This window comes from Strigops habroptila, chromosome 3, assembly GCF_004027225.2.
Source record: "Strigops habroptila isolate Jane chromosome 3, bStrHab1.2.pri, whole genome shotgun sequence".
In the NCBI taxonomy this organism is placed as follows: Eukaryota; Metazoa; Chordata; class Aves; order Psittaciformes; family Psittacidae; genus Strigops; species Strigops habroptila.
The window spans coordinates 64,299,196-64,369,059 of NC_044279.2; the positions used below are offsets into that span (position 1 = coordinate 64,299,196).

The 69,864-nt window shown below is 44.5% G+C and overlaps 4 protein-coding genes across 21 annotated transcripts in view; 1 reads left to right on the forward strand and 3 right to left on the reverse strand.

The window, feature by feature from the left end:
* BPGM (bisphosphoglycerate mutase) overlaps positions 1–4,643 on the reverse strand; it is a 14,985-nt gene extending 10,342 nt beyond the window's left edge. Inside the window, exons 1-4 of one of the 10 annotated variants that reach the window (XM_030480669.1) lie at positions 3,981–4,046; positions 3,456–3,528; positions 3,026–3,119; positions 1–455 (exon numbers count right to left, since the gene is read on the reverse strand). The exon at positions 1–455 is cut by the window's left edge and continues 201 nt beyond it. In XM_030480669.1, the coding sequence (XP_030336529.1) occupies positions 1–400 (400 nt within the window). In that variant the 5' untranslated portion in view covers positions 401–455; positions 3,026–3,119; positions 3,456–3,528; positions 3,981–4,046. Of the gene's footprint in view, positions 456–3,025; positions 3,120–3,455 lie in introns of all 10 variants that reach the window. The other 9 variants (XM_030480668.1, XM_030480666.1, XM_030480671.1 and 6 more) reach the window with 9 other exon arrangements.
* Positions 4,644–19,923: 15,280 nt separating this feature from the next.
* Positions 19,924–47,142, forward strand: LOC115605755 (aldo-keto reductase family 1 member B1-like). 4 transcript variants are annotated; one of them, XM_030480661.1, is made up of 10 exons: positions 19,924–20,114; positions 20,713–20,880; positions 22,152–22,268; positions 23,532–23,609; positions 24,246–24,368; positions 24,871–24,971; positions 25,123–25,204; positions 25,686–25,769; positions 26,497–26,579; positions 27,333–27,991. In XM_030480661.1, the coding sequence occupies exons 1-10, from the start codon at positions 20,049–20,051 to the stop codon at positions 27,373–27,375; spliced, it is 945 nt and encodes a 314-aa protein (XP_030336521.1). In that variant the 5' UTR covers positions 19,924–20,048; the 3' UTR covers positions 27,376–27,991. The 4 variants fall into 4 exon arrangements, with proteins under 4 accessions (XP_030336521.1, XP_030336519.1, XP_030336520.1 ...); XM_030480659.1 differs by lacking the exons at positions 20,713–20,880; positions 22,152–22,268; positions 23,532–23,609; ... (4 more) ...; positions 26,497–26,579; positions 27,333–27,991 and adding exons at positions 37,886–38,053; positions 38,593–38,709; positions 40,034–40,111; ... (4 more) ...; positions 45,599–45,681; positions 46,497–47,142 and having other exon boundaries at positions 19,955–20,114; XM_030480660.1 differs by lacking the exons at positions 22,152–22,268; positions 23,532–23,609; positions 24,246–24,368; ... (3 more) ...; positions 26,497–26,579; positions 27,333–27,991 and adding exons at positions 38,593–38,709; positions 40,034–40,111; positions 40,514–40,636; ... (3 more) ...; positions 45,599–45,681; positions 46,497–47,142 and having other exon boundaries at positions 19,959–20,114.
* A 6,680-nt stretch (positions 47,143–53,822) lies between these two features.
* Positions 53,823–58,434, reverse strand: LOC115605759 (aldo-keto reductase family 1 member B1-like). The gene is made up of 6 exons (XM_030480676.1): positions 58,292–58,434; positions 57,353–57,459; positions 56,484–56,565; positions 55,939–56,022; positions 55,425–55,501; positions 53,823–54,627 (listed from the first exon to the last, which is right to left on the reverse strand). The coding sequence occupies exons 1-6, from the start codon at positions 58,409–58,411 to the stop codon at positions 54,588–54,590; spliced, it is 510 nt and encodes a 169-aa protein (XP_030336536.1). The 5' UTR covers positions 58,412–58,434; the 3' UTR covers positions 53,823–54,587.
* Positions 58,435–65,641: 7,207 nt separating this feature from the next.
* The window catches only part of USP18 (ubiquitin specific peptidase 18), a 13,166-nt gene continuing 8,943 nt past the window's right edge, over positions 65,642–69,864 (reverse strand). For 4 of the 6 annotated variants that reach the window (XM_030480651.1, XM_030480652.1, XM_030480650.1 and 1 more), the window contains exons 8-11: positions 69,154–69,324; positions 68,086–68,217; positions 67,580–67,629; positions 65,642–67,273 (exon numbers count right to left, since the gene is read on the reverse strand). In XM_030480651.1, coding sequence (XP_030336511.1) covers positions 67,207–67,273; positions 67,580–67,629; positions 68,086–68,217; positions 69,154–69,324 — 420 coding nt within the window. In that variant the 3' untranslated portion in view covers positions 65,642–67,206. The remainder of the gene's footprint in view (positions 67,274–67,579; positions 67,630–68,085; positions 68,218–69,153; positions 69,325–69,864) is intronic. The other 2 variants (XR_003990708.1, XM_030480653.1) reach the window with 2 other exon arrangements.

The window sequence follows — 69,864 nt, forward strand, 5'->3', positions numbered from 1 at the left end:
CATAGAAAGGATGAGATTCGGTTATGGGAGGTGGGGTAACATCATAGCTTCTCCTCCATATTTTCACTTGCTCCTCCCCATGATTCAGAGCCATTTCCGCTCTGTTCAGACCGATCAGTGCACCATAGTGACGTTCATTCAGGCGCCAGGAACTCTGCATGGGGACCCACTCTTGGCCCATCTCTTCCAGGACAAGCCATGCAGTCTGGATGGAGCGGCTGAGTACAGAGGTGAAGACGAGGTCAAACTCAAAGCCCAGTGCTTTAAGGTGTTTGCCACAGTTCTGAGCTTCCTTTATCCCATCACTGCTCAGCTTCTGGTCCACCCAGCTGCAGAAGCGATTCTCCTTGTTCCAGGCTCCTTCCCCATGTCTTAAGAGAACAAGCCTGTACTTAGCCATTTTGGTTGCAGCTTAGCACAGATGACAACTGGCCTGGCATCTAATAATGACCCATCTGGACAGAAACATATGAGAAAGATTCATCAAACATCCCACAGATCATGCATTACAAGTAGAAACATGGCAGCAAAGAGTAGTCAACTATCAAAATCAAACAATTAAAGAAACAAGTGTCTGTTGAGTATGTTTTTTACCTTTGAGGTCTCCTGACTTTGAATTCCTTCCCAACTTCATGTGGGAGGAAAATCACCACCCTCCACCGAGCTTGTTGCAACTACCCCACTTAACCAATTGATTAGTTGCAGATTTGTACAAGCTGTTCCTGCCTACAGATTTCCTTCCATGCTTAAACAGAGCATCACTGAATACCAAAGGCTCCCTACCAGAGAGGCAGATCTCACTCTCACTGGTGAGCTTAGAGGTGAGACATGGAGTCCAAGCTCCTCAGGACTGCCTAGGCCCACACTGGCTCTGAAGGAATGCATATTTGCTGTCCTTGTTAAGTAACAGCTACATATTCATAAGGTCAAACAGCACCTTTCTCTGCTCCTGTTGACTACGCAACACCATCTGTGGATTGTCTTCAATGGGAGATGCATTTTGATCATTCCCACAAGCTTTCACAACATGGTCAAATGTGTGATGCCTGAAAGGTCCATCTGACACAGCACTGCAACTCTAAAAGCCCCACCTGATCATTCTGATCTGTCACAGACTAGACAGCAATAGATGGGGTGAGAATACAGAAATACAACTCTCTGCACTGGGAAGAGGGCTGTATCCTAAATGTATATGAACATTAAGCACTTCCAAAACCATGGACAGGGGGAGACCAAGGTCTGATTTCTGCACACCCAACTTTGGACTAGATTCCATAACAAACATGCTTACGGGGGCTCCCATGATCTTAAATCAGTCACAGCTGCTTCAATGACACTCCAAGCATCTCAAATTTAGGTCCATTGTGACCATGAATTAGGTGAGTAGGATGGCTTCAGCCGGTGCACACTGGGTTTTGGGAACCCAGCATAATATCAACATTAATTTTTACCAGACTTTCAAAAAGTGTATAGAAAAGTTGAACTCCTGAACAGCTCCAGTAATTTGATATTGACTGTAAAGGCAGCTCGGTTCTCCTTTACTCCCACAGAAGTCAGAGTCTCATCACACAAGGACACAATACAACACCTCCCCAGCTCTAACTTCTGTACTGGTACAGCTCAGGATTAAAAAGCCTTTGATGACTGAGATTTTCAAAGAAATATCAGGAGGTATTGTCTGACACACAATAGACAGTTGGTAAATACAAAAGAAAGTCTTCTGTGATTTCATGCTAAGGCAGCCTGAATTGTGTATGTTACAAGGAGCATCTCAGCCAAAATGCCTTGCATGTTCCACTCACAATAATGAGTTGCACAATAAGCAAAGAAATCTACTATTGTTAGGATTCAGGTGTCATGTCACATCAGATACAATTCTAAACTACAGCCCCGAAGATTCGGGGCTTATAACAAAAATTAGTTTATAACAAAATTAGTATCAGATGGCATTGCCATCTAAAGCCAAAGTGATCTTTCCCCAACATCCCATAGATAGGATTAAAGACTGCAGAGTGTTCACAGCATGAACTACTACACAGAACATAGCCCCAAAAAAAGCTCTATCTCTGCAAACACCTCACTGTTCAGATTGATTGTATCGGCCACAGAACAGTGGATAAAAGTGGATTGCATAACTTACAAATCCAAATTAAGGCTGAATACAAAAAAACAAGACCAAACAATAGAGGAGATGCAGCAGTTCACACAAGTTCTTAGTTGGGTACTTTTGGACAAAAGCAATAAAAAACCCTCACTGAAGGAAAAAAAAAAAAACACCACCAAAAGATACAAAGATCAAAGACCATCTGGAGACCATAAACTCCAGTTTCCAGTTCAGTTATATAAAAGATTAGGCACTACCACTATTCCCCCTGTACTCAGTACTGGTGAGGCTGCACCTCAAACACTGTGTTCAGTTCTGAGCCCCTCACTACAAGAGAGACATTGAGGTGCTGGAGCGGGTCCAGAAAAGGGCAACGGAGCTGGCGAAGGGTCTGGAGCACAAGTGTGATGAGGAGCGGCTGAGGGAACTGGGGGTGTTTAGTCTGGAGAAGAGAAGGCTCGGGGGGACCTTATTGTTCTCACAACTACATGAAAGGAGGTTGTAGTGAGGTGGGGGTCAGTCTCTTCTCCCAAGTAACAAGTAATAGGACAAGAGGTAACGGCCTCAAGCTGCTCTGGGGGAGGTTTAGATTGGATATTAGGGAAAATTTCTTCACAGAGAGGGTGCTCAGGCATTGGCACAGGCTGCCCAGGGCAGTGGTGGAACCACCGTCCCTGGAAGCATTCAAAAACCGTGTAGATGAGGCCCTCAGTGACATGGTTTAGTGGTGGACTTGGCAGTCCTGGGGGTGGCAGTTGGACTTCATGAGCTTAAGGGTCTTTTCCAACCTAGTTGATTCTATGATTCTCAAACAAATTTAGAAGGGACTGGCAGTCACAGGGCTGTTTAAATATCAGTCCACTTATGGAAGCATTTAAGCTAGAAAGCCTTAGCTCAACACATGGAAATAATCCTACTCACCTTTCTTATGGCAAAGGAACAACCTACACAGATCCCAGCACAGACTCAAGAGCTGCTTTATATGGAGGCCAACACACACTCTTGGCTAAGTTACCTGCAGGAAGAGAATAAACACCAAGTGCTCACACAGAAAAAGACCACAAGTGCCAATGGTTATGCTAACCAGCATTTGCTCTCAGAGCCATAAGAAAACAGAGCACACACCCCTTGTATGAGCTGGGAAAGCTACCAACTTCCTTCTCCCAAAAAGATGTGAATGCAGAGCTCCTGCATTTCCAACAAGGGAAAGCTGCTTGTCTCCCAGATGCCCCAGGATATCATTTGCTCCCCAAGATTTGTTTAGACTGCAATTACCATAGCTCTAGCACACAGAAATGTACCAAAGCCTCTGGGACACCATGGAGAATACAGAGAGCAGACCTGGACTCACCATAGAACAGAAGTACACAGTCCTGGCTCAGCACAGAACAAGGTGCTCAGGATAACATCTCACACCTGCAGAGCTTGTAGCAAAGCACAGCTTTCAGGTCTAAGTGCCGAGGCGGTCATTCCCAGGACTCCTCGCTCCAACCAGCACAAGCTCACCTGTCCCCGTGCGGTGCACCTGTGTCCAGCCTTCCCTAGGAAGGGAGAGGCTGACCCAGAAGCAGGGCACCAACTCCCATACACACACACAATGCTGCCCAGGAGCGGGACGGCCGCTCACGCACACAAACACTCAGACACGAGGTGCCTCGCAGCTACTGTCCCCGCATGAAGCGCCACCCGCCCTCCCCGCAAGGGACCCACACGCACACCCGGCCTGCACCCCCCGTCTCAGGCAGTCTCCTCCGGGCCCCTACAACCCCTCTCCGCAGGGACGGCGGGGACAACCCCCCCGGGAGCACCCCGCCGCCCTCCCGCCACGCTGGTCCCTCAGCGCCAGAGCTCACAGGCTAAACCCGCGCTGCCTTACGCGCACCGCCGCAGCCTCCCGCCGGCACACAACAAGCACCGCCGCCGCGCCAGGCGAGGGGCGGACCCCGCGCCTTATGAGACCTCAGCGTCGCCCGGCCCATGAAGCTGAGGGGGTCTGATTGGCTGGTCCAGAAGATGAGCACCGCCCTCAGCCAGTGAGGCCGAGCCTACGGGCGGTGACGCGAAGAGTGGCGTGGTACCTAGAGCACGTGGTGCCTCGTATGGGCGCGCCAGGAGCCGAGGAGCCGAGCCGAGCCGAGCCGAGGAGCCGAGCCGAGCCGAGCCGAGCCGAGCCGAGCCGAGCCGAGCCGAGCCGAGCCGAGCCGAGCCGAGCCGAGCCCAGCCCAGCCCAGCCCAGCCCAGCCCAGCCCAGCCCAGCCCAGCCCAGCCCAGCCCTCCCGCAGCTCCCCGCGGGGCTCGGTGCCCAGCGGAGCCTGCAGGGATGCTGGTGTCGTGTCCCGCCGCGAAAATCCCGTCCCGCAAGAGCAGGTCGTTCTTCTGCGGAGGGGTCGCCGCAGAGATGTTGGTTCCCCCCGTGGTTCTGGACAGGGCAAGGCAGGCGGCGTTGGCGTGGGCCGCCACAGCGGAGAAACGGGGTCACGCCAGCCTGTGCAGAACACGACCAGAGGCAGCGAAGCCTCTGGCTTCTCCTGAAACCACTCCCTGTCCGGCTGCCGCTGCCTCAGCAGCAGATGGGCTCCGCTCCTCAGAGCCGCGGCTGCCTTGGCCTCCGTCCACCCCCGGAGCATCTCCGCTGCCTCATCCACCGCCCAGGCTGGGCATGGCGCCGGCAGTCGGGGGGCAGGACGCGATCCCTGGCGCAGCCGCTGCATCCGTCCTGCTGCTCTGCCCAGAGCCTCCTCCGTAGCAAGGAAGGAGCGTAGCACCAATGCCTTGGGCTGCCCTCATTCCCGGGAGGTGAGGAAACAGGGCCCGGGGGCAGTCAGATGGAGGTTTTCCCTGGCAGGACTCCCTGTTTCTTTCGGCTTCAGGACCTTTTGGTTTGGTGAGCAGCAAATGTCCAAAATCCCATTACTCGTAATGAAATACGCAGAAAAGGAATTAGACAGGAGTCTTCCTAACAACCATGCTTAGCCACCCTCATACCCATACGCTGTAATTCCAATTCAAAGTGATCAAAACCAAATGGACAGAGCAGCTCTGGCTAGAAATGGAGATAAGGGGTGTGAGAAGGTGTTGTTCTTTACTGCTTCTATTGCCATAGGTCTACTTTTATTTTTAAAAAGAAGACGAGCACATCTTTTATACATACTCAGATTCACCTTTTTTTCTCTAAAATCTTACCTTTGAACAGACACAATGTAAAGTTTAAAGCGCCACAACCTGAATGTGTACTGAGTGTGCTCTATTACCCTTTCTACAAGGGAGAGGGAGAGGTGATCTTCCAGTCTTCATAAATTAAAATGATAGTGCAGGAAAATGGAAGATGGAGGATTCAGATTCTGATACGAAAAAGCAACACAAGGAAAATGTAAGAGAATTTCCAGCAGAGGAGTTAAAATAATGTCTCCAGAGTGCTGTGAGGAGAAAGGGTGTTTTGTTTGCACTTAGAGGGATTATATCCTAACCTGCCAGTGGGAAAGAAGGACTAGCCAGATGAAACACTGCTTCACTAGGCTCTCATCACAGCACAGCACCAAGTGTGCTAAGCAGTAAGAGAGGCCAGGCTGTCAGTGTGCAGCTTCGTGTGTCTTATTTATTTGGGAAGCTCTGGAAAGCATTCTGCATCTCAGGGAGAATATTTTCAAGGCTTTTCCAGATAAGAAGAACTATGCCTGGTCTCAATAGAGAAGCACAATAAAATCTGCTGCTTCTACAAAATATTTCCCCTGGATGTGAATTGCACTTGCAGTTACACATAGCATCCTTTCCATCTCACCCACTAACTAAAGGTAACGTTAACAATTACCTTCAACCTCTATCAACCTTGTCTAAACCAGAACCTACAGTATGAAGCCAGTCCAGCCTGCGTAATCAAAGTAGTACTCTTAAGTTTACTGTAGCAGAAGAGTTTGATTTGCTGCACATCAGCTCAAACCGGTCAAAAGAAATGCTCCCACATCCTAGTGCATGATCACACATCTGCATTAACCCTGCCTCCAGTCAGATCAAACCCGTCTCCTCTTGTACAAACGCACTAGTGGTACAGCTCTGAATACGAGTGCATCATAGGTAAACTGGCTGATTGACTTTGCAAGGAAAAGAACCAAAGGTCCTAGAGATAAAAAGAAAAATATCTGTTCTTGAGTATCAATACAATGCATTGGCTGTACTTCAATCATTAAGAATGCAATTAACAGAAGAAAACATTATATGCCAATATACAGTCATAACTACAAGGGAGTAGACTGCAACTTGTGCCACAAGCCAGGACCTCCATGGCCATTAAATAAGATTTCTTATCTCCATTAGTCTTCGAGCAAGACCATTTCATTAGCAGGGCAAAACCAGCCTAATGACCTTGATTCACATTTTAAACTACACAAGGACAGAAGAGCCAAAGCCATGTCCCCGTGCGTGACTTCTTGCAGACAGCTACACTCACTTGGCAGCGATTATCTCCCAGACCAGCTGGGCTGTGTTTTTCAGGGTCTCTGCTCTGAAGCCCTTCCAGGCTGTAGTGTTTAGCTGGAATGTTTATGGCCAAAACATGAGTTCATGAAACTCCTTTCCTCAACACATAAATTTCCGCTGGGGCGCCAGTGTAACTGCACCGCACTGAAGAAAGGCCTGGAGCTAAGCAAGGGAGAAACAAGACAAAACAGAACTGGAAAGAAGAAAGGCCAATTAATGATTGATGAAAACTGTGCCAAACAGGAGCTTTCTTCGCTGATTATGCCCTTGGTACTTTTTGATAGAATAGTTACTTTGTTCAAAGCTAGATCAAGTATTTGCCACAGATCACCGCAGACATACCCACTGTAATTTCCAGAAGACACCGAGCTCTTTGTTTAGATCTATTTGATATAAAATCTGTCTTCATTAATAATTTCATTTTCAAAAGAAACTTCTGCAATCAAATCCTCACACTCTTTAGTAACTCTGAAACTTTCTCTCTATAACTTCTTCCTGGGTGTTTTTGTACCTCACGAATTTATGCCTTCCTTAACTAGACTTTCCTTAGTCCTTTCCACCTTTGCCTGCTGCCAGCAGTATGCCCATTCTCTCTGTCAGCCATATGTGTGCCCAAGGAATCCTCACCTTTTTCTTTTCTGGATGTGGGCCCATTTAGGCCATTTTCAACACCTGACAGTTTTTCCTCTACGAAAGTCCTAGATCCTGTCTTTTCTCTGTCTGCTGTCCATGATACTTCTGTCTCACATTCCTCTACAACTTTCCTGATGGTCCACCTTCATTCAAGGCCAAATTTGTATTGGGAAAGGTCTGGGAGTACAACGGACTATGCAAAGAGATAAACACATCCTTATGCTGTCACACTGGCTACAGCTATCTCCCTGCCCATCACCCCCCAATACATGAGTTATCTCTTCTCTTGTAAACTTAACACAAACTTGATTTCTTGCAAAAAAACCCCCACCAAACCTGCAACATGGACATGGGCCTGGGAAGCCCACAATGTGTGTTAACCTTCCTGCTACCAGGACAGTGCTACCCAGGAGGGATAGCTTCCTTGTAACGCCACAGCCAACTTACTCATCTATGTCTTCAGTCTACTTACGTATTCTTTTTACACCTCTGCTCACTCAGTTTTTCTGGTTTAAAAGGCCATTTTATTCACTGCTTTTTCAATCAATCAGCTTCATTTTTTCCCATCCTAGGCAGACTGCAAGTCCACAAGATATCAGTATCATGTTTTCACCTAAGCCTAGTCTCTAAACCCACTTGTTTAGCTGAATCCTAAGCAAACTTGTGTATATATGGACTTGAAGCAGTTTTCCTTGTTCCTGGCACCACAGCCACAGCTCACGTGAAGTGCTGCATAGTCCTACTGGCCTGAAGTCATTCCTATTTCTCTATACACCAGACCTAGGTCTATAACACAAGGAAAAGAAAGCCTTCTCCATCATAGCCCAGAGAGCACGTAGCAGGCAAGGACTTGTCAGTTCCACTTCTGTTTGTTTGTTAGAGCCAATCACTGCATCTTGCGTTAACCAGACAAGTGGTTCTCAGCATTTCCTTCGCTCAAGCATACCTATGCGTGGGTAATTTTTCATCACACACCTACCCCTATTTGCCAATATATCACACCACCACATCTTAAACCAAGCCTATTATTACCTAAAACTTGGGGGTGCACCTGACAGAGCAGTGTGGCGTACCTTGCACACCAGTTAGTCACTCAATTACAATTTAAGCTCCTCAGCAAGGGGCCTTTTCCACCTTTTGTTTTACTAGTGCCTAATACTAGTGCTTTCATATGTAAATACAGTGGGGCTTTCATGCTGGTTGGGTATGGAGGCAATATGTAACTTCATGAATCTTTGTGAATTCTCTTTATTTCAAAACAAGGAGCATAAGCCCATGTGGAGGGGCAAATAAAGTATTCTACTTTTGTTGTTGTTGTTTCACTCTAACTCCATTGCTTGGGAGGGCAATCTGTTTGAAAAAGAGAAGTGAGTGTGTAAGAACATAAACTAACTCTGCATTTGTCACCAGAATCATAGCTTTCCTCTTCAAGTAAATGCAGAAGTTTTTCTGAATCATTAGAGTACCAAATAAATGACTGAGAAAGAGGAAGAAAATACATAAAAGCCTGCATTACATGCAAAACAGGCAGAGGGAATCTGCTATGTGAGACATTGTATTCCAAACCTGAAGCAGGAACTGAATTTCTTATGTAATCCCTATGGCTAGGAACTGGTAACGTTATTCTGAAGTAAAAGATGTGACTCTTGTCTGTTCATCTGAAGTCTTAATGCAAAATCTTTGTATTTCTGCATGTCCTAAGATGAAAACATACACACAGGAAAAAACCTTACATTCTCTATGCCCTCGAAATCATTACATGGTCTTCAAATAAGCACCTTATCACAACAGGTGCCTAGGTGCTACAGAAAAGAGCATGGAACACAATGTTCTGAAGGAGTGCCCATGGCTACATTTCTGTCCACCTAAAATAGCTCTAAAGCAATCAGTCATACAAGGTGCCAACAGCTGGGAAAACAAAATTACTTCTCACAACCAATTTTTCCCATTTCTAGGGCAAGAAACACAACTTGAAGATCTGCAAAGTTTGCTTTTAAATGTTGTGGGTTTGGAGTGGTTTACAATGCAGGTTTTGGTTTAGGGCGTTCCGCTTTTTCTAGTCACAACTTACTATAGCAGTATCATGAGCAAAGAAAATCCTGTGATTAATCTGCTCCCCCCCCCCCATGATAAACAAAGTGCTGCAGACATCAGACGTCAATAAGAAACTGTCTGGAAAGAGATAATTTAAAAAGGCCTCCAAAAAAAAGAAAGCAGCAGGGTGGTGTCTACTCAAGGCATGATAAGTTAGTTAGAAAACAGACTGGATAGTGCTGATACTAGAGCATGGTAACAGCACGTAAGAATCTGGACAAATATAACCAAAATGGTTATAATGTCATTACAGAGAATCAGGAAAACAATAAACACACACAAGACATACTCAAGTTTGCTTGTACTAATGTCTTTCTATGAAAAATTAATGGTTCACCTCAATTAAGCAACTCTAAAGTTTTTTACTTCCATGTTACAATAAAACCTGGGTTAACTAAGAACTTGTTGATGTGTGTGTGTTCAAAGCTATCTCTATCTTTATTATGTTTGTTTTCTCACAAACAGTCACAAATTGCAAAAATTTGTCTGGTGCTTCTTACATTCTTTCTATGGTATGTGGCTCTCTTGCAGCATACCAGTTTACAAACCAAGCCTGACTGATGTTTAATATGGTTTTGAATGGAGCTCAAAAATGAGTTTCCTATATAAAAAATGTCTTATGTGTCCTGATGAGATAATATAAAGAACTGAGTCACACCGTTGTTCTACTTTACTGTAACTTCTCAGAATTCAGTGGAGTTGCTCCTGACTTTAAAAAGCAACAAAATCAGGCCTCCCTTTTACAGGATTGTTTCCCAGGAAACTTTAGAAGTTAAGTTGCTAAATAAATAGCTGTGTATCACAAGTTAATTCATGCTTCACCCCTCCATTTCTTTAACAAAAAAGGTGCATGAATGGAAAGGCAGACAGAACTAATAAATAATGCATGGGGGAGTCAGGATATCCAACTTCCCAGAATTTTTCAATTCTGATTTTCATCTCACACCTGGTTTACTTACATGGAAATCCATTCATTTAAATAATTTTGTGCCTGACTTCCACTGGGTTCTGGGATTTTTTTTTTATTCAGAACTAGTTTATTCCTCTCTATTTTCGTCAGATCAAGCTGTTCAAGAAAAAGCCTAGACAACAAAAATATTTTGCATGTAAATCAGCATCTCCATTTTATCTTACATGAAAGACACAATGCACTACCCCATCCAATTTAGCATTTTGGATGGGTCACATACTTGTTTAAACATTTGGTACTGCTGTCATTATTCTCCCCTGTCAAAGTCCGCATCTGCAATATACCAAATAAGCAACTGAGCCAAGATCAATTCAATGGATCTGTGAGAAAAAAAAAACAAACTAGGCAGTATGGTCCTACCCTTCTTAAGAAGGCATTTGCAGAAGCAACATTTATCTGATAACAAACTCTACACTTTTTTGAGGGGGGGGGCTATAATACCTCTAGAAAGATGCCATAAAATGAGGCCCATGCTATCTGACCAAGGTCTCCTGCCCTCACAAACTTTAGACATGAAGAAGCCACTTTATCTGATCTTCTGGGTTACATGTAGTCTACAGGGGCAGCTGGGAGCACAAAGAGGCCAAATTCATATTCTTGCCTTCTGCAGCAACCCATACCTAGCCACCACCTTTTCCCAGCGCCTCAGGTAAAGACCTGTTCTGGTTACAGGACAGATGAGAGTCCCCAGACAAGATAACAGCTGGAGGCATCCTGACAGAACAATTTCCAGCTCATGGCATCCTCCCTCTGCATGGCTTGAATTACTTCTGGAAATGGCAGATGCTGAGAGCATGGAAGCACATCTGACCAGCCCCACAGCAAGCCTTGAGCATGCAGTGATACGACTGCAGATCCATTGATTAGTGAAGGACAGCATGCCAAACTTTTGTGGGAATTGCTGGACCTTCTACATGCCCACTAAATGTTTACACAGCCCACAGGTCCTGCCATGTGACAGGAGAAAAGACCACATGAGGTTCTGCTCTCGTATTCACAAAACCTAAGTAACTCAGCTAAAACAATCTGGCTTCCTTGTTGGGTACAAGTTCAGGTTATGAAGCAATTTCTGTTTGGCCCTAATTGCACAGATTCCACAATGGTATTTTTCACGTTGTTCCTAATCAAGATGAACTCATAGGTTTTACTGTGTGCTTCATTTTGTTTTGTTTTTCAAAACATGAGGAAAATATTTTCAACACTTTTCTGTTTCACAAATGGAAAATGTATCCCTTCTTCCACTCTAAAAGCATTTGAGTCACCCCTTTTCTTGTCAACACTAGACATGTTGATTGCTGAAACTTGAAATGGAGCATGAAAATATTTTTCCACAAGGACAAGAGCCTCCACTTGACAACAAAAATAGCAGATTGGTCTCAAAAGTGGTGAGCTTTGGAAAACCTTCAGTCTGCATACACGAAAAAGGAAAATCTCATTCCTGTGATAACCATGCCTACCAACAGAACTGGACAGGAATGTAGGTCTGGGATGGGCAAATTTTCCATTTGTAGATGAGCTGGGTTTGGATGCTGGCCATGGTGTCCTTCCTATTCAACTTCAGTTGCTTACCCTCATTACAAAGCCCCATTGTTCCACAATAACATCTGAGAAGGTATGGTCTTTGTTCATTTTTTGGTACCTGCTCTTTTCACAGGACTTGACCTAGAGAAAATCAAGCAAAGCATTCACCGGTCCCACATTAACCTACCTCTGCAGTCTATGATCAGAAGGTTTCTTTTTACAAGTTCAACAACAGACACAAAAGACACTGACATGCTTCTGCTTCCACAGCAACCAGTCTTGGCTTGTGCAAGGAAGTTGCAGTTTAATTAAACCAGTTCAAAACCTGATGCTGTTAAATTAATGCTAAGTCTGTGGGAGGATGGATGTGATTTTGCTGAAGAGTGCTTCCTACAGTTTTAACTGAAGTGGTAAGGAACGGATTTAAGCTAAATCAATATACAACACACTTCAACTGATATGTGTCCAAAAAGTACATTTGCACCAACATAATGAAACAGCTCAAGATTTTAATGTAGACAAGACTAAGAAGAAAATGTAACCATATTACACTTTAGGAATAATGTGAACATGCCTTGTTTTGCCCTTATCTGCTATCAACACCCTCCTCCTCTGCCTCCAGGGGTCTGCTTCCCAGCACCTGACAGTTTTATTAACTGTCTCTTCCTGTCTTATTTACCCTCAGGTACCCACTTGTTGGCAAGTTACGCTCCTCTTTATCACCAAACCGCCTCATTTGATGTAGCTCTCAAAACTGTAGCTTCCTGCACTTCTGCTAAGTTAAAAGGTTCCTCTTCATCCATCCAAGCTGATGTTCCACAAACTTTCCCCTATTTCCTCTACTTGTAACAGTAATAGGTGCTGAAGCTTCAGGGCCAGACTGGCTGGGTTTTCCTCAGAAACCAAAATATATCACTTCAGGCTCTTTGTGTGTCCAATGCTGTGGAAATGTCAGAATGTGACTACTCCTTCTGGGAGAGTGACACGCAGTGACGGTGCAAAAGTATAAAAAAGGCCATAAGCCATATCTTAGCGTGGCATGATATCCCAGCACATGTTGAATCAGCTTGAGCCCACTGGTTTACACTAGAGCGGGGAAAGTGCTTAGGAAAAGGTCAGTTCTTACTCTTCTTGCTGTTCTTGGTCCCTTCCCCCAGATACCAGCATGCTCAGGCCGAGCCTGAGATGCAGATCCTGAGGAATTTCATCTCCCCCACTGTGCCCGAGCCACCACCATGCATGCATGTAAACTGCGGAGGTCAGAGGGGATCTCTGGTGATGAAGCACTGGAAAACATACACAGTGTTGAAACTGTGATGTCCAGCTGTTCTCAGGACACCAGGGCCAGTATACAAAATTGGTTAGAAAGTTTGGTATTAGACTGGCTGAACAAAGAGACAGCTGACACTGTTGGCTGACATTTTAACAAAAGGCTTGCTCTGATGCTTGATGTTGAATCAATGGCAAATCTCCCAATGGAAGCAGCCTCTGGCCACAAACGAGTATTTAATAACCCAAATCTGTACAGCACATACTGCTTCCTACGAGCTGCGGACAGCACAGTCCCCATTGCTTGCTGCAGTCAAAAACAAGCTGGAAGTGCCAAGCACATTAGAGTGCTACCAGTCATAGTAAATCCAACCATTCTAAATTTCAGACAGTCTTTCTGTTTCCCCTGGGATATAAAACATGTTATAAACAAGTGCCCAGTTAACAGAAGGCATAAAACAGACTTGTCCCCCTCTCCCCCACTTTCCCCCACATAACAATGCCTAAAAATGCAAGTTTTGGAACCTCTTTGAGAGGTGAGTTGAGGTAGGAAAAGCAGTCTCATATATTTCAGTGCAAAAGACAGCAGGGAAAAGGAAAGTGTTTTCTGTGCCTCTCATTTGAGGATCAGGTACTTGGGAAAGTTGGTATGTTAGTGATAATTGCTAATGTCCTCTTCAGAACTCAGATTCTATCTTTTGAGTTCCTACCAGAAAATTTTCATGCCTATTTATTTATTACAAATGTAAGCCACCTTCAATTTTTTCTTGTTATCCCTTTTAGGAAAAGAGACAGAGGAAGAGAGATTTCCACCTTCCCATTATCACAGAATCTAAGGAATGCAGTATGTAGTTCAGGCTGCTGAGAGAAGAGCTGCTGTATCGAAGAAATACAAAGCAGCAGTCACACACAAGTTCAACTCTGCCCTCGTGTGTGCAAACATTAAAATACACTCTCCCACCCATCCTCTAGATCCCATTTTATTTTTGTGTGAAAGGATGTATTGGTTTATGACACCAATTATATACATATAATTATCCATGTAATTATATATTGACGCTGGGTACCACCACTTTGATTGTGACTACGTGTACCAGAATGAGAATGAAGTTGAGGAATGAAGTAGAAAATAAAGGAAGGCGTTGTGAAGCGAGAAGACCTTTTTGCTGTAAGGTAAGGATCTGATGATCTTCCACCCTTGAACAGGGGTGGGGGAACACTTTACCTATAGTACTTTCATAGCAGGATGCTTAAGTACTGGAAACTATGCTGCAGGATAAAACAATTCATAACATCATTCAAGTCACTCCTGATACAAGCTTACTAATTCACTACTAATTCACTGAGTGTTAGGAAGGATATACTATCTCTGCACCCAGCTGTGGTCTGGCACTCTGCTGAGGAGACCCAGATGTAGTAGGGGATGAATGAGGAGAAGCCATCTGCAGACCAGCTGGTGCAGAAGGAGGGAAGCAGGAAAAGGGGCAGTGGGCCAGGTATCACCAAGCAAGGTAGAAACCTATGATGCAGGCATCCAAGATCATTCAATGTCATGGCCTGATACAGAGGAGAACCAGTTTCACAATGGCATCTCCCTGACTGCTAAAGCACAGCAGAAGAGATGAGCCTGGCAGTGCCTGCTGCTTGTTCCAGCAGTTAGGCTTGCACCCTGCCAAGGGGTGTCTGCTGTGTGAGGAAGGTGAGGGTCTGGGTGCCCGGGACAGTGTAATCTGCTCAGCATATGTCCCAAGGAAGGTGTCGTTGGCAGGTTCTCTTTCTCTTGCTTACTAAAGAAAACAGACTATTGAGCTGGATTCTGAAGTTGCTTCTTACCATGGTAAAGGTTGGTGCCAACCACTTCTTTGTGGCTTGTCATATTTTCTTGGCTTTGCTTCCTAAATTTTTCACAGGAAATGTACAAATGGGCAAATCTGATGGAAAGCTTTCCTGAGCTAACCCATCTTCTTCCACTCAAATCTGACCTTGCAATATGAGTTTTCACTACTGACCTGTCTGATCATGTGCCACTGCACATACTGAATTCAGTGCCATGGGCCAGTCCCATCACACAGGAAGAGTGATCTCAAGAGCCCTAGGATGGCCTCAGTCCACATGGCCTTGTAAAGAAGATGGAACATTTCTGTCCTGTGCAGGAGATCATCCGAGAGCTTTAACCCAGGAGGTCACAGTGTGCCTTGTTTTTTGGGTTTTTCTCTAGCTGTGGTGCACATTTCATGACAAGCCTCTGGTGAAGGGAGACTGTCAGAAGACTCTTGCTGACCTGAAACTGGATTACCTGGATCCTGGTAATCCTCATCCACTGGCCTCTTGGTTTGAAGGTACAGTAACAGCCACGCCTTTGGCTTTCCCTCCTGGAAGACTTCCTCAAAACGGCCAATAACACTTGCAGCACTACTGCTGCTCCAGTCCAGAAGGACCATGTGTCTGTTGTGTGCATCAGCACTGCTCCAGTGCTGCTCATCCAGCTTTCCTCTGGCCATGTGAGCCAGGCTCTTGACCCCTGCCCCTGAGACCACTGTTTGCACAGCATCCTCTGCCCTTTTGGTGGTGGGAGAGGCAGATTTAGCCCTAAGATCTACAGCTGCAAGCATAAGCTATGCCACTTTCCCTTTCTTCTACAAATCCAAAGCATGCTCATCTGAAAATTACCCCTTGCAGGAAAGAGGGCTGTGCTTTCCTGCCTGACAGAAATTCTTTCCTCTTCATGTTACGGAATTGCAGAACCAAAGAAAATGCTCTGTTTTCCATTTCTCTTTAATCACGAAGTATTTAATACAGTCCACACTGGGCTGACCTTGCCTGTAGAAGCCTTAGTGTTGTTTCACAGACCTTGGATTTCAAAAAATGAGGCTTTTCAATACCAAACTCTCACCAGACTACATGTACTTCAAAGGATTTATGTCAATTTGTATATATACACATATACCCCTAGCCTTTCCCTTCTACTACATCCAGATCAAAATCTCTATTCCACCTCATGCTTTTGAGCTCAGCTCTATTTCATTCTCTCAATATTGTTTTAGTTAGCTTTATGTGGACAAAGCTGTCAAGTGAAACTGTATAATATTGTGGCACCTAGAAAATTCCAATCATTCTTAACACTTTGGCCACACTGTCTAGTTACAGGTTGTTCTAAATTTCCTAATTACAGGTTCTTCTAACTTTCCTAATAGAGCAACTTCACCAGTGAGCCTCCCCACAGGAAATCTGTCAGCAGTACTTTTTCAGCAGATGTACTCCAGTATAAATGTGTACATTCATGGGACCATGTACTTTTTTAAAAACAACTAAAGAAGCTATTATTCCTAAACGTGCATAATGGAACAATACATGAAGTGAACTCATGTAAGGCTCCAGAATATTGTTCTATCGGAAATCTATTGTAAATCGCTTCCCTGCATGTATTTTGTGGATCATCACTTCAATGGGTTCAGCAGAAATACCTCTTTATTGAGAAGGTAGGTGGCAAAAATGCCATGACCCTGCATGAACTAAGAATGAGAAATGACTGAAGAATTAATTAAGTTATGATGAGAATTACCTGAGGGTTTTTTCATGCACTATTAGCCTTAGCTCCTTACATTCCTGTTCAGTTCTTTTATATAGCTAATGTTCCAGTGGAGATTATTTCAAGCTTTTTCTCTCTCACTGACAGGCAGGAGAGGAGCTGTTTCCCACAGATGACAAAGGCATATCTATACCCAGCAACACAGATATTCTACAGATATGGCAGGTAAATTCAGCCACGGCAGAAGAGACATGTCCTATGTCCTCATCAGTCTCTTCCACATTTTCATTACCTTCAGCAGTCACCAAAGTGTCATCCCATGCATGCAAAATTGGTTGGAAGGAACATAAGGCAGTACAAAGTAACTTTGCATAATGTGCATGCTTAGTCATTACCTAGTTACTCCTATTCCCCGAGCACCTTACTTGACTGTCTGACCCACAGTGAGCTGCACAGTCAGCTTCAGTGCAGTTGCAGACCAGACAGAGGTTAGAAAAAGTTCATTGCTTGATCACAACAAGCGTACAATTGTGTTCACCACAATTCTTGTGCCCTTCTGAATTGCTCAAAAAATTTTTACAGAAATAAAGACATTTTAGGTTGAGATCTCGCTTACAATGTGGAGCACAGCCCTCCCATGCTGTTTTGCCAGCTCATCAAATTAATAGCCAAATACCAGAATTACCAAAAACTAAAGTCTTCAAACAACTCTTAAGAAGACACAGAGGTGGTGGTGGGATCTCAAAGGATGCTCCTGGCTTGATGTGAACTCAATGCAATAAAGACGCCAAGGTCTTAGAATTGTATTAAACTTCTAACCTCTGCCTGCATTCCTGCCTTAACAAGCGTCTGGAAGTTGAATCAATGCACACCATTTAGCAAGATAAACATCCTGTTTCAATATACCTCTTTCCCAAAGGTCTTACCATCATCTGACAACCCAGCCATGCCTTCAGAACAGAGAAACAACTGACACTTCCTGTGTCTTGGGATGATCTGGGAAAAGTGTCATACCAACAGACACAAACAGCAAAGCGAAATGCAAACCTTCTGCCCCAAATCCTCTGTTAAAAAAACAAGAAATATCTCATTCAGTAAACCATTGGGGAAAGCTGAGCACCCACCTTCACTGGAGAACTTGAGTTTGCAGAGGAAGCAACACCAAAATCTCAGAAGAAAACGAGAGGAATGACAAATTGCATTTCTCAGCCAGGCTCTCCAAGTCTCTTTATCTGTTGTCACACACTGTCCCCAGCTCCTTGCTGCAGGAAAACAAGGCTTTGAAACCTCTCCCAAAAAACACAGGCTCAGAAGAATGAGAACAAACCCTGCAGGGTTTTCTGCCCTTTCGTACAGGAGATCCCATCTTACTTGGCTATCACAGGCTCGGAGAGCACGACTCTCTGATGGTGCCAGTTCACCTTGGTGCTGGTCCAGTACAAAATCTGACTGATTCTGGTAGTTCCTACACCAAGACTTGAAACCCACTCACCACTGATTGTTTGCTGAATGTGGCACTGTTAACACTAATAAATCACCAGCATAGCACTGTGAGCTTGAGTGGATTGGAATATGAAGGAGAGCAGGAGCAAACTGGCACTCTAGCTGATCTCTAGTCTCTCTGGAGAAAATACATCGCAGCCAAGGCAAAATCTGTCACTCTGCATTTTTCTCTGACTTCCCTGAACAACAAACCCAGGCCCAAGAAGCTGAGCAAACTCAGAGCAGTTCTATGGAGAAGGAATCCCAGAAAAAGGATGAAAGATAAGCCGTGAGTTGTGTAACTGTTATGTAACTGATGGCACTAACACAAAACAGGAGGAAGATAAAAGAGAAAAACTAATTATCATGTCTGCCTTCAGTTAAATGAAGCAAAAAGAGCCTGGGCATCTGCTGTGGGAGAGGCACCCAAAGAAAAATGCACCATTATACATACTCCGAACTTATGCTTGTACCCGGACCAATTCTCCAAGTAGAAGCAAACAGCAGAGCCTCCAAAGCAGCCCCTAACATACCATTATGGAATACTTACAGGATCCTGTTGATAAATCAAGTGTTTTTCACTGCATTGTGACCACCTTATCAGTACAGCATGTTTTGCACCTACAAAAATTCAAAGGTAGTTTCTAATGTGAAATTAAAGGTCACCTACCATTTATTTCTACACATGTATATTATATTCTGAAATATGGTCTGCGCCTCCCTAAAGATAGAAGGGCAATGTGATCATTGTGTCATTCAAAGAAAACTCACTGCTCTTGTGCAGCTTTGAACACATACTAAGAAACACTTTCTCCCAACTTTGAAAATGCAGTGGTTTATATACTCATGATTTTCTAAATTACTGATAAGCACACTTACCCCAAAGTGAAAGCTGCATTTGTCCCATCGGGAGAGGGGAACGGGGTCCTCCACACTCCCACAAGCCAGCCACACCAAGGCCTCTCTACCCACCTCACTTCACCAGCACGAAGCATCACAAGGGTCCTGAGACCAGCCCCGGCCACCATCACTGTTGTGGGGACACGCTGCTCTAGCCAAAAGGGCTCAGCCCTTTCTCAAGCTCATGGCTCACAGCCCCCAGCCACAGAGCCAGCAGAGAGGGACTTGTGTATCACATCGTGCCCCAGGACTCCTGCTCATTGTCTCATTCTGGCACTTTACCAATGGCTTTACCAGTGTCGAATCGTGGGGCCGCTGAATGAAACAGCTCTCCATCAGGTAACGATGGGGTGAACAGCGTGTCGCAACACCCCGGCACGTACCACGAGCAATACGCGTGAACAACCCGTGGCACAGGGGCAGGGCGCTGCGGCGGTGAACCCTGCGCAAACACCGGCCTGACCGGCGCACAGCCGCCCTCAGCCCTTTAGGTTAGGCAGTTCACCGTGGGGGTTATTGTTAACTGACTTCATCTCAGCCCACAGGAGCCGAGGCCCAGCAGACCGCCCGCCCGAGACGGACCTAGCCTGCCCTCCAGGGGTCGCTGCGACGCCCGCTGTGGACAGGCGGCTCCTCCGCCGCGCACAGCAGCCGCCCGGTGCCAGGCCTCAGCAGGCGGGCCCGCCTGACCGCGCTGCCAGCTCCGCTGGGAAACGCGGGAGACAAACCCAACCGGCCGCAGGCGGGAAGGAGGGGCGCTGGGGCCGGCCCGGCAGCGCCGCAGAGCACCCCCGGGTCCCCCCACACACCCAAGCAGCTCCCCCGCTGCCTGCCCAGAGCACTCGGACGGGATTCCCATTGGTTGTCCCGCTTGCTGCTGATTGGGCTGCGCTACCATCGGGGCAGGTTTCGAGCTGTGATTGGCTGCAAGGGAGGGGAAGGCCGAGCGGTACCAACCGGCTGGGTGGGCGGGGGGCACCACCCTCGGGAAGGGCCGTTCCAGCCGCCCCGGGGCGGGCCTGGCCGGGACGCTGTTAAAGCGCTGGGCGCGGGGTGTGATCTCGAGTGAGGCCATGGCGACTTGTGTGCGGCTGGGCACCGCGGCCAAAATGCCCCTCCTGGGGCTGGGCACATGGAAGGTAACCGCGGCGAGCCTCTGCAGCGGGGCCGGCGCTGCTGTGCTGCGGCTTCGGGCTCTCGGTGCGGCCGCAACGCTGCCCGCGCCACCGACATCGCGGCCGGGCCTCCCTGCTCCGTGCGGCCATGCTGTGGCAGCGTTGGGCGCTGGGGCTTGCTCCGTTCCCGCTGCCCCTTGCAGCAGCCGGAGCTCCTACGCTGCGGTAGGGCTCTGGCCGGGGACGCGGGTCACCGGGGCCTGGGCTGAGGCCCGTCCCACAGGGTTAAGTCCCGGCTGAAGCTGCCTGGGGGGTTTCTCCTTTGAGGGGCGGTGCGCGGAAGTGAGGAGGCCTTGGGCTGGCCATGGAGAACGGCCCTGGTGTTAAGGGCTCAGCTCCCCAAAGGCTCTCCAGAGCCCTGCCGGGAGCAGGGTGCCAGGGGAATGGTGGGAGCCTGGTTTTAGGCTCGGAGGGCTGTGCTTGATATGTGTGCAGACCCGAGAAAGCTTTGTGGAAAAGCTCCTCTTAAAGCTGCCCTGTGTGTTTGTCCACCCTCCAGCTACCTAAGGAGCAGCATATAAGCATCCCAAATCCAGACATATCATACCTTTTCTCTCTTCAGTCCCCGCCAGGAAAGGTGCAAACTGCAGTGATGGCTGCTATTGATACTGGGTACCGCCACTTTGACTGTGCCTACGTGTACCAGAATGAGAAGGAAATTGGGGAGGGGATCCAGCAGAAAATCAAGGAAGGCGTTGTGAAGAGAGATGACCTCTTTATTGTCAGTAAGGTAAAGTCAGATGGTCTTGGACTGTGAATGTTTACAGTAGGAAACTAAAATAACATTGTTATAGCATTGGAGAACCTTGTAATGTAAATGAGATCAATCCTGATACTTTCTTGTTTCCCTCCATCAGCACAGAGGTAGAGTTTGATTATTTTTCATTTGATTATTTCCACTGATGGTAATTTTTATTATTGTAGCTGTTGGATAGGACGAGTGAGTTCCTTGAGGCTTGAGCAGGGAGAAGAATCACCCTCATCTGAACTATCTGGTGGCAGATTCTTCCCCAGTGAGTCCTATAACACTAAAGGAAGTAAAGGCTCTGATTTCCCCCCAACATTTACAGAAAGCTTGAGCACCACAGCCCTGCTGTGGATTGGCACTCTGCTGGGGAGACCTAGAAGTGCTGCGAGATGGATGAGGAGAAGCCATTGCAGGCCAGCTGGTGCAGAAGTAAGGAAGCAGGAAAAGGGACAGTGGGCCAGGTACCACCAAACAAGCTAGAAACCTGTGATACAGGCATCAAGATCATTTGATGTCATGGCCTGATACAGAGGAGAACCAGTTTCACAATGGCATCTCCCTGACTGCTAAAGCACAGCAGAGGAGATGAGCCTGGCAGTGCCTGCTGCTTGTTCCAGCAGACGGGCTCACAGCCCTGCCTAAGGGGTGTCTGCTGTGTGAGGAAGATGAGGTTCTGGGCACCCCGTAATCTACTCGGGGCAGTGTAATCTGCTCAGCCTGTGTCCCAAGGAAGGTGTTATTGTGGTGGCTTCTGTTTCTCTTGCTTACTAAGGAAAACAGACTATTTAACTGAATTCTGAAGTTGCTTCTTAACTTGGTAAAAGTAGGTGCCAGCTACTTCTTTCATAGAATCAAAGAATAGTTTGGGTTGGAAGGGACCTTCAAAGGTCTGTGGCTTTGCCTTCTACATTCAGTGCAGGGGTTTTATGCATGGTCAGGAATGACAGACATGTCTTCATTTAGAAGCCACCTATTGCAAAGGCAGCCCCTGTGTAAAAAGGATAGCACAAATTCTTACCTAATGAGAGCAGAGGATGTTGCCTGCTATGATCCTGCTCGAACATATGTGCTGCCACTGCACATATTGCCTTCAGTGTCGTAGGCCAGGGCCATCAACAAGGAAGCCTGATCTCAAGAGCACTAGGATGGCCTCATTCTACATGGCCTTCCAAAGAAGACAGGTGCAGGAGATCGTCCAAGAGCTTTAACCCAGGAGGTCACAGTGTGCCTTGTTTGTTTGCTTTTTTCTCTAGCTGTGGTGCACATTTCATGACAAGCCTCTGGTGAAGGAAGCCTGCCAAAAGACTCTTGCTGACCTGAAACTGGATTACCTGGATCTCTACCTCATCCACTGGCCTTTTGGATTGAAGGTACAGTAGCAGCAATGCCCTTGGCTTTTTTCTTGTGACTGCAGCTTCGGGGGAGCTATATGGCTTTACAGCCCAACAATTACTGTTGCTGATAGATGATCATGTGTCTGTTGTGTGTACCAGCACTGCTCTGGTGCTCAGCTTTACTCTGGCCATGAAAGCCAGGCTGTTGATCTCTGCCCTGAGACTGTTGCTTGCATATCCCTCTGATCCTAGGAATGATGGTCTGAGGACTAGGGGCAGATCTCCTAGCTGCAAGCATAAGATAAGCTGCTTGCCCTTTCTCTTATGAGCATACATATGAGTGTATGCTCATCTCAAAATTACTTCTTGCAGAAAAGAAGACTGCACTTTGCTGCCTGTCAGAAATTTTTTCTGTTACAGAATCACAGAGCAAGAGAAAATATTTCTGTTTTCCATTTCTCTTTTATCACCAAGTCCTTAACACAGCACAGATTGAGCTGACCTTGCCTGTAGGACCCTTAGCATTGTTTCACAGATACAGGAATTTAAAAGATGAAACTTCTTGGAGGCCTAAATGCTTTCACAGATTAGTGAAGGAGCTAATGTTTCTGTTTGACTGTTTCTGGTCTTAGTCTTTCTGTCCTGCTACAGTCTGATCAGTCTCTCTTGAGATGCTCATCTTTATTTCATACTCTAGTTTAGTATTATGTTAACAAGGAAATGAAACCATCTCATGGTGACAGTAGCAAACTGCTTTTAAATGCAGTTCAAACTTGGTGTCTTTTCAGAACCTGTTCACAAAGGCTCTTCTAATTTTCCTGATATTCATATATTTCCTAGTATTAGCAGATTTACACTGAGCTTTGTTGTGGAAGAACTGTTACTGCACATAATACTTCTTTTCAACAGATTTGGTGGTGTATAGACCAAAGCTACGAGTTCCCAGTACCTGGCTAGGTCCCCTAATGCCCTTCTGGAAAAAAAAAACCAAACAGTTCTTCCTCACATGAAGCAAACATGTATAAGACTGGAGGCTAGAATTCCAAGTGGTTTGTTTCCCTGTAGGTGTTTGGGTGAGCCATCCCTTTGAAGGGCCCTAGCAGGAAAATCTGTCTTTATGGGAATGGTCACTGGCAAAAATACTTTTAACTTCCTCCTTGTCCTCAAGGAATAACTGAAAGTAGACAATAGTTAGGGTTCTTGCCTGCACTAGAAGTTTAAGCTGTTGTGGTTGTGAGCTTTCATGGTATGAAGTGAACCTCTCAACAGATTCTCAAGCGGTTTTTTTGTCACTGGCAGGCAGGAGAGGAGCTGTTTCCCACAGATGACAAAGGCATGTCTATATCCAGCAACACAGATATTCTACAGACATGGGAGGTAAGTTCAGCCATAGTAGAAGAGTCATGTCTTGTGTCCTCAAGCAGTGGTGTTAGCTTCAGCAGTCACAGAATGGCTCATGCATGTGTGCAGAATTAGTTGGGAAGGATTCACAAAAGTATGTGGTAGCTTTTAAAAATGTGCATGCTTAGTCAAGCTGTTGTTTCTGTTCACTGTGGATTCGCATCTCGAGTCACTGAGCTGCACAGTCATTTTCAGTGGAGCCGCAGGCCAGACTGAGCTTAGCAGAAGTTACTTACTTGCCCATAACTGTATGATTCTTCTTCACCACAGTTCTCATGCAGTTCTTGAACTGCTCAAACAGATTTTCTTGGACATAGACACTTAGGTTGTGATCCTGCCATTCTCCTAGGGCTGTGACAGTAGGAGAGTTAGTCATCTTTTCCTTGTGTAACTCAGTGAATTTCAGTCTCATCAATAATTTGAGGCTTTGGTGTGATAGAAGACATAGCACAGATACTACGAGTACCCACTTTTCACTGTGAGAATCAAAAACCTGGTAAGTCTGAACAGTTAGGTTTTACTTCCAGTGAAGAGAAACAAGACCCATCAGGAAGAATGTATTCAGGTCATGTCTTGTACACTGGATGCTGACTTTGTTCCCCTTTCTGTTAGGCCATGGAAGAGCTGGTGGATGCTGGTCTGGTAAAAACCATTGGAATCTCCAACTTTAACCGTGAGCAGATTGAAAGAATCTTGAACAAGCCAGGACTGAAATACAAGCCTGCAAATAACCAGGTAAGCTGCAGAGTGACTGCAGGTGAATAGTTTCCAGGGATTATAAAGATCTGGTTACAGTTGAATGAGGAGATTGAAAAAGGGAGAACAAAGTAGACACAGCATGTTCTCTAAATCCCACTCTATGGATCTTTCTCAATACAAAAAGGACAAGAATATTTCTTTTTTGTCTTGTCTTGTTGAACCATTCTCTTTAGAAATTCTGGAGTATTTTCCCATGAAGCATTCTCTCTGGAGGGATAAAGAATCCAGACACAAGCTAACATTCTGACTGTAATCAATGATTTCTATAAAGCCTCTCAGAACAAAATCAAAAAAGCTCATAAGGACTCAACATAAAAGTTGATGCCCTATAGAATTATAGTCTTGTCACACAGACCACGTGCATGGTAGAATGAAGGCAGCCTGTAATTAGGAAATTAGGATTCAGAAAAAAACCCTCTGGAGCATTGGAACACTACAGTAATTCTACAGCTGTCAGTCTCTGCTCCTGTGTTGACAGATTGAAAGTCATCCATACCTTTCCCAGGAGAAACTTATCAACTATTGCCAATCCAAAGGGATCACTGTGACAGCATACTGTCCCCTTGGACGTCCTGACAGGTAATTTCCAAGTGGATTAGTGTGGTTTAAGTTTGAACATTCAGAGTAATTGAATGAGTAATGGTGCAGGCGTGTATATGTTTTAATGACTTGTGCTAGGTAGAATCTTTCTGCAGTGATTCTTTGTTTCTTCCCTTTCTTCTCTGTGTAGGGATAAGCCAGAGAACACTTCCCTTCTGGATGACCCCAAGATCAAAGAGATTGCAGCCAAACACAACAAAACCCCAGCACAGGTGGGTAGGTGCTGGACAGTAGGTGCTCCTTCCAGTAACATAGCCATTCAGGAAGGTGTCTGAAGAGAGGGTACAGCCTCTATCAGTGTTCCCTGTGAACTGTGGTGCTCTCTTGTGTTAACAAGCAATGCAAGTTGCCTATTCCATGGCCTACAAGATCTCTACTACTGTCTTTGGCCCTCAGCCAGGAAAGACCTCTTGCAGAGAATGAACACCTTGCATACACTGCTAAAAGCCCAGGTGGGAAGAAAAGGAATTGACTCTCCCAAAACTGGATGGCAAAGGCAGCCTTCCATGTCGGCCTCCACCACTTTTGTCTTTACTCTCCAGGAAATGCTACCTAGGCTACAGGGAGAGCAACGATTTGAAATACAGCTATGCAGAAGAGGATATAACTTAGGGAAAATGGCAGTTGGAACAGGATCTGCTTCCTCCAGAGCAGGAACCGTTCTCTCTCTGACTCAGTGGTCTGTTCTTGCAGGTTCTCCTTCGCTTCCAGATCCAGAGAAATGTGATTGTGATTCCCAAGTCTGTCACACCACAGCGCATTGTGGAGAACTTCAAGGTGAGTGATAAGAGACCTGGGTGCTGCCCTTCAGGGATGGCATGGCTTCTTCCTGCAGAGCAAGCAGTGATCCTTTCTCACCCTTCCCAAGGTGGCCTCAGGCAGGAGGACTGGGCTTTTTCTCTGTCTGGAAGCTAGGGCTACAATGAAAACTACAGCTGGAGAAATGATAGAGCACTTGGAAACAGTATGCTGATAACCTTGTCAGTCACCTTACATACTGTCTCCTGTTCTGTAACTTGTGGATGAAATGGCAGGGAGGGCTTGCTTGGAGCCCAAGTGCAGTAATATTTCTCAAAACATAGAGTAAGCAATGTTAAGGGAAGAGTCCTGGTGTCAATAAACCACATTGCCCCTTTGACTGTTAAGTCAGGGTTTTTTTCCTGACTTCAAGATTTCAGAAGTAACATAGCTGGACTTACTGAAATATGGAAGTCTTCCAGCTGTTTCTTTGGAATTGGAGAGAAATGAGTCTTCCACAAATGGAGGCGCTCTGCAACACCAAAGTGCTTACCAAACACCTTGGAACAGCTGGCCCGTGTAACTGCAACTGGAAATCTTTTTCTTCTCTCTGCCAGAGTCTCAAAAATCCAAAGATACTACTTTTTCCTGTCTCATGAAGCCATCATTTCTAAACAGCACCCCTTCTGATGTCAGTTGTTCTTTAATCTTGTGAAGCTTGCCTCGTTTGTTCAAAGAGGTGACTTCCAGGTGTTTCTCTTCTTAGGTGTTTGACTTTGAATTGACTAAAGAGGAGATGACAACCCTTCTCAGCTTAAACAGGAACTGGAGGATCTGTGAAATGAACATGTAAGTGACACTGCTTGTTTCCTTCAGACTCTTACATTTTGAATAATCTTTACTCTGATCTCACAGCTGCTGGTATAGCTGTTTAAATTCGGTATATTTTGAAATCTGAAATCATTTGGGGGATGGAGCATCAGTTATGTAACCCTTAGTGGCTTTATATTTTTCACTTTATGGGCTAAAGGATAAGGCATACTATGTATTCATTGTGAATTCTTTCTCCAGGAAACATTGTGCCTGGAATTCCCAAGGAGGGTTCTAGTTGATAACTTGGGATTTTCCATATTGGGGAAACTAGCTTTAGCCAGTTTTAAACTTACGGTAATTTTTTTCTGTGCATATTATAAACTGATGTCAGCTCTTACATAGGTGGTTGGGGGGAGGTAACGACCATCTATAGTGCAGTATGAAGAGCAACTGCTTGCAGATATGCACCTTGGAAGCCTATAGCAAGACAAGAAGTCTTGGCTGAAAAGCCACAGAAAGGTCTGTTTTCTCTGTAAGCAGTGTGAACTTTTAATTCTTTATCTAGGAAGTAACTTGATCCCAGCACTGTTCAGTGCTTGAGTAATAGGAAAAGACTTGAACTTGTTAGTCATGTATGCCATTTCCATACTAAGTCTCTTAAGTTCCCAAGTTACATAATTCAGTTACATAATTCAGAGCCTTCCTTGAAGGTTCTTTTGTACACCCACTGTAGCTCTATAGCATTTATCTCAGCCTTGAGAGTAATCTTTCCTCTTTGATTTCCTTCAGGTGCAAAAATCACAAGGAGTACCCTTTCAGTGCAGAATACTGAAGACAGTATTATCCTGCCCTCCTGGAGTTCTCTGAGGTCTAATGAGCATCTACTGCTGCCTTGAGTTGTCCACTATGTAGCTTACACACTGTATCTCTCCTGCCAGCAAAGGCATAGTGTATGTATTCAGTGACTTGAGGTTTTTCTTCTTTGGTGGAAGGAAATGGTAAAATTGTTCTCAAGAACAAAATATGGGCTATAATAATTCCCTAATCAATAGATGAGTGTCTCTGCATGGCTGAAATAGCAAAGCAGAAAATGTGAAGAATGAACTAGCAACTGAATTATTTTTCTTGTCTTGGGTCACCACCACTTAAGGCTGCAGGGTAAGGATATGTGAGCACAGAAGAAAGATTCATCCAGAAAGAATTAACTACATAATCACTGCCTGAAGATAAAAGACAACAACTAACTTTACTTCTAGAGCACAGCCCAAAGCTTTCTGGGAAAGAATAGTAATTGGGAGAGATTTCCATACCTACAGATGCATAACAACTCATACTGGGCCTTGTTTCTGTCACATTCTTTTACAGACTGAATGTGAACAGAGATTAGTGTTCAACTTTATTCTTATATATTCTTTATTTCAAAATAAAAAATGGTTAGATTACTGCTGGTTTGGATGTTCTGTTCTAATGTGAAAAAATGAGAAAGCCATTTGGATCAACAATGTCATTGGAAAAAATCATCCATATTCAATTTTAAATGAGGTCTCAGGAGCATCAAGATCTTGTCTTGATCAGAAGTTGAATAACTTGGTATAATAAACTCTGGTTGATAGAGCAATGCTGCCAAGAACAGTTGAGTATGACAAGCCTTAGTCTGGACAGTGGATCAACAAGCACCAGGAGACCTACACCTGGAACTGCTGGAAAGCTGAGCAGTGGTATCCCTTGCAGACTGATTTGGTTGGTGGCCTGTGCTGACATCCAGCTATTAAAAACCCAGAGTAACAGAGACTTCAGGGAGAGAGGAGATGGTGTTAAGCAGGTGTCTGATACTGCATAGAAGCAGAGGGTGTAAGGTGGAACTGTTAAGTGTAAATACTGGGCTGCTGTGCAGAGCCTGACACTGAAGCAAGTGTTTTGTTCCCTCTGGCTATGCTGTGCTGACTGACTAGCCTGGTAGCTGCAACAGGTCTCCTGTTAACTCTATGTACCAGTAAAGCTTTTCCCTGACATAAGCCTATCCCTTGTGGTGGAGGATGCAGGTGAGCAGTGCTAGAAGGTGTTTCAACAGCATGGCACTTCAGGGGTCCATAAGTGCAGTCAGCGTGCCTTGGGCTGGTGGACACAGGCTATCTGCAGTACAGCTATTGCATTCTGAGCCATAACATCAACACCAGATCAAGCTGTAGGATCTGACAAAAGCATATGAAGTCTGAGATGTATCTTGAGCAACTGGGTGGCCTGGAAACTTCCTTGAGAACAAGATTATTAACACAAACCTGCTTTTGTAAAGGTTAATAGTATTAGGACCTGGTGCTGACTTACTCCTTTCCCCATACTAACTTACAGCGTAATTCAGTGTGCAACATCTGTTATGCTTACACAAGCTTGAGCTACTTGTATTATACATGCATCTGTATTACAAACTAATGATGTACAAAATATGTTTGACAGATGACAGGCTCAAACATCAGATGTCATAGAAGCATCAAGATCTTGCCTTGATCAGGAGTAGACTAACTAGATATAATGAACCACAGCTGACCAGAAAGCGCAAACAGGACGTGTTTGAGGAGTCTTGGCACATGTGAGCTATGGATGTGAAAGTGACAGGAGAACAATACCTGGAAGTGCTGGCAAGTGCCAAATGAGGAAATTTGGACTGATTTGGCTGCCAGCCTACGCTGACATCTAGCTTTATGAGCCTCAATAAAACAGACTATGGGGAAACATTACTATGCAGATACCCAAAATACACTGGACATGAGGTGTAACAGTATGTGTTAGTGCTGAGTAACTGCCCAGAGCCTGACACTAAGACAGGTCAGCACTGAGTGTTGCATTTCCACCACGTGAGACCACACTGACTCACTGTAGTAGTAGATGAGGGACACATAATATTACACCTTGTGAATGCTTCCAGATATTGTTCTCGTGACAGGAGAACAATCCATCTTTCACATCCATAGCTCATATGTACCAAGACTCTTTCTGTGTATATACATACTCTCCCCGACAGGCTACTCCAACATTGGTCCACTTGGTTAATTCAGTTTAGCAGTGCCACGTTGCCTGGTGCTTCCTTACCCTATGACAAGTGCAAAAAGAACTTAGCCTTTTTGTGTGATGAAAAAGAAAGAAGCTTTTGTTTTCAAATGAGGTCTGAACAAAACTTGCACTTTGGGCTTAAGCATGATGGTTATGAGAGACAGGACAATGGACCTCAGATACATTACAGCTTTACATTTTGTTAGCACTTACTCTCTTTCATTCCAACAGGAAAAAAAACCCACAATGTGCAAATATTCATCTCAGTACACTAATACTCAGATCACATATGATATTCCAAAATATACACATACAAGTCCCTAGAATATATCTAACATGCTTTTCAGATGGAGGTCATCCAACTATTTCCATCAAAACTTCCAAAAGAATGTATCATGCAACCTCAAGATGAGGCAAAAAACCATGGAAGAGGTATTAAAGCAGAAATCTTAATCTAATTATTGCTTACAGGCAAACAAAAGAATCAGAGTTTACAGGGGGCAGTACTTTACCCTTTGGTTTTTTGTGTTTGAGAGTTATTGGTTTGGGGGTTTTTTTAAACATATTTCCACATTTGAAAGGCTCTGCACTGGCCATACTTGTCCTTTACTCCCATGCAGCAGTCTATCTGGGGGAATTCACCTCGTCTAACTTTAGGTGTCCACAGCAGAGGTGGCACCCCAGGGCCAACCTCTAAGCTCCACTCACAGCCAAGATGTTTGAGCAAAACAAGGCAGCAGCACTCAGTGTCATTATGCCTGGGGCCAGAGCTGCTCTTAGCTCTGACCCATCTTGCTGTTTAGGCTCTCCGCACCTAATGCGCTCTCTTTCCCTCTCCTGCGAACACACGTGAAGTCAGCTGCTATCACCTGCAGATATGAATGGATATGAACCCTTCCTGGAACAATTCCCAACAATAAAACCATGTGGTGCTTTTCCCTGTAAGTATTAGGGGGCAACCAGCCCTCAGAGGAGCCTTGAATTTCTCTGTCATTATAGGTCAGAAGCAAACCAGGCACCCTTCCTACTGGTAAAGATTGTTTCACTGGGACCTACCCACTTTGATCATTTTGAGTCTGGTTCTTCTCAGATGCCAAACAGTGCTCATCTCTCGAGGCTATGATTTTTGGTGAATTAGAATTAATACATGCAAATGTCAACACACCAAACCTGAAAAAACTTACTGTATTTCCAATAAGCATCCAACCTTAGTGCAAGCCTTTGCACACAGATCAAATCAGGCCATTCCTCACACACACAGTTCCTCATCTCACACAAGGAACTTTCAGGCATTTTAAACAAGCACACTGCAGTGTTTCCCAAGCTAGTTCTCATCCACTGAAGCATGTGATACTTCTTTCCCAAAGATCCTACCATCATCTGACAACCCCAGCCATGCCTTCAGAACAGAGAAACAACTGACATCTCCTGTGTCTTGGCATGATCTGGGAAAAGTGTCACACCAACATGCACAAACAACAAAGCAAAATACAAACCTCCTGCCCAGAGAAGAGCCCTGGTCTTGACCCATCTTCAGATGCTGTCATGCTTCAGTCTTGCCATCTCAAGTCCTCTTGCAGAGAATGAAACCTTGATAAAAGTCCAAGTGGGAAGGAAAAGATTCCTGGTGTCCATAAGACATGTTGCTCCATTGTTAATTCAGTTGTCCTTGACTGAAACTGGTCATCAAGATTTTGAAAGACTTAGCTGAATTAGCAAAATATGAAAGTCTTGTAGATGTTCCTTAGGAATAGGACAAAAAGATGCATCCTTCACAAGTGGCAGATGTAATGCTAGTTGCTCACCAACTGTCTTGCAATGGCTTGCATGTGTAATTGCAACTTTGGATAGCCTTTCTTATTCCCTCTGCCAATGAATTCTTGGAAATAGAGAGATGTCTTTCCCTCCTTCATGAAGCAGTAGTTCCTTCTAACCAACTCCTCTGCCTTGTAGACTTGTTCTTTAATTTTGTGGATTTTGCTTTCAGTCTCTGATTTGTTCAGAAAGGTGACTTCCAGCTGTTTCCCTTGTTAGGTGCTTGACTTCACATTGACTAAAGAGGAGCTGGCAACAATTTTCAGCTTTAACAGAAACCAGAGAGCCTGTGCAATGAGCATGAAAGTGGTAGCATTCAATTCATTTTTTTCCCCAGACCCTTAAGTTATGAATGCTATACACACAGAGGTTTTGCATTTAAACATTGCCTAGAATGCTGAGAGCCTGAATGACAAAGTGACTTGCATGTTCCCAGTGTACAAACAGCACACACTACTGAGGAAAACAAATATGGAACAAATCCATTCTACAATTACACAGTTCAGATTCTGCCTTGGTGACTCCTCTAAGCACTCATTAGAGCTCAATATATTTAAAAAAATAAATAGCTGAAATTAAGTCTTTTGATCCCTTCAATTATGAAACTCACAAAGAATACCTAAGTCACAGAGAGCTGCTGAAGTCCCTCTGCTGGGGAATCGTGTCCCTTAACTTTAGATACCCACCTCAGGGCCAACATCTAAGCTTTAGTCACAGCCAACAGATATTTGAGCTGAACGAGACAGCAGCCTTCAGCACGGTCTGTTACACCCATGGTGGGATCTGCCCTTAGTTCAGACCCAACTTGCTCGGTTTAGTCTCAAGACCTCATGCACCCCCTCTCTTGTGAACAACCGGGGACACGGATGCTCCCCAGGACAACGCAGCCACCCGGCACTTTCCCCCGCGGGCACCAGGGGGCAGGCAGCCCCCAGAGAAGAGAAGAGCCACGTTGCCACCAGCCCTCAGCAGGGCTGGGGACATTTCACGTCACATAACCTGGGTGTCTGCCCCCTGGTCAGGGGAGGCTCAGACCCTCGGTGCTGGGCCCAAACCGCCCTGCCAGCCTCCTTTAGCAACACCAGGTGAGATGAGGAGGTGTTTGCTTCCGTGGCTGTGTCACCCTTCTCTTCCCTCCTACTGAGCAGGTGACCAAACACATAATCATAAAGTGGCACGCTGGGTTTCATGGGAAACTAGTAAAACCTTTGTTCAAGAAAAGAGGCATCTTAGCACCTTCTTTCCAAAATTTTCACTTTCAATTAATGAACACATAACCCAGGAACTTATGTTTTTCAGCTTCCCGAAGGAAGCAACCCATAAAACCCCCAGCAATCCCCAGGCTGAGGTGACACAGCTCTGCTGAGACTGCATACACATTTTTATTGAACAATAAAGGCACCATGTTTGCTATGGTGCAGGAAGAGCCAAAGGTTTAGACCGCTGTCTTTTCCCTTCTCCAGCATGGGTCACGCAGTGGCCGCAGTGCCTTCAGGCGGTTTCCTTGCTCCAGCATAGCTCATCTTCCAGCTGCAGTCCCCTCTTTAGCACGGACGTCCTTGCAAGAGTGCACTTATGTTTCCAACAGTGTGCCTGAGCCAGGGCACCGTGGGCTTAAATTCTGGCATGAGGCAGGGTGTCTACATCAATTTTGGAGGCAGCTGGAATTGGTTCTGGCTGGCACTGAGCAGTTCATGGTCTCCAGACGGGTCACCACTACCACGCTCTGATACCCGCTGCAACATATGTCCTTTTCATTCCACCCTTCACCTCATTGAAAGATATATTAAGAATTGTTTCACTGTTATATAAAAGCTACCTTTAACATCATCACAATCTTAATGTATATTCATTATAGACTCCATCCCTTGTCCCTGCAGACCAGACTAGTAGTTAACATGTAGTTAACTACTAGTAGTTAACTAGATGTTAACATCTCACCAATGTGAACACAACACACATCAGAAACTTACTCCTTCCCTAGCAGACAGAATTATCGGGATCAACACTGCAACATTCTTAACATGCTTTCCAATCCTTCTGAAACTTTTTCCAAGGTCAACCATACTACTGGACTCCCAGCACTATCCTTGGCCATGCTGCCAACCTCCTGCTTGTCTTCTGGCATGCTCCCTCCAGTACAATACATGTTAATCACTCCTTGGCGTCCCACCAGTTTATCAGGTAATACCAGAGGGGCAGCCGTAACTGTGCCCAGATCTTAGAGCTTTCAGGCCATGGCATCAGTGATCACCACTTTTTCAGGATCCCTCCCCCCTTGCCTGTAAACACAATCCGTCAGCCCAAGCAATTGAAATCAATTACCTCCTTCTTCCCAGTCCCTCTGCGGGGGTGTCTCATCTGTGGGATCAGCAGGATCAGGCCATTGCTCCACACAGTCCTTCACAGGCCCTTCCTCCTTTGTGCAGGGCAGTGCTTGCAAGTAGCATAAAGCCCAAACTCCCCAGAACTCTGCTCTTCCAAGACAGAGGGTGCATCGCGTTTGCTGCAGCTTCCCAGCACTGCCACAGCCACTACAGGGACACCGGCTGCTGCAAGTGTTCAGCTCTTCTGTAATGTCATTCCAAGCAAAGGACTGCCATGAAAGCACTCACATTCTGGGGAACAGCACTCCACCTCCACAGGTCTACTTAACCTACTTAAAACTGCGACTCAGGCTGCCTGGAAGGGCTTTGTTTTTACTTTGCCATCAGTACTCAGTTTCCTCCCAGATGTGCCAGGGTCCTCCTCTGAGCCAATCCCTCTAAGACCACTCTCTGCTCCTACAACTGCAGCCTGGCCTACCTGGCACACAGGTTTCCATCTGCCCAATTCAGCGCTATTACTCACTTCTGACCATGGGCCTCCCCTTCACGCTGAGCACTTGTTAATGCACGTTACTCCAACAAAGATCATCAGCCTGACTCCCCTGCTCTGCTAAGCGGTCCTGGTCTCTCTGAAGCCCCATTTGCAGCACATGCCAAGCCCAGCACACAGCCACACCACAGCAACACACCCCTCTCCCCATGTTTCACAGCCAATCCCTCTGCAGGTCCAGCGCTTTTGGATCCTACATGTGGAGACAGCACTACACCAGGCCACTGGGGCACTGGCTTGGAGGAGACACCTCTCTCTCTCTCCCCAATCACCTTCCCTCCCAGCAATGGCCTCCCCAGGTCCATCCTTTCTCCAGCTGCTCACACACTGTCTGCACTAACCCTTGGACACACACAGGCTGTGCCACTTCCACCACCGTGTATTCCCAGGATCGGGATCATGGCTTCTTTCAGAGTCCTTCTCATTACTCCAGTTCTGGGCCATGACAGGGCTGGGTGTCACGCACATTCTCCAACAGCTATAGTCCCAGGCAAAACAGTTTCATCTCAGGGCAATCCAAGCTGATTTACTGCCCATTAATGCAAACTTCACCAATTCAGATAGAGAAGGAAAAAAGGAACACGTAAGAACAAAACAGTAAATGCCTTTCTCCCACTTCCCCAGCCTCTGTCTAAGCCAAACACCAATCCCTTCCCTGTCCTCCTATCTGCTTCCCTCATTTTCACCACAGATGATAGCTAGTCCATCCCAGTCCCTCCCTTGAGGAAACGGTAGCTCAGAGGGGCCTGCTTACTGCGTTTTAGCGCTCCCAGGCGGGCAAGCTGCTGCCCCAGGGCTGCCCGGTGCCCTCACCTCAAAACACTGGTTTAAGCTATGCCTGTATCTGTTGGTAACCTCAAAGCGGCAGACCCCAGCAGCTCTCCCCCTTACGAGTCAAAATGATTGCACTTTGAGACTCTGTCACCTCCTTACTTTGCCTTTGTGCTATTCTGGCACGCCACAGGGTCTCTGCCGGTAAGGACTGCCTCCACAAGGACATACCCTTGGGCCCTGCTCTTCTCTCATACCAAACACTGCTGCTCTCCAAAGTCACAGCTTGTGGTGAACCTAGTTACTAAATGCCAAGGCAGCAAAACAAACTAAAACCCCATGAAAATATGCATCCTGTTCCAGTGCAAACCCCCGCATGTGCATCGACGGGGAAAAAAAAGCCCTCCTCCCCCTCACAGTTCCTCATCACCAGCATTCACTGTAAAGAAACAGCTGGCCATGCTGTGAAGGACACAGTGCATGAGGAGTACCAGGCTGGCTGTCATCCCATGACACAGCACTTCTTCTTCCCCCAAGGCCCTGCTGCCATATGGTGGCCCCCGCATGGCCTTCAGGAGGGATAAAGAGTGGAAAGCCAACTTGCCTTACAGCTGCGCGGGGAAAGTCTCCCACTCATGAGAGCAAACAGCAAAATCAAAATACAGAACTTCTGCCTCAAGCCTCTTGTGACAAGATGGAGACATCTCTGACCAAAGAGAAAACACCAGAGAAAACCAAACCCAAACAGTCAGAGATACGCACGGAGTTATTTAAAGGTTTCGTGATGCACGTGAAAACACATCGCACCCTGCCATGGACGGCTGATGGTGCTGACACAAAACAGCAGGAACTTTAAAGAGAAAAACCAATTATCTTGCCTGCCCTTGGTTAAATGGAGCAAAAAATACCAAGCTTCAGCGAGCAGGGGCCTCTGCCCTGGGAGAGGCACCCAGAGCGAACGCTCACACCTGAGGAGACTCCATGTCTGAGTAAGCAGCAAACGCTCCCGGGCAAGCCTGGTTTTTTCCACTGCGTTGCAACCTCTCCTGCAGAACAGCGTACCTTTGTGTGCACGCTTTCTGATGTGAGATTACTGGCCACCTACCATGTACGATTACAGTTATGCGTTCATTCTGAAATGCCCTCAGCACTGCCCTGAAGGCGGAGGGACAATTAGATCATTATGTCACTCGTTAAAAAGTCACTGTTCCTCTACCGCGACTTTCAAAACACTTTATTCTGAATGCTGGGGGCGGTTTTTTTTAAAGTTCTTTTCTTAAACTCACTTTATCCTAAATTACTCCTAAGCACAGCACAGTATACCTTCACGTGGAAGCTGCATTTGTCCCATCTGGAGAACAGGCTTTCCCCACTCCCACAGACGAGGTTTCTCTACACATCTCACAGTATCAGCACAGAGAGTCCCCAAGCTCCAACAAGCGAGACCAGCCCAGGGCACCACCCCTGCCGTGGGGACATGCTGCTCGGGGAAAGGCCTGAGGCCCATAACCCGCAAACTAAGGGCGCAGGGAGACACCTCTGCCTCACACCCCCTCTGCCATCCCTGTCCCGGGGACGGCTGAGGTGCGACACAAAGGGGCCGAGGTGCTGCGGCAGGGCTACCAGCCGTGTGCAGAGACACAACCAGCACGGCACACCGAGCGCCTTTCACATGAGATCAGCGCAGCCCCAGTTTAAGCCCCATCTGACACAACCCGGGTGGCTGCGTGACGCGCACCCCACCACCGGGGCTCGCAGACGCGGCCTCCTCCAGCCCCAACCCCCGCCGTGGGCTGCACAAGGTCAAGGCCTGAGCTCCCCAGCTGTGCTCCGGGGTACAGCACCGGCACCGCCCCGCCATCCCCTTCCCCCGCCGCGCCGCGCCGGGGAGGGGCGGGCCCGGCCGCTATTAAAGGCGCTGTGCCGGCAGCTGCTGTGGTTGTGTTGTTGCTGAGTGCGTGTGGGGCTATGGCGACGTACGTGCAGCTGAACACCGGGGCCAAGATGCCTATCCTGGGGCTGGGCACATGGAAGGTAACGGGGCTCGCCGCCGTGTCCCCCCTCAGTTTCGCTGGCGGCGGGAGGGCGGATGTGCCCGGCCTCGCACTGGCCTTGGCCATTAGCGCCCGTGCGGGACGGGCGCCCATTTCTCGGCCCCGCGCTGGGAGGGATGGAGGGCGGCTGGGTGCGGCCCGGGCCCTGCGGGCGCAGTTTTGGCTGCCGGTGTCGGTGCTCGGCCCGGCTTCAGGCTTGTCCCCACAGCCACGCCGAGCGCAGCGCTGCTGGCGCCGCTGATATCCTGGCCGAGCCCCCCTGCTCCGTGCGGCGGTGCTGCCGCGGCGTGCGGCACCGCGGGTCCCCCCCTGCCTGCTGACCCCTTGCAGCAGCCTGAGCGCCTGCACCGCTGCAGGGCTTTGCCTGGGAATGTGGGTTGCCGAGGCCCCTCGGGCTGGCGGCTGCTGAGGGCTTCTTGTCTTAGAAGTGGTGTGGGGAAATGAGGCCTCGGCCTGGCTTCGAAGAACTGTCCTCGAAAAAATGAAGCGCTGGGGCCTCGGCTCTGCAAAACTGTCGGGCTGAGCACTGCTTGGTGTTGGGGTGGCAGGGGAACAGCTGGGGGCTGGCTTTAAGCTCAGGAGCCTGTGTTCAAGATGTATGCAGACTCAAGAGTGATGCAGGGAAAACTGGGAGTCTTTTTGAGGCTGTTGGGGGGGGGTTAATCTTTGTTTTAATGGAGGGATTGCTTTGGGTGGGTTGGCTTTCTTAATTCTATGTTGCTAGAAAATGGTCTTCATTATAGATTGTCTAGAGTTTCTTGGATATTGTATTTTCAGTCCCCACCAGGAAAAGTAACAGCTGCAGTGATGGCTGCTATCGATGCTGGGTACCGCCACTTTGATTGTGCCTACGTGTACCAGAATGAGAATGAAGTTGGGGAAGGGATCCAGCAAAAAATCAAGGAAGGCGTTGTGAAACGAGACGACCTCTTTGTTGTCAGTAAGGTATGGATCTGCTGGTATAGGATCCCAGGAGATGCCTGTGTTTTTCATAATAACCCCCCCAGTTCTTTACTTTGCACTCTGTGGTGCTTCGTAGAACAATTCAGAACATGACTTAGAACACTCCTGAGACAAGCTTCCTACTTTGCCTTCCCATGTAATGGACAGTTATGCAGGGTATGTACTGCAGATATAGGTGGTGCTTTAAACTTTTCCTGGCATGAAGTTACTACGCTGTCCTTCTTAATGCAGTATCTGGCCTTCTAGTAGGTGTTTCTTAAATGAAGTCTTAATGAAACCAGAGTACTGCAGTCTAGCATTACACCATTCAGTCACGTGTGCTGCCACTGTACATGTTGCCCTCAGTATCACAGGCCAGCCCTGCTCACAGGACTAGCAGAGCAAGCCTTGCCTGAAGATCAGTAGGATACCTAGTTCCACATCACCTCCCAAAGGGGACAGGTGCCCTTCTGGACAGGACAGAGGGGTTCCAAGAGGTTTAACCCAGGAGGTCACAGTGTGCCTTGTCGTCTTGTCTCTAGCTGTGGTGCACGTTTCATGACAAGCCTCTGGTGAAGGGAGCCTGCCAGAAGACTCTTGCTGCCCTGCGGCTGGATTACCTGGATCTCTACCTCATCCACTGGCCTCTTGGTTTTAAGGTACAGTAACAGCCATGCCTTTGGCTTTGTCTGTTGCGACTGGCAGTTCTGAAAAGGTGTATGGCTTTACAGCCCAGTAATTGCTTTGGTTGACACAAATCATCATGTGTCTGTTGCATGCCAGCACTGCTCTGATGCTTAGCTTTGCTCTGGCCATGAGAGCCAGACTGTTGATCCCTACCTCTGAGGCTCCTACTTGCATGGCATTCTCAGCTCTTCTGGTCATGGAAAAGGTAGACCTTGAATAGAGGCTGGTCTGACTGCTGCAAGCATAAGTTACCTTGTTCTCCTTTTGATTATTGCCTATGTGTTGTCTCCTACAAATCCAAAGTATGCTTAACTGATGGTGGTGTTCCCTCTTTGTGGGACAGAGGGCTGTGCTTTGCTGCTTGACAGATATTTTTCTCTGCATGTTGCAGAATCACAGAACCCAAGAATGTTTCTGTCTTCCATTTCTGTTTTTAATCACTTGAGTCCTTTAACACAGTACAGACTGAAGTGACCTTTGCTGTAGGAGCCTTAGTGTTCCACAGACCTTGGATTTCAAAAGGTGAAACTTTTTAGTTCCTAATTCTCCTACTGACTGCATGCAAAGGAACTGATGTCTCAGTTTTTAATATTTCTAAGCTTAGTTTTTCTTTTAGGAATAAAGATTTTGATCAGGGTCCACTTGTTGCTTCTGAGATCAACCGTTTCCTGTAGCATCTGTTTTTTTCAGATTAGTTTCATATGGACAGAACTATCAAAGGGAAAAAGCTTTGTGGTGTAGAAAACAACTGGCTTTGGATGAAGTTGATACCTGGCACATAGTCCTAACTGGAACACAAGCTGTTTTAACATTCCCTGTGCCAGCAACTTAAACAATGAGTCTCCCCATGAAAGATCTGTCAGCAGGTCTGGTACAGTATAGACTGAACATGTTCCAGGTCCTAAGTGGGTCCTCACTACACATTTTAGTAAAGCATTTCATTATGTCCATGTAAGAACTGTGCGTTTCTGTAATACAGAAAGTAAACTTGTGAACTGGCTACAATTCTACAAGTGAAGGGTTCTGTGTCACCATATGTATTTTGATGAGCCAGAGGACACTCTGTCCAGTGGAAGTACATGTCCATATTGGAATGTCTATTGGTGAAAATGCTATAATCCCATGTGAAAGCAAGACAAAAGACTGAAAAATGTAGATAATCAGTATTAGTATTATCTGATACATATATAAATAATAGTATGTCCTGCAGTAGGAGTTTGTAGTATCATGGTCTCCAGCTGGTGTTAACCTGACTTCCCACCAAAGTGTTTCAAGCATTTTCTTTGTCACTGGCAGGCAGGAGAGGAGCTGTTTCCCACAGATGACAAAGGCATGTCTATACCCAGCAACACAGATATTCTGCAGACATGGGAGGTAAGCAGGGAAATCATGTCTTCTTCTTCTCAGCAGTCTCTTCTGTGTTTTCATTACCTTCAGCAGCCTAAATTCTCATGTATGTAGAACTACTTGGAAGGACTCACTGGTATGATAGTCGGTTGTTGGGTATCATTGTTTTTCACTTGTATCTTGCTGTTAATTTCCTCTGTCTCAAAGATTGAGTCTCTGAGCTTTGGGGAAATGGGAAACATAAGACAAATATATTAATGCTGCTGTTTGGGGTTTTTTTTTTTGTTTTTTTTGCCTCAAACTTAAATTCTGAAAATCTAATAGCTTATTTTATGCTTCTCATTAAAGAGATAAGCCATGTCAGGAAGAATGTGTTCTTCAGGCCTTGTCATATATACTAGATTCTGACTTTATACTACTTTCTGTTAGGCTATGGAAGAGCTGGTGGATGCTGGTCTGGTAAAAGCCATTGGAATCTCCAACTTTAACCATGAGCAGATTGAAAGAATCTTGAACAAGCCGGGACTGAAATACAAGCCTGCAAATAACCAGGTAAGCTGCACCGTGACAGCAGGCAAATGTTTGGCTGGTGGTGTGTTTTGGTTGATAGTTTTTGTGGATTGGTTTTGGTTGGTGGATTTTTTTGGGGTTTTTTTCTTCAAGATTTATGAAGATATTACTATGAAATAAGCTTATAGAGAGAGAATGGAGTAGACACAGTTAATTCTCTCAATCCCATGCTTTAACTGCTTTTGGATGCACAAGATGCTGTTATTTTTATGGTCTTCCTGCACTACTGCTTGGAAATCTGGTAAGGAGCAGCTCCAGAACCTCTTTTATCTTCTTTGGGGGGGGGTGGCGGAAGAGGGTTGATGATGAGGATGGGCAACTCAGATGAGCTTTAAAAACTTCATTGGAGTAAACCTTAGTGTATATATACTGAGGGCCTAACAAAGAATTGGATGCCTTGGGTGTATGAGTAATGGAGGTAGTTTTCTTGTATCCAGCCTCTCTTGTTTCAACTTACGCTTGTTGTTTCTTGTCCTCCCACTATGTGCCACTGAAGAGCCTGGCTTGCCTTTGGATTACCTTCTTTTAGGTACTGAAAAGCTGTTACTAGGAGGCCTGAAGTACTCCCTTCTCCAAGCTGAACAAACCCAACTCCCTCAGGCTTTCCCAGTACAGCAGGTTTTCCAGCCCCCAGCCATCCTGGTAGCCCTCTGCTGAATTCATGGTAGTCTGTCAGTACTTCTTCTGCTGAGGGGGCTAGGAAGGGGGAAAGCTAGACACAGTATTGTGGAGGTGGTCTGACAAGCGCTGAGTAGAGGCGTATGATCACATCCCTAAACTTACTGGCCGTGTTCCTGCTGCCAGGGCTCACCACTGGCTCACATTTAGCTCAGCCTACTATGGCCCTCAGGTCATTTATAGCATAGTTGTTCTGCAGGTTGTCAGGCTCCAGCTTGTGTTATTGCCAGGGGCTTTATCTTCCCAGGTGCAGGGGCTTTGTATTCAGCCTTGTTGAATTTCATAAGGTTTTTGTTGGCCTCTTCATGCCTGAGTGGGTCCTCCTGAAGTGGAAGCCCTGCCCTTGAGTGTATTGAGTGGTCCTCCCTGAATTGGTTGTCACCTGCAAACTCAACAAAATTATAGCCTGGTGCAAGTTTTTAAAGAGGACAAGTCCTGGGATAATCCCCTATGAAGGACAAGGGACCAAAGACTCATTACTCTGAGCTTGTCTAGACTTGCTCTTGATTGCTATGGCCTTTGAAGGACTGCAGCCTCGGTTATTGATACCTAATTTTAAGATATATAGTATGTATGATGGTTTAATTTATTGTGGTAGATTGGGTGTGTGTACTGAAAAGGGATTTTAATACCCTTTTTTCCAGAAAGCAAATAGGATTGTTCTCTGGAAGCCTATCCAACATGAAACTGTTCATGACGAGTACAACATTCATAGTTCTTTACTGTGTATTTTCATTATCTGTCTCAATGTACTTTTAGGATACTTAGTAAAAGTCTTTATGGTACCTTTCAACACCTGCCACACCTCATTGCCTCCATCACTGTAGTTGATCATTACCTTTGCCTTTTGCATAGAGAACAGCCATTTGCACTGTCATACTTGCATATGTTCTCAAGCTTTCCAGGTTGAGCTTAGAGCAGTGGATCTTTAGTCCCTGTCCTTCAAAACCTACTGTTTCTAAAGAAATGCTTGCAAGCATGAAAGCTTGTCTGTGACCAGTGGTGTTATATTGCTTCCTGCAAACCCTTTCTCTGTGCAGATGTTTCACATAAAATAGAGTAATCCCCCTGTATTTGGTGTTCATTCCCATTCTTAATTTGAATTTGAATCCAGTATGTGGATTGCTTTAATTTGTGGTGAGAAATTAATTTGGCAAGGTAGTAATTACATTATGGTATTCGTATTTAGTTCAGTAAGAAAATCTGACTCTTTAAGTACTTGATCATCATTGTACAGTGTGGATTGCAATAGCTTGCTTAAGTATCTTAAGGTATCATAGGCTTTTCATCCTGGTCCAAACATAAGACTAGATAATGTAGCTCAGAAGTTTTGAATTTGAGTGTCAGTGGACAGGTAAGAATGACTTTGCCTTGCTTATTGCATAAATTCTGCTTATTGAATAGTTGAGGAAAATAACCCCATGCTCTGTTACTCTTGAGTAGCTGTATTTCTGGAGCTGCTGAAGCAAAATGAATGTGTATAATCTGCCCGAAAAACTGAGCTGTGTCCTGTTGTCTAGTATTCCAACATGCCCTAGAAGGGAGATGGCCATGCAGGCTTCCGATAACAACATGCAGTTAGAACCACAAATAAAGCACTCAAGGCTGTAAACTGATCCCACATTCTGCACTGTTGCTCCACTTGCCTGTAGCACAAGTTTCCAGGGACTTCCTCCAAACGCAGCAGCAGGCTGCAGGAGGCTCGCATGACAGTGTAGTCAAAGTTGTTGGTGTTGGTTGTTGAAAGTAAAGTAGTGCTCTCTGGTGTGGAACTATCCTGAAAGTCCCTCTATGCTTTAAAGTATCAAATATTCATGTTCATTTGCTGCCTCCTGACACATGAATAATTCCTGTTGTGTACTGCATATCTATGCATTAGCTTGCCAGACTACAGATCTACTGTACAGGGAGTCTGTATTCTGTTAGGGAGTCTTATGGAAATACATGGTAACTACACGTGTGTTTGTAAAAAGTCTATAATGGACTGAAAGCTGAAAGTCTAAAATCTGTAGCAGATTTTTATTTGCAGACTGGAGGTGTTCAGTGTGGCTATTGACACAAAGCAAATAAAACCAAATGAAACAAAGTTATGGCATGTTTAATTGGGGGTGAAAAGAGACTTTGTACTTACTGCTCTGCTGTCCTCTTGGTAAGATTTTACAGTTCTCTTGTGTATGCATTTTACTGAACTGTCCCATTTAAGCAATTGGGTAGCTGGTCATTCCATATGTTGGAGATAATATGGATCAGCAAAGTTTTAAGCAGTGGTGTTACAGTCCTTGGATTCTTCACTGCAAGGAGAAATACTACAAATGCTAGAAAGGGAATGGGGGCATACAAAAAACAAAGGCAGTGTAATATCGCGCAGAGACTTTAAGAGCAGAATCAGCCTTTGATTTGATTAAAAACTAATCCCTGGAGCATGGTAAAGCTGTTAAATTGCTGTCAATTTTTGTACTCTTATGTTGGCAGGTTGAATGCCATCCATACCTCACCCAGGAGAAGCTGATCAAGTACTGTCAATCCAAAGGGATTACTGTGACAGCATACAGTCCTCTTGGCTCTCCTGACAGACCATGGTAAAATTGCTTTGCGCTTTGCAAGGGAGCTAGCATGAGTTTATGCTTCAAACTTTGAGACTGCAAGTGCACCACTAATTATTCATCCAGATACAAATCTCTGTTAGGTTGGCTCTATGGAGGTTTCTTGCCACTGATCGTCTTTTCCTTGTGTAGGGCTAAGCCAGAGGACCCTTCCCTTCTGGATGACCCTAAGATTAAAGAGATTGCAGCCAAGCATAATAAAACCCCAGCACAGGTATGTAGAAGCTGAACAGCAGATACCCTTTCCTGTAACACAGCATAAAGGACAGCTAATGATAATGTAAAGGACAGGCTGGCTCTCCATTCCCTGTCAACTGTGGTGTTCTTTTTTGGTGTTAGTAAACAAACCTGCATTGTTACTTATGTGGCCTACAGTGCATGCTTGCAAGGGCTCTTTGACTGTCAACAAGAAATGCTTTCTGGCATCTTCAGATGCTGTCATGTTTTGGTGTTCCCCTCCCGGGTCCTGTTGCAGAGACATGAGCCCTTGTATAGCCTACTAAAAGTCTAGGTGGGAAGCGAAGAAAGGGAAACGAGTATCGCTAACCTGGATGGGAAAGGAGCAAGAAGGCCTTCTGTGTAGGGCCCCAGCACTTCTCTGTTTGCATTTCAAAAAGTGCTGCATAGAATTCTGGTATGATTTGAAATGCAACTCTGCAAAAGTGGGTTAGTTCTGAATTGTACAGTTTGCAGCAAAGAGCTGTTGGAACAGGCTCTGCTTGTCATAGAACAAAAGCCATCCTCTCTGACTCAGGGATATGCCTCTTGCAGGTTCTCATTCGGTTCCACATCCACAGAAATGTGATTGTGATTCCCAAGTCTGTCACACCACAGCGCATTGTGGAGAACTTCAAGGTGAGTCTTTAGGACTGGCCTGGGTGTGTGGCACGTTCAGGGATGGCGTGCCTTCCCACTGCAGAGCAAGCAGTGATCCTTTCTCAATCTTTTGAAGTTGTCTTCAGGCAAGAGGATTGAGCTTTTTCTCTCTGTATGTTTACTTGTTGCCTACTGAGGGCTGAACTTAAGGTTACAGTTGGAGAGCAGAGCAAACAAAGCTTTGGAAATACTATGCTGGTAATCTTAGCAGTCACGTTATGTGATGCTTCCTGTTCTGTGTCATGTGGATGACTCATCTGACAGAGCCTGCTTTGGGGCCAGAGTGCAGTAGCCCAAAACAAAAGGCTTATGTAGAGCAAGCACTGTTAAGAAAATAGTCCTGGTGTCTGTAAACCATGTTGCTGCTCTTGATTCAGTGGTCCTTTACTGAAATCAGTGTTAGCATATTGGAAGAATCTTGGTTGCATTAGGTGGAATATGAAAGTCTTACAGATGTTCCTTTGGAATAGGACAGAAAGATCCGTCTTTCACAAATGGAGGATGGAGGCATTCTACAACACAAAGTGCTATCCAAGCTTCTTAAAACAACTGGCATGTGTAACTGCAGGTTGAGATTTGGTTTTAATTTCTCCCTCCCCCACTCCAGCTAGTGGAGTCTCAGAAATCCAGAGAGCTGTCTTGCCTTTCCTCCTTCATGAAGCAGTCATTTATTCTAACAAGCACCTCTGCACTGTGGACTTGTTCTTTAACTTTGGTTGGTTGGTTGGTTTTGCTTACAATCTCTGATTTGTTCAAAGAGGTGATTTCCAACTGTTTCCCTTGTTAGGTGTTTGACTTTGAATTGACTAAAGAGGAGATGGCAACTATTCTCACCTTTAATAGAAACTGGAGAGCCTGTGCAATGAGCACGTAAGTGGCAGTATTGGGGTTTTTTTTAAGCTATTATTAGTATGCCTTAGTTCAGTATATGAGGTTATTAGTATGCCATAGTTTAGTATGTGAGGTTATAGGCTTGGTTTAAATGCAGGATATGCAAACTCAATTTCCGAAGTGGTCATCCTCAACTAACTTCAGAGAGATTTTAAATGTTCATGTTATGAGCCAAATCATGATGAGCATAAAGCAGACTTTGTTCATTTTCAGTTCAGTCTTCAAGAAGCTCTTCATAGCTGGAATTGCAAGAGGAGGCTTCTTACTTAACATTTTTATTTTTTCTATATTGGAGAAATGAGTGTGATGCAGACTTGGATTCTGTATTAACTTTGCTTGTGGCATTTTGTCTTTCTACCATGACCTTTAGGTATATTATAAAAAAAGCAACTGCAGGTTCTTCAGGAGTGGTTGGGAAAGTGAGTGAACATTAAAAAAGTAACATGAGGATTTGCAACTTGGAAGCCAGATATGAAATCTTTGTTAGAAGACTGCAAAAAAATGTCTACCTGGCAGTAAACCGTGAAACCTTGAATTAGTTGCCTACAAAGCACCTAGGTCATATCTCCCAAAATGCTCAGAGCTCAAATGGAAGGCACTCAAGAATCTGTTTACAAATACAGATTTATTTACATATATATTTACAAATACAGTGTGACACTGAAGAAAATGGAAACAAACTGATGCTATTTTTATACAGTTCAGCTCTTCCCTTGGTGGGTCCTTGCAGTGATTACAGCTGCAAATAGTGTCTTTCAGACATGAGATAATCTTTCTTCTTTTACTTCCTTCAGGTGCAAAAATCACAAGGATTACCCTTTCAATGCAGAATACTGAAGATGGTGAATACTGAAGATGGTTTCCTGCCTTTCTCCAGACTTAACCAGATATGCTTCTGCTGTTGCCCAAGTTGTCTACATAGCTTTCTCACTGCATCAGACCCTCCTTTTCCCTTGCTTTTTTTCCCCCCACAAAGATGCAGTATATGTACTCAGTGGCTTTGTGTTGCTTTCTTTTTTGGAAGAAGGAAATGCTAAAATAGTTCTGAACAGCACACTGTGTGGACTTGTAGATTGTCTTTGCCAAACTGCATGTCTGGAATTGGTAAGCAGAAAACATTGAGAAAGTTTGGACAAGCAGTCACTTTTATTTTGGAATACTGTGAACTGGAGCTAGTGATTATCATTGTCTGGAAGGACCAGGATGTTGGCAGATTTTACATAATTAATGAGGTCTGCTTTTTTGATTACTTCTGGGTTTGGTTTTGTTTCTTTTTGTAACACTCCAGGCTTATTTTTTTTCCTCCAATGGGAAGTACAAGTTGATTTCTGAGTAGAACAGTTTCTATGTGGATAGCTCCTTGAAAAGTGTATAGGTCCATGTTTCTTGGTGATAAAAAAGCTGGTTTTGCTTATAATAAAATACAGTTTCATTACTGTGTGTAATGAGATGGTTATTTCAGTAGTGCTTTAATGGTAGTAATGCTGGAGTAGTTGTGTTTTATCAGCTGCCTCTAGAGATTACACAAGAGCAAGGGAAAATTACCCCAAGAAATAATCTGCTGTCAATGTTAACGCTTTACATATGACCTGCTAGCAATCTGCTGTTCTAATGCTGGTGCACATGTGGAACACTAGAGTGTGATGAACCTGTGGTCTGTGATGCACACTGTAATGTACTTGTGGCCACTGATGTGTCTGCTGGAGCCTCTCTTTAAATAGAGCTGTTCTGATATGCCTGACAACTAATATACTAATGTTTAAATCAGTCTTTATTTTACTGAAGTGATAGTATACTTTGGTTTCTAGAAGACTCATTCCATTGAAGACATGGAGCCCTTGTAGCATCTTATGAGATTTAGTAAGCAGTAGAAAACTTGGCCTTCCCGTTAGGCAGCACATGATGCAGGAAAGAATTCTGTACTTGTACAAGCTACCATTGGCAAATACAGTAAAAATGGGTTTCCAAGAAAATCCTGTGTCATGAGCTAGCAGATCAGAAGCTTACTACGCTGTTTTTGGAGGACAGAAAAATAGGCTTATACTGGCATTTTGACATGTGAAGTGTGTTTGTCTCGGGGGGGGGGGGGGGGGGGGTGTTTATGGTTTTGACAATACCTTGCAGGTAATGGATTTAAAGTTGTTGCCTGCTGAGAGCTGCTTAAGACTTCACAGAGTACATTTGGGCACTTGTAAAAACAGTAGGTAGTGTTGGGTGATTTGATTTTTTTGCATGTTCTTGTCAATTTTGTCCAAGGTCTCAGTAGATCTGGAGTGTGAGCTGTCTTCTGGGGGGAGTTGTGTAGGCCTGGCAGAAAGGGGGTTCTTTCTGAGCAGAGGAAAGAAGAGAGGTGCCAGAACTATTAATATGTAACCAACCCTAAATGGTAAATGTAAGATAGGATTATGATTTCATAATTGCACAGTGTCCTTTAAAGAGAATTTGGCCAGGTTAAACTATGACATGAATGCAGTTGTTCTCAAACTATTTGCGAAGTAGGTGGTTTGTTTCCTGGTACTGATAAAAAGGTAATAAGGAGTCATGCTAATTTATTCTTTTATTTCTGATAAATACTAAGCATTATATTGAGAAAAAACGGGGGTTTTGTTATGTTCAAATGCTTCTTTTAAATCTCTCCACTATCACTGAGGCCAGACTTTACATGCAACAGGTTTTTTTGGTCAGCATAATGTACAACAGGCTGAAAGACCAGATTGAGTTAACTTGCAACATGAGGCAGGAGGAGAGAATCGATGTCTGATTCTAAGCAATATTCTCCTTTAATGCTGATTCTTCTAACGTAAATTGATCATAATAGCTTTAAATTCTGGGCTTAACAGCAAATACAAGAAGCTTCAGCTCTGCAAGTGTTTTTGTAATGTGATAAACAAAAGCCCAAAGGCATTTAAAAAGACAGAACAGCTAATGTTCTTAGATTAGTATGAGCTGTGGCAGAAGACTGTTCGGGGTGATGTTGACTTGCCCCAAAATAATGTTTTTGTGACAAGTGTGTTCTGGTAAAAAGTTACATTGAGGGTCAACCAAAATAGTACAGCAGGTTCTGTTCGTTTTCTCTGTTTTCCTTTCACTGTAACTTTATGAAAGTTAGTGCCTGAAATTTTCCATTCTCAGAGTAGGAATTTTACTGGAGAAGACTTGCAGACAGGCAGCTCCACAGCAGAAGGAAGACTAGCTAGCGCTCTGGGTGGAGTGGTATTGTAACAAGCGCGCTCTGTATTTTGCTGGATGACTTAAGGGGAAAGTATTTGGAAAGGGTCGTTCTGGGACACAGTGCAGCACTTAACCAAAAGAGGGCTTGGATGGTTCGTGGGATACAGCAGTGGGAATAGAGGAAAAACAGCCACCTGAGCAAAGGGACAGTGATGCATAAGCTTGACCAGAAAGCAGGCTGTTGTCAGGAAGGATGAGCAGTGGGAAGGGAGTGATAGAAAACTTGACACCCATAACAATTTTGGATTGCTTCTTCAAGGCCAGGTATAATTAAGGCTGAGATAAAGAACCATTCTTGTAGACTGCAGACAAGGCTTCATTTAAGCTAGTTTGATCTGGGGGTTGTTACAGTAAAATAAGTGGCTTTTGATCTGGGGGCTGTTAAATAAATGGCTGTTGTACCCCCATACTTGTGCCACACTCTCTGCCTACAAGGGTAGAGATTTCTTTTCATCTCCTAAAAGGTAAAGTGGAAAGATCAAAGAATTAGATATCCGGAGCCTAGCATTCCTGCTAACTGAGCTCTTCCTGCTCTAACTGTTCACAGCATTTGTTTTTGTATTGTGATTTGACGGATCTGTGGGTTTCTGATCAAAGAACTTTTAAGGACAAATACAGTCTTGTAGCTCTTCCAATGAAAAGTGGTTGTTTTGTGTTTTGATTTAAGAATTGTAGTTCAGCTCCACCTTGTTGGTCTCTCTTACAAGACTTTCTCAGGACTCTGCCGCAGGAGTTCAGCTAGTGTGATACTCTAGCACACTCTAGGAAGAGGAGTACAGCCTATGGGAGAGATTAAGAGCAGGAGATGGAAAAATCATGTTCCTGAGACCACTAGAATGGGTACTTGTGCTCAAAATTTGTTTTATTTCCAGCTGCACTCTCACTGCTTCAGATGATACCAGATGAGCAGGTCTTCTGGATATTATAAGAAAATAGCTTTGGCAGAATAGGTCCATTTCCATAGTAGCAAAGAATGATGAACTGATTTATCAGGAAAAATACAGAAAATTGGTAGTTAGTATAGATAGTAAGATACTTTTCTGAAGTGGGGGACGAGTAGTAGAGGAATATGCAAGAAGCAGCTGGAATTGGTATCGTGCTGGAGGTAGGACACCACAAATAGTCTTACAGGCACAGTGTTTTTCAGGTTGCAACTGATGATTCTTTGGGAGGAAATGGCGCTTGATTTCTGATATAGAAACATAAATAACAAGCTTGCCTGGCTGGAATAACTTCTTATATGATGCTCTGTAACTTTGTTTTATTTTGAGGAGGAGGAGGCAGGATCTCTTCTTGCTGAGATCACAAGACTAGCAGAAGTGCATGCTGTAACATTTGAGCAGAGTTGTGAAATCTGGGGCACAAGAAACTACATTATTCAAAACAGGAATTTGGTTTTTTAATCTGTAGCTGCTATGATGAAGCTATGACTCGAGATCTGGAGTCTCTTGCTTAATTGGGGCACAGAACAGCTGTCTCAGGACAAATAATTTTAATTTTAACCACTTAAAACTCCTCTAGTTTGTCAGCTATAAACTCTGTTAGTAACTATTTGTCATCCCTCTCTCTGCCCTGTCCTTGGTCTCAAAACTAGAGAGCCCTGCCTTGCACTGAAAAGACCTTGCTCAGTTAAGCTGAGAGGCAACTGTTAACTCTTTCATGGCTATGCTGCCCTTGCATCTTAATTTGTTGAAGGGCATTGTAGAGGAGCACTAATACAGTCATCTGCAGAGATACATGTGTTTTCCAAATTATTAAGAAGATGAATATACAATATAGCTTTTCTGAACTAAGCCTGATTCCAGGATAGCTGCTCATAAGCACAGCTGGACTGAATCAGGCTAAATATCCACTGCAGCATCCTGTCTCCAGGTGTAGCCACAAGTTGAAGATGAGTAATTTGAGCATTGCAACGGTGTGTTCTTTTATTCTGACAACAGTTTAAGGTCTTTTGTTTAGCAGCCATCGGTTAACTCTTTCTCGTTCAGTTACCTTGTGAATCTGCCACATTCCAAGGGAATGATTTTTCACACTCACACATCTTGTGAAGAATTGCTATCTGTTACTTTTTGTGCATGTTTGCTGCTAGTTTTTACAGTGGTGGAGATAGCAACTAGTCTATTTCCAGTCATGCTTTCCAAGCTGCTTCAGACTTGGTAAACTTCTGGCATAGCTCTCTGCACTGTTGTCAAGTAAAGTCATAGTCTGCTTAATTGCCAGCTGTATAAATTATTCATAGGCCATTGATTATCCTAGTCAGTTTTCTATAAATCTTCTAAGGTACAGTGAAAGGCAAGGATTTTTGCGTGGGATTGAATGCAAAAAGATCATAGAATTGGTCTCTTACTGTTTTTCTTGTTTCTCATTCTGTTTGCTTTTGAGTGACACTGAGCTCAATAGGAGAGCTTGGAATTATAATAGATGGAAAACCTGAGCAGCAAAGAGTTTTGAACTCATTGTTCATTACCTGTGTTTTTCTGTTTTCCCTCTAAAACATGGACATTTTATTTTTTTTTCACACAGTCGCTTTGGAACTTTTCATGAAGGCTTGATTATGCCAGAATGGATGAACTGCGCAGTAAAAGCTCAAGTTGTGAGGCAACATGTTGTGATACAAAGGCAAAATGCTAAGCTAAGGCATTTTCCATTTACTGGGTTCAGTCCAGTGGCACAGATAGTCTCACTGCTGACTAGGAAAGATGTCTGGGTTTGGTCTAAAAGCACTGTTACATAGCTGATGGATACTGAAAATGATCTGGAGATAATATAGGCCTCTTGCTGTAGTTCCAACAAAGCTAATGATTACGCTGCTGGGGAAGTAGGCACACAGGAATAGAAACTGCTAGGCCTTCAAGAAACTTGCTCTGCTCCCTAGAGCTGGTCATGGTGACTTGAGCCTGTTTATGCTGTATCTGCTGCTGGGAGGATACTATGTTCTTTTCCTGGAGCATTTTGTTTGTAGAGTAGCTCATTCTCTCCTGGCTTTCAGAGGTGGCCTCTGTATTTTCAGGTTGATAAAGGGGTATATAAAGTGCTAGAACTGTAGCCCCTTGCACATCTGCTCCTTGTGCTAGACATTGATGCAGCCTGGGGATTAATAATTAATAAATGCTCCATGGACCGCTGAAAAGTATGTAGAGACAGATTGTCACTGTATGTGCCTAGACAGCAGCATGGAGTTGAATTAGTTACAACCACAGGAAAGGGAGTGTGTTAAATGTATATTTGCTTAGTAATTACAGGGTTCAAATTACTCTGAAGATACGGACTAGAAAGTTCCCAGCACTTACCAGTATATGGTAATACCTCGGCTGCAGGTCCCTGCACTGACAGAACACAACTCTTCAGAAGACAGTAGTAGCTTGTCCCTTCCTCTCCTCCGCAGCAGTGATCTGACCAACAAAGCACTTGCTCCTCTTCACAATAGCAGTAAAACAAGCCCAAGTCTCTACCTTAACCTGTGATAGCAAATTTTATTTCCTTAACAAGTACGTTCTATGTAAAGCAAAGTCTAAACTCACAAAAAACACAAAAGAGGCTGGAAGATTTCTGGAATCCTCAAAACTGAATCATGGAGATCATGCTCTGTAGTTTCCTCTCTACAGATGATAGCAGGTGCAGTTAGAGTAGTGGAATGTTGGGGTAGGTGAAGCTAGAAAGTGCTTCTTGAGCAGCTTATAGCAGCCTATGATGGCAGTAAGCCTGCTGCTGTGATTGCTGAGAGGCAGCAATGGTCAGCTGGAAAGGCACATTGTCTTTTAAGTAATGCGGCTGCATCTCCACTACAGAAGAGAAGGTACTTTATTTCCCAGTAACTGACATCACCCAAATTTTTCTCCTTTTACCTTCGCTGAAGTCTCTGCAGCTGAAAAAGATCTATTGTCTCTAAAACAAATGCACGATCTCTGGCTTCTAACTTGTTTTGAATTTTTTGCTATTATATGACTACTGTGATCATCTAGTCTGACTTCCTGCCTGCCATGGTCTATAAACATCCTGTAAATAACTTCAGGTCTGATAGATGTGATTAAATTGGAATGTTGTTAGAAAATTCCTATGAAGTAGAGAATATTTCAAGATAGGCTGTATGCCACAGCCTTAAGCGCGTACTGCTCCTACTGCAGTAGATTAGATTGACAACCTGACCCCAGTCTGGATGCCTGGAAACAAAGCACCTTCCACGTAGCTCCTTTTCTGACTGCAGCTGTGATAATATCCTGTAACTGACCTTTTGAATTTGAATTGAATTTGAATTTAGGGGAGAATAAAAGAGAGTACTTATTACAGACACTTTCCTGTCCATCCCACTGTACTATAACTGTTCGGTGTCAATTGTTGATACACTTTTCAGACCTTTTTCCATCGAAGAGTTGTAGGAAATCCAGTTTGATGAAATTGCTGTTTCTAGGGCATATGTTATTCAAACATCTTGCAAAAGTCTAAAGTAGCCCAAAGATATGTCATCACTTCCTTTATCGACTACAAAGAAAATCAGTAGGGAAAGGATATCCATGAAGTGTGTATCTGAGCCCTGAACCTTAATTACACAATTGTCCTTCCTCTCTGCAGGCAATGCTGATCCACATTGTTGTTCTATTGGCCTGGAAGAGCCTAAAGCAATTACAGGAGTTTTGAGTCACTTGTTTGAGTTCAAGAGCAAGAAATCTTGCTCAACGCACACCTCATTGAAAGTCCAGCAGATGTATGGGTTGCAGTAGCGCTGACTTGTTTTTTACCATAGAAAACAACATCCAGTGACATCCTTTTGAGTCAAAACACAAGCAGACAGTATCTAGGGAGCAGTGCAAGAGAGCAAACATCTACTGTTGGTTTCTATCACGCTGCCCAGCTTCTCTGCTTGTTAAATAAGACAGTTGCCAAACAAAATAATTCCTCTGTGTCTCCTTTTTCAGACTTTGGATTTGCTGGGAGTGATTCACAGTCTTAACTGCAGCTATTCTGCTGATAAAAGGCAGTATTTATGTACTTTTGTAGATATGATAAACCAAACATACAAATCTCCTACTAGTTTGTTAGTTTTTAGCAGTTCATAAATAGGAAACCTCATTAAGAAAATGTTCCTGAAACATAATTCAGTGGTGTCCTCTAAAGAGCTTCTAATCTGTTATGCTGGAATTACTGAACTAAAAATCTCAAGCAGTGAGTGTATTGTGTTATCTCATAAAGACCTTCTGATGTTAAATGGATTGTCTTACATTAACAGCTTAAAGATAGCATATGTTTTGACCTTCTGTCCACAAACACAGCCACTAGGAGAATCTAAATTTCTCTAAAACTGGTCAGGATTTATATTTATGGCAAAGGCTGCTTTTCACAAATCCCAAAGATTCAGGTTTATTAAACTTGAACTGTTGTTACTAAATGATAAGAGAACATAGATCTTGATAGAATTGAGAATTTCACTACAAGAGCAGAGCTAAGATACAGATAAAGGACTGATGTAACTGTGGTTGACAATATGGGAAGCAAACGCATGCTCGAAGGTTACTTTTCAGAATGCCTGTGAGCTACCTTCTCCCATCTTGTAATACATATTCCACTTATTGTGATTTAATACACATGAAGTGTTACAAATTGCTTGAAATAATGATATATGGTCCTGATCCCTGGAGGATCTGAAGGTGGTGCCTATGTTATTCTTCCAGAAAAGGATAGTCCTTGTGATTTTTGCACCTAGAAAAAGAGAGTATGATTAAAACACTTTAAGGATATAGTCTTAAGGCTAAGAAGAAAAAGCTCTTCAGAACTAAAACTGTGAGCTACAGCAAAAACACTACTGTGAGTTTGCTTAGTTTACATGGAGCTGTGGAAATTAATGCTCTGTAGTCTTCACATATACCAGTGACCTTGTTCTCAAAAGGTACTGTATCTTTTGCTTAGCTGAAATTGCCAAACTTCCCTGCAACATAAAACCACTCTCTTGTGAACTCCTAAGTCTGCAGTATGCTATTAGATAAGTGGGTAACCTGGGAAAACAGAATGAATTGCAGATCTTGGTAAGTCTGTATCTAACAGCTCTGTTATCTAGATGCTGCTTTAATAATGTTGGCAGAAATACATAGGCACATCTTTTCACTTCAAAAAAACTTAAAATTCTCATTCTTAAAAAGTTTATTTACAGTGACTGTCTCTTATATAAAGTAGCCAAAGAAAACAGGGGAGGTAGGGGGGGAAGGCTGCCTATTTATTTCGGAGTTCCCTGCTGATTTTGGTTTTGAGACAGCAGTTTGGTATGCATCTGTCACAAGATGTCTTAACACAAAACATCCCTGCAAAAATCCTGCTGCTACCAACCTGTACAAGGCAGGCAATGCTCTAATGTACCCTAGTGCTGGATTCCAGCAGATAGGGATGTGACCAGGTATTGCCTACGGTTCCTTCTCTTAAGGTGGGGTTCTCAAATGCTGTCTCTTAAGAGGATATCCAGTGATAATCTAATCTTGCTAAAACATGGAAGAGGAGGTACTCACTCGCTTAACATACAGATGCGATACTGCTTCTTGAAAGCAAGTAAGGTTTCCATCTCCTCTTCAGCCAATTCAAACACCTGAATAAAGGTCCAAAACAGCTGAGTTACTTCAGTTTGCAAGAAGAAAAGTATAAGTTCATTTGCAGAAAGAACACCAAAAACAGAAGTAGAAGTGTGTTGTATTTGTTGGAGTACAAGGAACTGTGCAACAGATGCATTATTGTGGTGAGCAATGAATAAATGTCCTAAAGCTACAGGGCTGGTGATGTCCAATTGCATCACATTTATGTCACAAGAGGAAAAAGTTAATCTCTGTCGATGTATTCGAGTGAAGGAGACGTGGCTCTACTTCTAAAGTAACTCTTTGCATTCATAAAGTGACCTACTTGGTATCTGCCAGACAAAGGATTTTGCCACCTCTAACTACGAAGGGAGTACTTTGTTCCACTGGCAGAGTGGATTTTTTTCCATGTAAAGTTTAACACCATTAATAATTTTGTGAGGTACCCTCTTACCTTAACATTTTCTTCAATGCAGTGCGGAGTGACAGATTTGGGAATTACACTCACATTTCTTTGAATCTGGAGGCGGATAAGCACCTGTAGGAGCAGGTAGGGAATTACAGCGGAGAAGTTTTGCCTGTCTGCTGAAAGCCAAAGCCCATCTGTGCCTACAGTTACATGGAACAGCTCTGCTGATAATCAGAGATGGTTCACAGAGAAAAAGCATTGTAGTAAACCTTCTCCATTTATTACCTGAGCTCATTTAATCGTTATCTGTCTCTTGAGATGACAGCATGGGAGTGCATTGAACAAGAGTTCAGGATCAGCCAGGGATGCTGTGCATAGAGGTGGCTAGTGTGCCATTTAAAGCCCAAAGCCATTGGTAATCTTCTGTCCATCATTAAAACTAGGCTTAGAGATAATATTTTTCTAAAGCATTACAATGTGTATGGGACGCAGCTGGAACTCAGCTTTCCATAATACCTCTGTAAATAGCTACTTTAGCACAAGTGGTAAAAACACACATCACCAGGGAAAATACTATGAGCAGTATTAACCTGAGCTGGGGTTTTGTTGTGCTTGAGTGCGATTTCCTTAATTTGGGGATCATCAAAAAGGGAAATATCCTCAGGCTTGGACCTGTGAAAATAAAAAGCAGATTTAAGCAGCTGAATGGTGCACTGTCTTCTCCCTCAAGCACTATAGTGTAAGAATACCATTTAAATAATAAGAACGTATAATCTTGTGCGCTTTATTTCACTATATTGTCGTTGCTCCTGTCCTTGCTTTCATTCTTTCCCTTTCATTGCCAGTTGGCATGAGAAGAAGCCTGTAGTTTTTAGTGTAACAGGTCACTGTAATACATTTCAGTCCAGCCTGAGATGAGGCTGGAAATTTCTTTGGTACAGATCCCAGAAAATTTCATCTTAAGAATGGGCAGCTGTTGTGTCTTTCACAAGCACAGCTGCTCTGGTAAACATCCTGTCCCAGCCAAAAAGACTTGAGTAAAAGCAAAATCTCTTCAAGTCATCCTTTTAAAAACCTAATGCATTTGTCTCAGCAGGACTGCAAAGTTGCTATTCTCATAAGCATTTGCTGCTTTGTTTTGGGGTTTTTTTCAGTTGAGAAGTTCTCTTACATGTTTAATAAGCTCACCCAAGCTCAGTTAAGAATTATCTTTGCTACTTTCACCAACCAATTGATCCTTTTTCTCCTAAATGTGAAACTCCAGTAACAGCATGGGTATGAATTAGCAAACTGAATAGCACGGTAAGTGTGAGAGAGATTTCTGCATGTGTGTCATTTTTAAAGAATAAGTAAATATTCTTCTGATTACATCAATTTTACTCTGTGATGGTTTATCCATATCCTAATACTGGTTTACTACATTGGCTCCAATCTATGTCTGAGAAAGAAGCATTCTTACCATGGCCAGTTGGGTGCCCCAAGGGGGCAATATGCAGTGACAGAGATACCTTTGGACTGGCAAAACTTGATCAGCAATTCCTGATGAAGATAGGGGTGGCTCTCAACCTATAGAAGCAGAAGGTACTTCAGTGTTTAACGTCACTATAGTGACCTACCAAGCCCCACATCAGCTTTGAATAGGTTGTTCTTTCTGCAGCTATGAGGTTTTGAAGAGAGCCAGCCAGTGTTTCCGATCATTTCCCCTTTTTCCCAGCCCTGCCTCCAACAAGGCCCAGTCTTCACACATTAATTTCTTTTTCCAGCTCTCTGCCTCGTTTTTCATGACTTTTCACAGTCCCCATACCAATGGGCTTCAAGGACCAGCTGCGCACATCCAGGTGAAGCACCCAACTCTCATGTCACCCATTCCTACCTATTTACCCCAGCAGGGTAGCCTGGCTCTGGTCCTATCTTTTCCCTTAGGAACTGTACAAAAGGAGAAGGGTAAGCCCTGCCACATTGTCTATTGCAGAGCTCCGCTCTCAGCCTGCATGAGCTCAGTGCTGCAGCCAGAGGAAAGGTGAAGGCTGCACTTTCAACCCAGGAGTGCCGCAGGCTTGTGTGCCTGCAGCTTCCTACGCAAGGGCGGGCACAGAACGTTCTGCATCTTTCATTACTTTATCATTTAGCCAAATACAGGTGTATTCCCACGCAGATATGAAAAAGCACAACCTTAACATGAAAGGTCATTTACTGCTAGTGATGTTCTGTGCAAGGGCACAGAACATTCTACATCTTTCATTACTTTATCCTTTAGCCAAATACAGGGGTATTCCCACACAGATATAAAAAAGCACAGTCTTAACTTAAAAGGTCACTTACCACTAGTGATGTCCCATGAAATGCAACACCCCAGACAGATGTGATACCGGTACTGATGAGTCCGAGAACAATTTACCTGATTATTTGCAGGTTTGTGTCTTAAGCCTGGTTTGCTTAGGAGCTGGTCTATCTGTTTGCAGTTGAAGTTGGAGACTCCAATTGCCTTCACCATTCCTGCATCCACCAGCTCTTCCATAGCCTAGAAACACTACAGAGTCAGACTTGCTACTGAGTTAAGATTTGATTTATTTTTTTTTTTTTAATGGAAAAAGTGCCTGTGCAAAGACTTCAGTAAAAATCATCATGGCTGGGATCCCCTTCTGATGTGACATTAGTACAGGACACCGAATGGTGGGACCCTGGTCAAAGACTCAGGCTTTCACATCATGTATCATCATACAAATAAATTACAGCATTATTCAAGATTAACAATTACCACACTGTTATTTTTTCAGTAAGATACTGAAATGAAATGAAAAATTATCCCCAGGTAGACTTTCAGCTCCTAAATAAAAGAGGGGGTTTTTTAGGTTGATTCTTTAGCTAAAAAAATAATTATCCCATAATAAAAGGATTCTCATTTGGAACAGAGCGGCTCGGCAAGAAACTGTTCTGGGGGAGCTAGAGCAGGATACCTGATCATTAATGTTGGTTAATTTCCCAAGGGAGATGTACCATTTAGCAGTGGCAGTACAGCATATGCAGTGCTGTGTTGCCCTACCACCACCTATTTTCTTTCACGTTAGCAAACAATAAAACAGCTGGACAGCCCTGATTAGATTGGCACCTCCAGCAGAAAAGAAACAGGAGAAAATAATCAGCTACCAGTCTTTAGAGCAGAAGAAACACCTTTTCCAAAGCAGAAATCATTTTTATTTGGAGCTGCTGTCATAAGCAGCAGCCTGAAATGTCCACCTTTCCCTTCAAATGAGCCACAGAAGTGAGCCTTATTCTTCATAAGACAGAAGGAAAAAAGCGTCAGCAAATTCTTTTGGCTCTGGTGAGTCTCTTGTCTTCTTTCAATCTGGCCACGCTCAGCACACAGTGGGGATGGAGGGCAAAGGAAGCCCAAACCATGAGCCAAGCAGAAATTTGAGCTTGCACCCAAGTCTTGTCTCCCTGCGTTCATGCCTGTTCGTGTTGCAATACACACGGCTTTAGCAATGGACTTTGGGCAAGTTCCAGTACTTTCTAGAGGGGGGAGATTTGGATGCCCTGGCTACACTGACACAGGCATGTTGGCTTTCCTGTAGTCTAGTCTGGACAGCTCGGGTGCAACTAGGGGTGAGCATGGCTACAGCTAAAGCCACCAATAAATATCCAGAGAGCAGTGTGGGGACTGAAGTGACAGCATACGTCAGCTAAAGCCACTGCAGGGTACACACACAGTCAAAGATTTCCTCTTGCCATGCCCACCCAGCCAGCTTAGTAAGCAGTGGACATAAAAATACCTCAGTTTTGGCAAAGCAACACAAGAAGGATCCCAAGGGCACAGAGAAATCAGCAGTCTGGAATACTTCACATCAGACACTTGCTCAGAACAATTCCCAAAGCAGAAACCTTGAAGTTTTCAGGCTGTTATTTCAAACTAGCAAGAATTCTTCAGCCTTCCGATAAGCATACCTCCCACGTATCCAGAAAATCTGTATTGCTGGGAATGATCATGCCATTCCCATCTGCAGGAAACAGCTCCTCTCCTGCCTGTCATCACAAAAGAAAAGCAAGTTTAAGGTAGGCCGAATTGTAGCTAGTTAAAGGAGTCTCTTCGAAATTCGACAAGCGCATGGAGCTGGAGGTGCTGGATATCCTGCCTTATGTTTGTGTTGGGGAGAGAGGTGGCCAAAACCAGTAATCTATAGGAACAGAGTAATCTTCAAGAAAATCTGCCTCTTGAGAGCCTGCCCTGCAGGCAGAGGAAGAGCAGACACTTTTATGTGCCTCAGTCAGGCTGGGGGAAGGCCAGGGATGTGACACCATGGGGAAATGAGGATTTATTTAACCTGGGGGTAGAGGGAGAAGAGAAAAATAGGAGCTAAGTAATGCACAACTGTTCGATCCTGTATAAGCAAATGGCAGTCCAGTCCCAGGCTTTAAGTGGAACGTGACCTGGATGGATCCATGACATGGAAATGCTGTGCAGGGTAAAATAAGGTGATTTTTGAACTACAAGACCTAGCTTAAGCAGCCATGACCTTACCTTTCCTCCTGGGCACTCCATGCAGAGGTTTGTCATTATGTCCTAATGAGGTTTAACAACACTTCTCATTAGAGAGGACTAAAGGCACATCTGGTCCCAAAGGAAAAAGTGGCAGAGCTCTGACAGATGGCTCCCAGGAGTTAGAAGTCTCAATACCTTGAATCCCATGGGCCAGTGCATCAGATAGAGATCCAAATAATCCAGTTGGAGGGCAGCAAGTGTTTTCTGGCATGCCTCCTTCACCAGGGATCTCTCATGGAAGGTGGACCACAGCTGCAGGGGTAACACAAAGCTTGAGAGCTGCTCTCCTAACCTCACAACCACTGAGCATCCCTGGCAGGGAAACACACAGCGCAGACACAGAGGCAGCTCATGATATGGCACATCTTCTTGCCTTGAGGAAGTGCCCCTCTTGTGCACCTTATTTAACTGTCAGTTAAGTAAAATGAGAATGAGATACTCTTGAATTCCAACAATTCATACAACAATTAAACAAAACAAAGAAAAAAACCAAAACTGGTGAAAATTGACCTGCCAGCTTCCAGCAGATAGAAGTTACTTTATTTTTCCTACTATTGTTGTTGGGGGAAAAAACAAAACACAACATAACATACAGGAGCTAACAGGCTGAGGCCGGCAGCACAGCGGGAGTGACCACGAATACAATAGCCGTGCTTCCTGTCTCAGAGGCAACTGAGAGCACGGCCTCAGTTCCTGTCTCCATGGCTGACAATGGATACAGACTACAAAAAATCCCTCTCAAATCCAGCCCTTTTTGTTCTTTAGGAGTTGATCTCTTCCTTCTCTCCATCCATAAAACACTTTGCCCTGAGTTAATTCACGGACCGGTTTCATCCCCTGGCACTTTGCAGCCTGAGACCTTTCCTCTCCTCCAGAGAGCTGGCCTCATGTTGGGTAAGTTACCCAAGGACATACCTTACTGACAATAAAGAGGTCTTCTCTCCTCACAATCCCCTCCTCAATTTTTTCCCGTACTGCATCCCCAATCTCACGCTCATTCTGGTACAGGTAGGCACAAAGTGGCAGTACCCAACATCGATGGCAAACTTCACTGCGTCTCTGGCTGTTCCCTGGAAAGACTGAAACAAGAACAGAAATTGGTAATTTGGTGAACACCAGAAAAAGAAGTTTGCTGTTCCCCAAATCTGGAGACTTAAAGCTCCCAAATAATGAGATGTTCCGGTCTGGATCTTGCTTTCATTTAGTTTTCTGGAATAAAATGGCCACAGGAGTCGCCAATGAGTTGCCTGAGCTGATTGCCCTTTTCTGAGGATTGAACATTCACATGCGGACACCAGGCTATCTCGAAAGATGTTTTAATTTGCCCAGTTTTAGTGCGAGATCCTGGCAACATGAGGAAATGAATCACCTCTGGAAAGCTTGCTGGCCCTGCACACAACCAACCTGGCTCTTTTTGACGCAGGACAGGGATGTGAAAGGACGACGCCAAAACACTACAGACAGTGCCACCTCCTGGGTGAAATACAGAGCCTGGTATTTAATAGCAAAGTAATCAGTTCAGGTTCTTGGCTTGCAGACACTGAAGAGTTGTTTGATGACTGGATGCCAGTTCTGGAAAATGACACTTCAAGTAGAAACATAATTCAAAACCGTGACCACCTCCTATATTTAACTTCGTTGCATCCCCACCCATCATCTTCTTTTTAATGACTTCACTTCTCCAAATATTTCCAATTTAAGGGCTCTTGGTTGGTTCACCTTAATTTAAAACGACATGGAAACTGCAGCGGTTTTTTTCCACACAACCAGTGTAAAGTCTTACAAGCTTTCCTTTTTGCAGCCCTTTTCCCCATCCCAACCCTCTCCTACATATGAACCCTGCAGCTCCTGGGAAAGCAGGCTAATGGGGACACCTGCCAAACACCATGCATTATAGAGTACCTTATCCCTGGGTGCTGCTGCAGCCTGGGAAAGCTGCTATGCAGGAGCAATTGGCATCACTTTTGGGTGGAGGAGGAATTGTGGAGAGCAAAGGCAACAAAATACCCTGTGGTTACCCAGAGTCTGTTGTGTGAGCAGTTCTTCAGAAAAGATAATCCATTGTGGTGCTCACTGAACAGGACTTCAAATCAGCGTGACTGGGTAAAGGAGAAGCCCCATTGCCACACCGAAACACAAGAAGTTGCTGTGGGAACCTTGAGATCAAGTAGCTATGATGAAGTAATCACAGTGGGTTTGGGCCATGGTTTTGTTGCATTGACACCAGAGATTTTTGTGGTGGCAGGGATCATGTGTCCAAAATTTTCCTTCTGTTTAGTCCTAACCAGGTCCTGTTAGTGTCTCAATAGGTTCCTTCAGCGAGCTCATCCGTCACAGTGTCCATGCCCCAGGAGGACCCATGCAAGGCACGCTTTGGTTTTTTAGAGCCTACTTAGTTACTTTAGGCTTCTTAGTGTCTTTCGTCATCATACCAATCAAGACTGAAAAGCTTAAACAAACCCAGCCCCATTTGTACCTAAGTTATGTGATGATCAGCAGCAGCCAACCCCAAAATAGAGCAAGAATAATTGAAGATACTTTTAAGCTTGCTGGACAGTGTTTCATAGAGTTGGCAGCTTGCAATTCAACATTTCCAACTCATTTCCAGTCTCAAATCCAGGGGACAATCCATTATTTTTCTTTTTCTTCCTTAAGAAGCCCTCTTTCTTAACATGTTCAGCTCATTTCCAGGCTCCATTTACATTTATAATTCAGTATATACTTAAATCTTCTCTCTTCCCAAAATCCATTAGATAACATTTGCAGGTAAAGAACTACCCAAACTGTTTTCCTGATAAGTGCTGCATACTCTGCTGCCATACAAACAAGTAACCCTCGGTCTTTAGGGAGTTAATGTAAATAGCCATTTCCAAATCCACTCATTGCCACCTAAGTTCCTATCCCTACATGCACTCATCAAAGCTGACATCTACATGACATGCTGGGATGTTAATACCGAGAGCCAAAAGCAAAGATAAAAACCTGAAGAAAAACAAGCTAAGCAGAAGTAGTAACTTTTGTAATATGCATTTTTTTTGTCCATAGCTAAGAAAAAGCTCCTTCCCCCTGCTCACTCCCTGCTCATTTAACAAGCTTCCTGAAGGACAGCTGCAAATACCCACGTTACCTGAAATACTTCAAGCAGCAAAAGACACAGCGCAGAGAATTTGCTGCATTGTCCTGACCCGAAAAGGAGATGATTGCTGAAAAAGTCTGCCACGCTTTTCAGCCATTTTTTGGTGTCACCTGTGTGACAAGGAGAGGTCCCCAGCTCCAGCATATACCTGCCAGGTCCCCAGTCCCAGGATGGGCATCTTCGCATGGGTGGGCAGCTCCAGGTAGGTGGCCATACGCGGTCCTGCCACTGTGGTCAAGGAGAGACTGAGGCCCCTTGCAGAACACTTTACATAGGCTTTGCCCCTCCCTCCTGCCTGCTAACTGGCTGCAGACAAGGAAAATGTGGGCAGAAGTGATACAATAGGCAAGAGCATGCACGGATTTTGCCTTTACCTCACCCTTTGAAGAATTTAAAAACTGACTGTGCGATCCTCACATGCATTTGTTGAGTGAGCTCATGATGCCAGTTGCAGCTTTTTGTATCCCTCACAGCCTCTGCTTTCCTGCAAGAAAAGTAGTATTTGGGGAGTTTGCAGACACCCCAAGAATCATTTCTCATTTCACGTGTCTGCTCAGGTTGCCCAGAGAAGCTGTGGCTGCCCCATCCCTGGAAGTGTTGAAGGCCAAGTTGGTCAGGGCTTTGAGAAACCTGGTCTAGTGGAAGGTGTCCCTGCGCATGGCAGGGAGTTGGAACTAGATGAGCTTTAAGGCCCCTTCCAACCCAAACCTATATGATTCTGTATTTACTTTTTTCTATTTCCCTATCTGTTTCTTGAAGGTTGAGAATATCTGAATCTGAGCAGAAGTGTGCCAAAGATGAAGCAGAGAATGTGTATTTCACTACTGCTCCTTCCCTTAAGACATAGTAATCCCAAAACAAACAAAAACCGGAAAGGAAGAGTACCCAGGACCTGCAATAATCTCTACACACACATACTCTTGGCTTTATCGGGCTTTCCAAAGCCCTTGCTACCTGTGTTAGGCTTCCTTTGCACAGTGGCTCAAACACAGAACAATTAATCCCAACTCCTTTGTGGTAGCTCTACGTTGGAGAACTTTTTTCTGGCAGAAATCCGAGTGGTGCTTTTTTGTGGACAGCCCCTGGGTGAGGTGGACTCTGTGCTGTGAGTGGTCTTCATGTTACGAGTATATGTCAGCACACTGGCACTGAATCCTGTATGTTTAGCTAAAAGTCATCCTCGGGCAGTTTATCCAGCGTGCTGCTAAACTTCACTGCGACACAGAGGCAGCCAAGGAACCCTCGTTGCAGGGGGTGGGATTAAATGACCTCCGAAGGTCCCTTCCAACCCAAAATATTCTATGATTTTATGATTCTCTGACTTTTTGTAAAAGCAACTCAGGTCAGGCAGTTTTTAAATCTATATGTGATGCAGTTTGTGCACCCTCCCGCGGCCCATCTAGATCTGGAAGCAACATAAGCTTCCATGTGACAGCAAACCTGACAATAAACCCCATGTGTCTCCAGCACAAGGGCAAAGTGCCCAGGGAAGGTTTAGCCTCATTTCTTTGGCTGTTGGAGCTAAATATCAGCAGTAGCTCTAGCCTGAACGTTTAATCTGAGCATGCATCCTTGTGCATGTGGCCTGTAGCCTCCCACCTGCATTTATGGTGTTTAGGAAAAATAGACCAAGAATAATACACAAGACTTATTTTCTAGGGAATTTATCCCATACTATTTTATTCAAAAAAAAAACAGCATTGATCACTTTTCATTGAGTTGTCCACGGAAAAGATTCTTAAATATATCTCACTAATTGCTTCCTTGATTGGTGATATACCTGGAAGATTATGACATTTGAGGCATTTTTCATAAGCATAGCTTGTTTTTAAATCTCAAGTTGTATCAAACTAGAAATGTCTTGTCAGTCTCTTAACCTATTAGCTTTCTGGAAGTGTGCCATCTTTCAGCTACTTCACAGATGCAAAGTGCTGGATAAAGCAGACAGGAGCTTGGTTTTCTTACTCATCTATTGTAAGGTGCTTTAGAAAGAGTCTAACACATTCCCGAAGGCGAATAGGCTGAAAATTCCTCATCCTGGTGACGAACAACACACTGGGAATTTTTTTTTAAACCAGAATGAACAGGATAATACAAAAGCTGAACAGAATAATGGACTTTGCTAGTGCAGTGAAAGAAATACCTGCGAGATTATAAAAATGCCATTTCCAGCTATGCTCCCAGATTTCTCCATTCAGCTTCCACATGCCAACAGAAAATGCACATGATTCATGAACTTCATCATCATCATTAACACAACATTAGGATATATATAGCTATTATTATAACTAAATCACTAATTTTAAAATGTGCTCAGTCCCACAAAAATAGCACCCTTGTAAAGATACAGTCAAAGAATATGTTAGGCTAGAAGGTACTTTTAATCTCAAACTACTGAAACCACCGATCCTTTCACAAACTGTGGTACATCAAGACTTACCATGAGTGCTTTAAAAGCATCACAACCAAAGTTTTCTCCCAGCTAAGACTTGTGATGAGCTCTTCTTCTGACTGTCCTGTTACCAACCTTCCTTTCTAGCTCTCTTTACATTTCCCCTCCATCTGTGTGTCTTGTCATGGGAACACAGGCTGAACCAACAGCGTGGAGTGACAGGACTCAATGGGAGACATAAAAATTACTCACTTTCTTTATAAAATTTCTCTCTCCAGAACACTTGCTGCTGGAGGGATGTTTCCACTTCATGATCAGAGAAGGAAGGGAGAGAGCAAGACCGCTCCAGCTGGCAGCCAGCTGAAGAGTACTAACAGAAAATCCCTAAAGTTCAAGCACATGGAGGCATCTCACTTCTCCTCTTGTCACAGTAATGATTGTATTGTGCAAAATCACTAGCTAGCTTCAGGATCCCTGTTGCTCTCAGTATTTTCGTCTACACAGGAAGGAAAATGCATATAAATGCCTGATAAGCATGCTAAAGCAATAATAATCTGCATAAATATGTACAAACTCATCTTGTAAATCAGAACTACTACAATAGCAGCTGATTTAAAAACCACTTCTTTATGCTGATGCCAACTTTTAAACACCCCTCAGCCCCTGCAGCAATTCATTTTCAGGAAGGTTTTAAGGAGTAAACATCACTCGTGCATGTCTCATAAGTTCTGGTCCTTGTTCCAGCTGTTTCTCAAGACTTTTGGGGTCCCCTGCCCAGCTTGCCAGCATCTAACATGGTGTTAAAAGGGCAGAGTAAGTCTCAAGCTCTTACAGTCTTAGTGGCTAGGCGTGGCAACCACAGCTTTCCAGCCATACCACGTGCCTCCCTGGAACATCAGGCAGGCTCTCATCAGGAAGCCAAATGCTTCCCTTGTACTGGAATCCAGGCATGAGCATTAAAGAAACTGGTAAGTCAGAAGAGACAAGGACTGTTTTATTAAGTAGAAATTAATATATAGAATCACATAAGTATCAAAAAACACATGAAAGAAAAACTTTGTAGTTGCAACAGTTCTGAGATCCTTTCTCTAGCTAAGTCTCTCTATTAATATTTTCATAAATAAATGTGAAGGCAGAGGTCACTGACTGAATGTGAAATGTCTTTCTAGTGGAACACTTGTGCATGTCCACACTGGCACAGAGGTGCTGATCTCCATGGACAACGCACAGCTTTCCGAGACATTCTCATACTCCTGGATAAGGCCACTGAGGATGTTTTTTCATGTAAATCAAGAGATAGGCTGTTTCTCCCCTGTGGAAACGAAGAAAAGGCAAAACAAGATGTCTGTTTGAAGATATAGGCTGCAAGTAACCTCCCAGCTTTGGTCCTCCTCAGCTTTTTGAGGTTTGTGTCAACTGAACCAGCCCTCTCCAGTGTTCCCTAAGGCATCATATTGACTCCCTGGCAGCACTATAGCTTACAGGAGGGATTCTGCTCTCCTGTATCTCCAGTACATCCCTGGCAATATAAAGTTCAAACCATTTGTCTTCACTCTTTTTGCTACCCTCATTCCAAACCCCAGAGCAATATTTGGTAAAAACAGATACGTTTGCTTACCAGTGGAGGTTGGAATGTCCATAGGTGCATTTCACATCATCCCACGATACCTAGAGAAGAAAATCACAAGAGGAGGCTGGTAAAAGCTCTCAAGAGATGGGCACATTGTAATACCAGCATAGCAATTCTCTTAAGAGTGGTATAAATGGTACTTCCAGGAACTAAACACCCGTTAACAAATCAGTTTATTGTTTTTGCCTCTTGAGGAAAAACAGTTCTTTTCCTTCTTCTGAACACATACATTAAACAGACCCAGAGTATATAAAGTAGGGTATACAGTGAATGGCTGCTTCTGCAAATTGCAAACCAGAACCCAAGGCCTTGTTTGGTACAGGAGCTAGAGCAGCTCTGCCCTCAGCTCAACTGTGGTAGAAGAATGAGGCGCACGGAGCTCTGCAGCTTCTATTTTCTTTCCTGGTTCTCTTTAGTCAGCAGTCAGGCAGACCGAATGAGAGCTGGAGGAGTATCCAGGAAGCTACAAAAGAAATGTGGATTTGTCTCCTCACCTGGCAAACCTCAGAGTCGTTGAAGCAATACCATTTACATTCTGTGAGACTTCGAATATAGGCACAGTAGTGTCCACAGCTAATTGATCCTGAATGAGCAATGACAGCAAAAAGGTCATACTGCCAGCCAGCCTGTGAAGAACCACAAAGAGTAACTTTCAGTGCAGCAATTTTCATTTGCCATTGGCTGAAGAGATTCAGCAGCCACGACAGCAAGAACGTGTGTTTCATGAGGAAAAAGGAGACAGATTAGATTGGCCTTGAGGATCCTGCCTTTTCTGTTCTTACCCTCAGAGTTTTGCCTGCCAGCTATGGCTGGCAGCCTCCCTGGCTTCCTGAACACAGAAAGGCTGTAGGACAGCAAAGGGGCAGCAAAGGGGGATACACTGCAGCCAACGCTGCACCACTGAAGTTTGGCTGTTGCCACACTTTCCCTTGTTACTTCTCAGTAAGGGGAACAGATCCACCCTCAGCTGCCTGGCAAAGCTGTCGCCTCCCTGCTAACCTCAACTCTGTGGCAAACAACACTACATGGGAAACCGCCAGGAATGGAATTCTCCTGTCTTGGACTGGTGATCTCTGCAAAGCAGTAGGTCTGCTGCTCACACTGAGACCATCTTGAGCTAGAGGCCAAACAGCACAACAGAAGTTGCCTCTAAAAGACACTGTTTACAATACCTGGATATGGTCATCCAAATGAACTGTGTTTTAGTCTTTTCTTTAGTATATTTAGAAATGGAAGAAAAATTTTATGTTAAACACTCTCAGAAAAAAAGAAGTTGGGGTCTTATTTGTAAAGCCTCTTTTTTGTCCTTGTGGCAGAAAGCTCCAGTTATGATGCCGTTGGTGATTTAATCTGAGTACAGAAAGTTGAATAATGCCCGAACTACTTAAAATCATAAGATGTGAGACAGCACCAGGCACAGGTAAAGCCTGAGACATATACATTTTTAAAACAGGTGCTTTGAACTGAGGCAAGTACTGATGTCGTCTCTTAAGTTTTTATGAGACTTGAGCAGAGAGGAGGAGAAAATGCCCTTTTTAAACAGGGCATTAGGAGTATCTCACCTTTTCATTGTCATCTGCTTGGCACTGACTTTCTGTCAAGACTGCATTGAAATCAAGGTCTTGTGGGAATGGCAGATAGTGACTAAGCTTGTGAATGTTGGCTGATTTTTCGAAGCAGAAGCGCTTCAGGTGTATGGTCAGGGTCTGTGGCAGATGGACTAGCTTCATGCTCTGTAAAGCAATAAATAACACAAATGAAAACTAAGGAACAAGCCCTGGAGAAGTGGGGTGGAAACAACCATTGCCACCCAACAAATGCAGCCCAGAGAAGAGTCAGAGCTACAATGAATGATTGCCAGTTCCACTGGACAGCAGATGCCTTTGTAGCTCATCTGAAGCTGTGATAAGCAAGTTTCTCAACTTCAGCATTGGATGTCTCAAGGGCTGTTTTATTTCTAACCTGCTTTCTTAACTCTGGGTTAGTAGCACCAGGTAGGTGAGGAGAGGCAAACAAATTTTCTTGTGACATGTGGCCACCAGAGCTCCACGGAGGATGCCAAGCTCACAGCTCATCCCTTTCAGCACTGCCTTTGTTGATATTACTGCTGCTGCCATGGCTGCCACCAAGACATATGGAGGCATTGTGGCCTTGGAGGAGACTCAATGGTGACAATGTTGTGGAAAGTGCCTCCGAGCCTTGAGCTGAAGCAGTCTCCCCCCCAGCCTCTCTTTGCCAGCTGATGAATTATCTGTTTCATGAAGAGGCAAATG

What these genes read in the sequence shown, in the direction of transcription:
- LOC115605755 (XM_030480659.1), top strand. Translation starts at nt 20,049, where the DNA reads ATGGCGACTTGTGTGCGGCTGGGCACCGCGGCCAAAATGCCCCTCCTG. An exon ending in ATATTCTGCAGACATGGGAG is followed by an intron (nt 40,112 to 40,513) that starts GTAAGCAGGGAA and finishes ACTTTCTGTTAG; the next exon opens with GCTATGGAAGAGCTGGTGGA. An exon ending in GCATTGTGGAGAACTTCAAG is followed by an intron (nt 44,791 to 45,598) that starts GTGAGTCTTTAG and finishes TTCCCTTGTTAG; the next exon opens with GTGTTTGACTTTGAATTGAC.
- LOC115605759 (XM_030480676.1), bottom strand. Translation starts at nt 58,411, where the DNA reads ATGGAAGAGCTGGTGGATGCAGGAATGGTGAAGGCAATTGGAGTCTCC. An exon ending in GGGGCACCCAACTGGCCATG is followed by an intron (nt 56,566 to 57,352) that starts GTAAGAATGCTT and finishes TTATTTTCACAG; the next exon opens with GTCCAAGCCTGAGGATATTT. An exon ending in CGCATCTGTATGTTAAGCGA is followed by an intron (nt 54,628 to 55,424) that starts GTGAGTACCTCC and finishes CTCTTTTTCTAG; the next exon opens with GTGCAAAAATCACAAGGACT.